Here is a 72,089-nt window from a genome sequence, read left to right as displayed (position 1 = left end):
TAATCAATTTCTACCTGGTTTCTTCTAACACTTGCACAATCTTTATGTCTTTAATATGTTTAAATTCACTTATAGGTCACAATGCTTAGTGAAGCCACAGCTGCATAACTCGAGGCACACAGATGCCATAAGATATTCTTGTGCACAGAGTGCTCGTGGCAATAGCATGCCAGCACTTTCCACCACTTTACTCACTGACGGTGGGCCACCTCACCTCCACAGCTCACACTTGCGACACACCGGTGGTCACACACTCCACCAACAACACGCCTTCCTCCCGGGTAACGAGTCGGAAGCATCTTTCTCCCGGAAACTCATGCTGTCTCCTGTGTCGTTCGTCTCTCCTGGCTTGGACTCGCCCACAGCCACGCTTCTATGCTTGAACGCTGTTGTAGGAACAAAGCCAAGTATAACTACTTGTTCCCCAACAATACTTCAATTACTCATTAATTACCATAATTAACTACTTAATTAACCACCCTGGCCATCTCGTCAAAGTTACCATTTAACTTTAACCACAACATCATTATCAAAATACCAGAGTCCCAACATGACCAATTATGTAATAATTCTTACAATTTTCACTCCCTTAAATACCTAATTATAGTCTTTACTTTTATACAATTTTAAAGACACCATATCAATATAAATGTACAAAGTATTTACAACTCCCATTTCACAAAGTCAATCCAACATGGCTGCCCCCATAATCAACAATTCCTATTTCATTATTTGACCCAACCATTTACAAGCAGCCCCTTCACAAACAACGCCACTTCTCTTACCCCTTATGAATTTAAGTCATATTACATAGTGGCACCTCGTTCTTTCCTCTTTCTCTAACCGTGATGACGTCACATATTTACAACCAACCCCCCGTCTTCTGTCTTGACAGTGAACTCCCGTTTAAAACCTCCCGTACCTCGTCTCCAAATTTCCGCACTAACAACTACTACACGACTATTCTCTGGAATTAACGCTCTCTACCTTAAATACACCCTCCATAAAAATAAATCCTTCCCACACATAAGTTCACTCGCAGCAACTGCTGACACCTCTTTTCTTCTCTCCACCAGCCTACTCGCTCTCCCCACTTCTTGTGCTTGAGCCATTTCAGCACAGGTCCTTTGTGCCAAGGGGACTCCATTTATCTTCAAATTTAGATTCCCTCTCTCGTCCTTCCTACTTCTTGCACAATGAAAAACTGTCCACCCCCTTTCCCTTTTCTACCCCCGACACCCTACACATAAAATGACAACAACCAAGGAAACTAAAAAACTAAAACTCTCTCATACACAAACACTACCGAACCAACAAATTTTGACCCTGAGCACGGAAGGAGAGAAAAACTACAGAATTTCAACACACCTTGCCGTTCGAGGACTGACCACCCGTAGAACCCTTGAAGCCACACCAAGACAGCTGGAACACAACTTGTCTCCGGGGTCGAATAAAACATCAACACGCCGGTCGGCCGGATAGAGCATTCACATCAACCATCCGTTCTCTTCACAGTTTTACACAGCAGTGACCTTCGAGCCTGTGACTCGTTCACGCATCACGCAACCCCACGTGCGTGAATACACTCCCGCGATTGGCTGTCCATAGCCACGGACACACACCGAGTCACTGTATAGGCACCCATCTGAGCCAAAACCGCACGAAACCCAGCTCATGCACGAATTACAAATAATTCATGGCTGGACTTGGGCAGAGTTTGTGACAAACCCCCCACCCAAGTACAAAACACCCTGTATTGAACCAAAAATCACACACCTCTGACCAATGCCAGGAATCCTAAAACGTGTAATCCAACCACAACTCCCCCTGAACTAAAACACTACCCAACTCTACTGACATCCATGGACTTGCAAAAAAAAATGATCCAGCCCACCAAAATCAGTCCATTTTGATGGTTCAATGCTTCCCACATCTGGTTACTCTTCCGAGCGACTGAGCAAGTCGGCCCCCACGTTGTCTCTTCCAGGAATCGCCTGGATGGTATACATGTAGGGTTGCAGAGCCAACGCCCACCGCATCAACCTCTTGTTAGTCGCCTTCAAACCCTCCAGGTACTCTAAGGGTTTGTGGTCGGACTGAATGCAGAAAGGTTTTCCGTAGAGGTACGGGCCAAACTTCCGCACCCCCCACACCACCGCCAAGCACTCGCGCTCGATGGTACTGTAGTTACGCTCCGCTGGCAGCAACTTTTTGCTCGCACAGGCCACCATCTGCATCCCGTTCCCCTGGTCTTGGAGTAGCATCGCCCCCAACCCAACACCGGATGCATCTGTGCGAAGAGTGAAAGGCACGGAGAAATCCGGCAGCTTGCACACCGGCTCTGTGGATAACTTCACTTTCAGCGTATCAAGGGCCACCTGCATAGGCTTCGTCCATATGACCTTGTTGGGCTGTGACTTCTTGGTTGCGTCTGTCAGCGGAAGTGCAATGTCAGCAAAACCCGGCACAAATCGACGGTAGAATCCGGCTAGTCCTAGGAAGGATCGGATCTGCCGCTTTGTTGTTGGCCTGGGCATCTTCGCTATCTTGTCCATCTTCCCTTCCTCGGGTTGAATCATTCCATTTCCCACCATGTGTCCCAGGTACTCCAGGCGTTTAAACCCCAAGTAACACTTGGATGGTCGAGCTGACAACGATGCTTCCTGCAGCCGCTGGAATAAAGCTCTGAGACACTCCAAATGACGCTCCACGGTTTCAGTTGCCACCAATATGTCGTCAATGAAATTGTCGATCTCGATCATGTCGAGAGGGCTCAACAGACTCCTCATCATCCTTGAAAAGATGGCTCCTGACGTCTTCAACCCAAACGGCATCACCGTCCACTGGTAACACCCCTGCGGTGTTGTGAATGCGGTCTTGGGCTTGTCTTCTGCCGCCATAGGGATCTGCCAGTATCCCTTTGCCAGATCTATCTTGGATAGATATTTCGCCTTGCTGAGCTTGGCGAACATGGCCTCCATGTTTGGCATAGGTTCGGCGTCAAACTCCACTATCTTGTTCAAACGGCGGTAGTCGGAGCAGAACCTCTTTTTTCCGTCTTTCTTCTCCACGATCACGATTGGAGAGCTGTATGGGGACACCGACGGTTCAATGACCCCCATCTTCAACATCGCGTCGACTTCTTTGGCGATAATGTCCCGCGTCGTGAATGGCAAGGGGAACTGACGGACCCTAACTGGTTCGTCATGCGCCAACCGCATGCTACACTCTGCCAGCGAAGTCCTCCGTGGCAGATCAGTGATGACATCCTTGTTGTCCTTGAGGATTTCCTTGATCCCTATATGCAGTTCTGGCGTCTCTGGATCCAAGTGCACATCCTCGATCGTTTCCTCTGACGTCAGGGGTATCAACGGAATGTCTTCGTGAGATGACTGCACTGTTTCCCACTCCTCCCCTTCATCCACCACACACACCGTTGCTATCGCTGCCGGCCGCTCCACATACTTCTTCAGCATGTTGGCGTGGAACAATTTCTGCTTGGGCCCTATCCTGATGCGGTAGTCACACTCGCCCACTCTTTCCTCCACGACGTAGGGTCCTCGCCAAGCCATCTCCAACTTGTTTTTCTTGAGAGGCAGGAGTAGAAGAGCGCGATCTCCAGCCTCGAAGGTCCGGCGTTTGGCCCCACGGTCGTAGTGCTTCTTCTGGCGCACGGCTTCCTCACACAGATGTTCCCTGGCAACTTTGCATGTTTCTTCTATTCGGTCCCGGAGATTCAACACGTACTCGGACGCGGTCTGCGCTTCCTTCCCGTCTTCTCCTTCTTTTGTCCAGAGATCCCTCAAGATGGCCATAGGTCCCCTCACTGTACGGCCGTACAGCAACTCGAATGGGGAGAACCCAGTACTTTCCTGCGGAACCTCCCTGTATGCGAACAAGACACCTGGGATAAACCGATCCCATGTCTTGGGGTCCTCCACACACAATTTCTTGATCATGGCTTTCAATGTGCCATTAAACCTTTCAACCAAGCCGTTGCATTGCGCATGGTACGGCGTAGTGGTTCGTCCCTTGACGGCGAGCAACCGGTGAACTTCTCGCATGACGGCCCCGGTGAACTGTCCACCCTGGTCCGACAGGACCTCCTTGGGTATTCCCAACCTCGTCCACATTGTCCACAGCGCTTCAGCCACCTTCTCTGCCTCGATGGACTTAAGTGCCACAGCCTCGGGGTAGCGCGTCGCATAGTCCACCATCACCAGGATGAATCTCGCCCCACTGTCAGCTGCCGGCTTGATCGGCCCCACCAAATCCACCGCCACCTTCTCAAATGGAACATTGGGCAGAGGCATTTGCCCAAGCGGCACTTTGGCAACTCGTCCCTTCGGCGTGACTTTTTGGCATCGGTCGCAGGACTGACAGTATCGTCGCACGTCTTCGCACAGGCCTGGCCAATAAAAATCTGCCCATAGACGTTCGCGGGTCTTCTTGGTGCCCAGATGTCCTGCCATGGGTGTGTCGTGGGCGAACTTGAGTAGTCCTTTCCTCAAGGATCTGGGAACGCATATTTGTGAACACTCCAATTTCTTCTCCCGATAAACCCTCTTGAGTATCCCACGAGACATCTTGAACTCCACCATGCCCTTTCCTGCTTGTATCTGTTTCCCTTCCTTCGCCAGTCGTTTTGCGCGCACTAGTGTTTCATCTTCCTGTTGCAAGACTTTCAGCTGATCCGGAGTCACTTGCAGCCCTTCAATCTGCACCACCACCACCGGTTTCACCGGCCGTGTACCTGCTTCAGCCTGTGCTCTGGTTGTCACTGCCGCACACAACGCCCGTCTGGGATACATCGATACTTCCACCCAGTCTCCGCTCGTAAGCTGGGCCAGGTTTCCCAGAAAAATGTCAGGCCTGATGTTGTCGTTCACGATGGCAAGAATCCTCTCACAGATGTACGGCGATTCTACGTCAACCCATGCTAAGGGATACGTCTTTGTGCAGTCTAAGTCGGCAAACTCTACGTGCACTGTCCCGTTGGTGTAATCTTCAGGCCTAACAAATGCAGCCTTTACCATGGTCTTGTCTGCCCCTGAATCACGTAGACTGATTGCGTCTCTCCCGTTAACCTTGCACCTTCCCATCGGCCGAAATGGAATTTTCTCGCAGTCTTGGCACAACGGCTCTGACGGCTCGGAAGATCTCGTCTGGTCATCTTGCTCGGTCGTCATGCAGGCGTTCGCGGTACACTCCCTGGCAATGTGTCCCGTCTTCTTGCACCTATGACATATCACCCGATTGTTGTATTCCCGATTCCAGTTCGTCTTTTTGTTCCTGCTGCCCTCTACTGGCCTCACTTGGCCCTCTGACTGCTCTGCCTGTTCCTCCGATCCCCCTCCGGTCTTGGTACCCCCGTTGCTTGTAGTCTTCTCCTTTTTCTTTTCCTCCTCGTCCATTTGGCCCCCGATGTTACGTTTTGCGTTGAACAATCTGGCGTCCCGTTTTGATTCCAAGTGAGTGAACGCTAACACCGCCGCTTCCTTGGCTGTAGCTGGCTTTTTATCGCTGACGTACTGGAACAGCTCACCCCGGAAATTTGACATCAACTGTTCTCTCAGGATCAGGTCATACAGCCGGTCATAGTCTCCCGCACACTGTGACATCGCTATCCATTGATCCAACAGGGTCTGCAGCCGACGACTAAACTGTACAAAGTTCTCGTCCCCTTGCTTTGTGATGTTTCTGAATTCCCGGCGATAGTGTTCTGGAGTATGATGGAACTCTTCTAACAGCGCAACCTTGAGCATATCGTAGTCGCTGGCATCCTCGGGAGTCATCCGTAGATATGCTCTCTCTGCGCGACCCTTCAATTGGTCTGCTAATCGACCTGCCCATGTCGCCCTGCTCCACCTGTGTGTTGTCGCTGTTCGCTCGAAGTGGAGGAGGTAGTCGTCAATGTTGACAGAGTCATCACAGAAGGACATCTTTACCCGGTATTTGTCAAAACTCGGTTCTCTCTCAGTCCCCCCTGTGCGCAGAGCTAACTCCTCTTTCCACCTCGCCTCACTTGCTTGCAGTTCCTCTTCCCGTATGCGACGCTCCTCCTGGCGTCGCTCTGCCTCATCTCTGCGCCGGACTTCTTCCTCTTGTCGTCGTGCTTCTTCTTTCCTTTCTTGGAACTCCCGTTCCTCTCTCCTTTGGGCCGCCTCATCCTTGCGTCGGGCTTCTTCTTCCTTGCGTCGAGCTTCTTCTTTCTTTTCCTGAAGTTCACGTTCTTCTTTACGTCGGGCTTCTTCTTCCTTGCGTCGAGCTTCTTCTTCCTTGCGTCGAGCTTCTTCTTCCTTGCGTCGAGCTTCTTCTTTCTTTTCCTGAAGTTCACGTTCCTCTTTACGTCGGGCTTCTTCTTCCTGGCGTCTGGCCTCTATCTCTTCCCTACGCTGGGCTGCTTCTGCTTGGCGTCGAGCTTCTTCTTTCTTCTCCTGAAGTTCTCGTTCCTCTTTGCGTTGTCGCCGCTCTTCCTTCCGCAACTTCGCCTGCGCCACTCTCTCCTCGACGATGGCCGCCTCCCTGCGCACTTGGGCCATCACAAACTGGGCCAACGTCGCCCCTTGCAAACCCAAGCTTTCACCCTGACTACGGAACCGTGCTAACTCCCTGTCTACCGACTCATCGTCAAACCCATTAGAACCTTGGACCATGATCGGCGACACTCCCCTTACAGCTTGACCCTCACCGTACCCCATCGCCAAACGCTGCGCCCCAACAGACCTCGTCCCCAACACTCCTGGCGTCCCCAAAGACCTCTCCACCCTCGGCGTAGAAACCGCACCCGGCATACCACCCGTAGCCAACAACGTCGCACCACCACTTGGTACAGTGAACCGAGGAGGGGTTACCACTAGGGATGCAGCCGCAGACGTCGCTGGAACCTTCTCCTCCATCCTAGCCGCCCGCCTCAACTGACGCTCATCCCGATCTGAATTCGACATCTCCTTGACAAACCAACCTCACCTTGACCCCAATTCCAAAATTGATCGCCCACAACAAACACGGACAGAATAATACAAAGCAACAACCACAATAGAACTTACCCAAACAGCTAGCTGACAACCTTGGTAGAGTGAGATCCGAGTGATCAGTTCGGACCCCAGGTGTGCTCAAACTCACTCGTTCTCTCTCCTTCCTCTACCGGGTCAAAATAGCCACCCAGGCTTAAAGCCTTTAAGTCGCCCGCCAACCGCCCACGCTAGTCCTCATTCATACCCTTTCACAACTGATTCACACGAGTCACGGCCCTTACTTCCCGATGCTATCTAAACCCTTCCTAATCCCCGAAATGAAACTCCTATCCCACCGCTGCCACCATTGTAACTCCCCTAAGTTTTGGGAGAGGTATAGGAATACCTTTTAACGTACAAAACACTCAGACACAGTCAACCACTCTTACTCTAATCACTGACTCCACAACCAGGCAACATTCAAACCAAAGTTTATTATTTACACACACGACAACACCGCATTCACATTCACATCCAATCACAATCGCTCAAAATCAAAGATAGATGAAGAAGGTAGAATTATCTTAAAGTTTAACAAAACAAATTGGCTATAAGAATTTATAACTTGATACTAAAAGAACTGTAAATATCCCTAAATATTACCACCTACCACCTTAATTCCCTGATCCCGAAAAGTCAAGAAGTCTCTTTATAAATCTATCTCAACTCAAAATCCGCTTATCTTCACCTACAGTAATCAATTAACCCTGTTATTTATTAACTAACTATTATTTCTAACTTACATTTACACTAATACCTCGTGATAGGGACTACCTACGTTTATTGCTACACTGCCTTCAACCTTGATGCATACGATCAACGCCAAACGCAGCTACACATGAAACCAGTAGGCCCAGCCACCAATAATACTAATTAACTTAACTTTAAATAACAAGACTCTCAATTATCTTCCACTTATTTCAACACAATAAATGGTACGAACATTAATTCATCAATAACACATTCACATTAATTCACCACGTAACAACCTTACTTCATAGCAACAAATTACAATATCACTACATAATTTTCTCTTCGCGCGTAATGATCATGACGTTTCACAACCAAGTCCAGTTCACATCTCGCCGATCCACAAAAATCAACGTCGCTCAAAACAGACATAAAAAAAATAAAGACACTCCAGATTAGTCCCGTTGAATCTTCCACTTATTTCAACACAATAAATGGTACGAACATTAATTCATCAATAACACATTCACATTAATTCACCACGTAACAACCTTACTTCATAACAACAAATTACCATATCACTACATACTTTTCTCTTCGTGCGTAATGATCATGACGTTTCACAACCAAGTCCAGTTCACATCTCGCCGATCCACAAAATCAACGTTGCTCAAAGAAAAAAACAAAGACACTCCAGATTAGTCCCGTTGAAATGTAATAACCAGGCCTGGTACCCAATTTTCTAACCTAATATTTAATTAATAATCAATTTCTACCTGGTTTCTTCTAACACTTGCACAATCTTTATGTCTTTAATATGTTTAAATTCACTTATAGGTCACAATGCTTAGTGAAGCCACAGCTGCATAACTCGAGGCACACAGATGCCATAAGATATTCTTGTGCACAGAGTGCTCGTGGCAATAGCATGCCAGCACTTTCCACCACTTTACTCACTGACGGTGGGCCACCTCACCTCCACAGCTCACACTTGCGACACACCGGTGGTCAAACACTCCACCAACAACACGCCTTCCTCCCGGGTAACGAGTCGGAAGCATCTTTCTCCCGGAAACTCATGCTGTCTCCTGTGTCGTTCGTCTCTCCTGGCTTGGACTCGCCCACAGCCACGCTTCTATGCTTGAACGCTGTTGTAGGAACAAAGCCAAGTATAACTACTTGTTCCCCAACAATACTTCAATTACTCATTAATTACCATAATTAACTACTTAATTAACCACCCTGGCCATCTCGTCAAAGTTACCATTTAACTTTAACCACAACATCATTATCAAAATACCAGAGTCCCAACATGACCAATTATGTAATAATTCTTACAATTTTCACTCCCTTAAATACCTAATTATAGTCTTTACTTTTATACAATTTTAAAGACACCATATCAATATAAATGTACAAAGTATTTACAACTCCCATTTCACAAAGTCAATCCAACATGGCTGCCCCCATAATCAACAATTCCTATTTCATTATTTGACCCAACCATTTACAAGCAGCCCCTTCACAAACAACGCCACTTCTCTTACCCCTTATGAATTTAAGTCATATTACATAGTGGCACCTCGTTCTTTCCTCTTTCTCTAACCGTGATAACGTCACATATTTACAACCAACCCCCCGTCTTCTGTCTTGACAGTGAACTCCCGTTTAAAACCTCCCGTACCTCGTCTCCAAATTTCCGCACTAACAACTACTACACGACTATTCTCTGGAATTAACGCTCTCTACCTTAAATTCACCCTCCATAAAATAAATCCTTCCCACACATAAGTTCACTCGCAGCAACTGCTGACACTCTTTTCTTCTCTCCACCAGCCTACTCGCTCTCCCCACTTCTTGTGCTTGATCCATTTCAGCACAGGTCCTTTGTGCCAAGGGGACTCCATTTATCTTCAAATTTAGATTCCCTCTCTCGTCCTTCCTACTTCATGCACAATGAAACACTGTCCACCCCCTTTCCCTTTTCTACCCCCGACACCCTACACATAAAATGACAACAACCAAGGAAACTAAAAAACTAAAACTCTCTCATACACAAACACTACCGAACCAACAAATTTTGACCCTGAGCACGGAAGGAGAGAAAAACTACAGAATTTCAACACACCTTGCCGTTCGAGGACTGACCACCCGTAGAACCCTTGAAGCCACACCAAGACAGCTGGAACACAACTTGTCTCCGGGGTCGAATAAAACATCAACACGCCGGTCGGCCGGATAGAGCATTCACATCAACCATCCGTTCTCTTCACAGTTTTACACAGCAGTGACCTTCGAGCCTGTGACTCGTTCACGCATCACGCAACCCCACGTGCGTGAATACACTCCCGCGATTGGCTGTCCATAGCCACGGACACACACCGAGTCACTGTATAGGCACCCATCTGAGCCAAAACCGCACGAAACCCAACTCATGCACGAATTACAAATAATTCATGGCTGGACTTGGGCATAGTTTGTGACACTTACCACTAGGCCAACCGTGCCGGTAGGGTGGACAAGAGATACGTCCTTGATTGAAAGCTTCTTATAAATGACCTTTGATCCATGTAGGTGATACAGACATAGCAGAACACTTTCTACACAGACAATGCTAGCCAAGAGTCCAGGGTTCGTACAGGTCATGGAAAACCTGGAAAGTCATGGAATTTGATTTTTAATTTTCCAGGCCTGGAAAGTCATGGAATTTCAATTCAAGTCATGGAAAGTCATGGAATATATAAAAATATGAAAGAAATAAAAATTAACCTTTAGCACGCCAGCGGCCATTTTCGTCGCCCAGCCACCCCCCCCTCCTTTGCGAACCAGCAGCGATTTGCGTCGCCAGCACAAGGCTTGTTCGTATGACCAACTTCTCGTTCGTATTTGAATACGAGAATAACGGTATTTTTAACGGCACTTGAGCCAAAGCGAGGCTTACTTCCTTCTGTTATCTCGTCGTGTCGTCTGCGCTGCATTTGAGTCGGTTTCGTCGAAGTTTTCTGCTTTTGTTTTGCATCGATAAAGTACTTTAGCGCTTTGACAAGCAAGATGGAGGATGATGAGTTTGAAACTTTCTTTCGAGTTGTTTCTTGACAACAAAAAGTATGCGGAATTGGAACGAATTACCAAGGAAGATCTTCGCAATGAGCTGTGTATCGCGGAGAAAAAAATGACAGTTCGTCAAGTCACAGTGACGGTTACGAAACGGAATTTACGAAAGTGCAGATGGATACAAACAATGGCTGGTCCAGTCACAGGCGGAAGGTATCGTTCACTGGACCACTACTTTCATAGTGAACGATACCTTCCGCCTGTGGTCCAGTTTAGTGAAATGACAGGACCAGCAAACATTACCGATAATCTGACTGCGTAGCAAATACTTGACTTGCTTGTCGAAGAGACACTGCGTAGAAACTGACTCAAATTCAGTGCAAAGCAAGCCAGTGTCAAAACTGGCAGTGACAAGACGTAAAAAGTTTGCGTGTTCGGAAATGGCGACCTGTGGATCTAGTCATGGAAAATGTTATTGAGGCTCATGGAAAGTCATGAAAAAGTCATGGAATTTTGTTTCTAAAAACCAGTGGGGACCCTGCAAGACATAGGGGCCTACGTCTTTTCAACAAAAGCAAACGAGCACAAAATTCTACTCCCTCATAGAAAAATCAATATTGGTCTTACCTGGGACAGGTTTTGAACTCGGACTGATTCTAACCACTCAGCCAAGACCCCTGTCTGTCCTATCTGTGACGGTCACGCTTCATTAGGCACGCTGACTCTTCCTTTTGTTCGTCTTATACACGCTTCACTGACTCTGTCTATGGGGTTTTAACTTTGACACTATGCTGATTTCACCTCTTGATTCCAGCGCTAGATATCCAGACTGCCGGGCTCTGTCCATGTGGGTTTAACTTTGACACGATGCCGATTTCACCTCTCGAATCCAGCGCTAGATATCCAGACTGCCGGGCACCGCGAGACCTGAAGGCTGGAACTGTCTGGCGGTCGGCCTGGAGAAAGAGAGTTAAAGATGCTTTCCTTCCCGAGTAAACCGTTTTGTAATTTTGTAACCTAACACTATTTATTCCATCTTCTGTCAGTTGTTATTTAAAAATACTTTCTACCCCACCTATGTTGACCAAGGTTTTCTTTAGCCGAGACCAGCTGTACTGCAGCAGGTCACTCAGAATTGTAGTAACTGTGTAAAAACTGTGAATCAACACGCTGGAATGCAGGCGTTAGATGGACGTTACAGGAAGCAACTGAAGCTTACAGTCTGAGCGATATATCCGTACCTGGTCAGATAGAGCCATATGAGTGGGCACGGATATATCCGTACCTGGGAGACAATGAGTTAGGCTTTAAAGCCACAGCCCTCCCCGTGTAGACGAATGGAGTCACTATCTCAGATCTCTTCAGGATTATACTATGATACGGCAATCACTCCTCTTAATTCATCCAAACATATATTGCCTTGGTGCTTCATGTGAAGAGTAGTTATTTTCTGATATCTTTTTTTATTACCAATTCAGTGTCCCATATGGCTTTTTGACCAATCAGGACGGATTCTAGGTGACCCTCTAAATGTTATAACGTTCAGGCAGGGACCCTTTTTGTTTATGAAGCTAAAAATTAACAAGACAAAGTAAAAATTTAAATCAACAATATCAGCGTGATTTATTCTAAAGAATGACACTTCAAATGCTGTCAGATAATACTCTCTTTATCTAAATAATACCGAAAAGCGAGTTTTGTCGGTAGGTGTTTTACGGAACAGCAAGGCACCGCCCATCCTCAGAGTGTGCAATGCCGACCCGCTTACTTGAAATCTAAATTATCAAAGTTCGAAAAAATCAAGTGAAATTGCGTCACTCGCTTTACGTCAAATGTATCGTTACGTCATTTCCCATCCGTCTGGAGTCGGTTTTAAATCTGTCGCTCTCTGTTTAACAAGAAAACGCGAAGCAAGCGAAACGCATAATAAAACCGTTATTTCTAATATGCTGACTGTTAGCAAATGATAACAGACATGTATGTCACACGCTTTCCTTCTTTGCCACTACTAAAGCAAACGTGTGCAAGATTGTATGTTACACGCTTTGGAGCATGTGCAAGAACGGATTCAAACTCGAAATCGTCCCTCCAAAAGCCCCAAAATGCACACACGACTTTTACTTCTCCTGCTGTTATCGTTTCTTCTCTTTACAAATTCTTCAACGCTCAGAATACTGAAAACGGCATCCCAGACGACAGTATTGTTTCCATACGCGAATTTAGCTGCCCTTGGAAAGTGGCTCGCTCAGGAGGCCTGTCAGTCTGAAACTAGAAAGACAGAGTTCTGAACATAGATGACAAAGACCCCGAAAAGAACAAACATTTGATTTCGCGGATGCAGACACAGTAAGACGTCATGAAGAATGCGATGCTTCAAAAGATACAGACTGTGACGATGACTGTGACGTTATTCATGTGACAGGGGAGGCTACCGCTCCTTTCACAGCAGACTCTGCACCCGAGTTGTTGGCCTTTAAGTCAACACCGGTGGATTGTGGAAATCTGTTTGTGATGGGGTCTGGTGGTTTCCGATTGTCTGTATGTTCATGGAAACCTTCGGGTTTGCATAACAGTTTTTATAGGGCTAAGAAATTAGCCCTAACATTTTCAATCCTGTTTGATTGCACTTCGCCTCCCGAGGTGATCGTAGTGTTACGGCACTCGGTTACATCTGGCGCTTGCGAGCAGGGATGGGACTCGGCATGATATGTTCAGGTAATGGCATAATATGACCACTGAACATTTTCGTGCTGTTCCCATTCTGCGAACTTGGGATGGACAGTGGTCCCCCGGTTCGGAACTTCGGGACAAAGTTCATTCAAACGGGGGCGATTGCGACAGGGGAGGCTACCGCTCCTTTCACAGCAGACTCTGCACTCGAGTTGTTGGCCTTTAAGTCAACACCTCTGGATTGTGGAATTCTGTTTGTGATGGGGTCTGGTGGTTTCCGATTGTCCGTATGTTCATGGAAACCTTCGGGTTTGCATAACAGTTTTTATAGGGCTAAGAAATTGGCCCTAACATTTTCAATCCTGTTTGATTGCACTTCGCCTCCCTAGGTGATCGTAGTGTTACGGCACTCGGTTACATCTGGCGCTTGCGAGCAGGGATGGGACTCGGCATGATGTATTCAGGTAATGGCATAATATGACCACTGAACATTTTCGTGCTGTTCCCATTCTGCAAACTTGGGATGGACAGTGGTCCCCCGGTTCGGAACTTCGGGACGAAGTTCATTCGAACGGGGGCGATTGTGACAGGGGAGGCTACCGCTCCTTTCACAGCAGACTCTGCACCCGAGTTGTTGGCCTTTAAGTCAACACCGGTGGATTGTGGAATTCTGTTTGTGATGGGGTCTGGTGGTTTCCGATTGTCTGTATGTTCATGGAAACCTTCACTTCGCCTCCCGAGGTGATCGTAGTGTTACGGCACTCGGTTACATCCACATATACCGAGACGTCATTCATAGTTTTCGGTCACTTCCGTCAAAAAGTAGATCTCTCCACAATGGCTGCTCCTGTGTTTAGGTTTGTCAAGCTTGAGTACGCAAAACGTGTTTGTTCTCTCCTCTGTTGAAGCTGTGAGACATAAATGCTATTCCGACTTGGTCGTGTGACAGAGTTTTCTTCCACACTCGATTAGCTCAGCCTCACTGAATAGCAGGTACTCACAAACGATATCAGCATTTGCCTAAAAGGCTCATGCTTGATATATTTTTTCTCGACATGTCTGTTATCATTTGCTAACAGTCAGCATTTTAGATCTAGAAATAACTCATAATATTGACAAAGGTGTCAACCATAAAAACTGATTCAGCACAAAGAAGTCTAACTCTGTATAGAAAGTAGCCACGCTGTTGAATGTGTGAATGTGTGTAAGGCCAAAAAACAAAATAGTCTGTTTACGGTATCCCGACCGACCCTATTTTTTCGCGCGACCCAAGACTTTTTTTTGGGGCATTTGGGGGAGAAAAAAAAAGTCTTTGTTTTTTGGCAAAATAACTTAAAAATATGTTTTTTTGGGGAAAAAAAATCCCGACCTACCGACCCTATTTTGGGGGGCCTATGTTACCGTAAACAGACTATTTTTACACCCCCGGTATAGGGGTGTGTATAGGTTTCACTCGATGTGTTTGTGTTCGCAAGTAGATCTCAAGAATGAACGGACCGATCGTCACCAAACTTGGTGAACAGGTTTTATACATTCCTGAGACGGTCCTTACAAAAATTGGGACCAGTCAAACACACTGTTAGGGAGTTATTGGTGGATTAAAATTATACAAGGCCTGGTATAGACGGACACCCCCGTTGGTCAAAGGGAAATAACCATTCTCACTGCCACCAACTGAGAAGGTTATTTCCCTTTGACGGGGGTGTAGTTCCTATCGGAGGAATTTCTTGTTGTGTGTGTGGCCTAATCAAAATGACGCTCTTATCCTATGTATAAGCGTGGGCAGAGCAGTGATGATGGTTTACACGATCATCCAACAAGAATGAAGGTAGCTTTTAGTGTTTATTGCAGTCTGTGAACGGCGAATTTTAATCGACGATCAGAGACACGTTAAGGGCAACGCGTGATACTAGCAGAAGTCACATTTGCATAATTTATTCCTTTTGCGGCATGACTGAAATAGACGATTTTTGGAAACAGCTCCGTCGGGTATGAGAGAGAGTGAATACCCTTGTTTTTCCAATGACAAATAACGTCACACGTGTTCCTGTTTACGTGTTTCACACACACCCCTCGCTAGAGATTGGCCCCTCCAATGTTTGTCCGAGTAAAAAGCAAGGGCATTCACTCTTTCACAACCCATACAAATCCGAGTTATTTAGGAGTTCGTCTATTTGAATAGCATTCATACGCGTCCTTTGAAATAGGTACATTTGTACAGTTTGGCTTGTCTGGCGAGAGTAGTGACGTGAGGTACGCGCAGCACGTGTTATTAAATATTGTTCGTGATATCAGCGGTGCTGTGCTTGGCAAACAATTTAACTCCTGCCGCTCAGGGGCAGGTTATACCTGCGCAGAGTCAGCGGCACAGACGACGCACTGCATATTGTCCCAGCCCGCTGCACGTACGTTGCGTTAAAAAAAAAAACCAGGCCAAGTACTCGTCATAATCCCTATACATGTAGCAGCATCAATAATATGCAGTGCGTCGTCTGTGCCGCTGACTCTGCGCAGATGTATTCTGCCCTTCAGGTCGAATGACTGTCTGCCAAAGTCTATCATCATCTTGCAAGCTATCAACACTTCTCATTGTTTTAGTCGACGTGCGTTTACAACGAGGGCGCATGTATCACCTCTCGTCGATTGCAAGCAGTGGTTGTTGATAACTTCTGTTTGATAATGGACTTCTACTGTGTGGTAATGGGCGAGTTTGCTGAATGAAGGGGAACAACTGGTTCACATCCCCTATCTGTGTCACCTGCTTCTCATTGGAGGCCAAAGTCCGATTCGATACGAGTATTCATCATTGCTGAAACATGTGTGTGGACTCCGGCAATGAAGCTTTCACGGTGCAAACTGTGCTCCAACATCGTTGTCCTTCGATTGAAAGGTTTAGGGCAGACAATGAGTCTCATTCAGCTTTTGTCAGTTTACGTAATAAACGGAGTGATGTTCAGCTGGTGCAGCAGACGGGCGCAGTGGCGCAGTGGGAAGACGTCGGCCTCCTAATCGGAAGGTCGTGAGTTCAAATCTGGGCCGCGGCTGCCTGTTGGGTTAAGGGTGGATATTTTTCCGATCTCCCAGGTCAACTTATGTGCATACCTGCTAGTGCCTTATCCCCCTTCGTGTGTACACGCAAGCACAAGACCAAATGCGCACGTAAATAATCCTGTAATCCATGTCAGAATTCGATGGGTTATAGAAACACGAAAATACCAAGCATGCATCCTCCCGAAAGCGGCGTATGGCTGCCTAAATGGCGGGGTAAAAACGGTCATACACGTAAACCCCCACTCGTGCAAAAAACACGAGTGTACGTGGGAGTTTCAGCCCATGAACGCAGAAGAAGAAGAGGAGAAGCTTTTTGAATGGGAGACAGAACGGTGTGAGTGTGTGTGTGTGAGTGTGTGTGTGGGTGGTTGGATGGGTGTGACGTCATTTAAGATTTCTCACTTGTACTCTTAAGTGTATGACGTTTCAGACTTCAGCCTGTTTTCAACGGGTCACTCAGCTTCACCCCCTTCGGTCTTCTAAGGGAGAGAACTCACTTACTTGTTCACCTCCCTTCCGCTATTTTCACAATCCTGGGTTACCTCCACTCCACAGCACCAGCATCTGCTTATTCGTTTACATGCACACGCACGCACGCTCACGCACACACATAAACGCTAAGCACACACGTACGCACGCACGCACGCACGCCCACACACACACACGCCCACACACACACGCACACGCACGCCCACACACACACACACACACACACACACACACACACACGCCCCCCCCCCCCACACACACACACACACACACACACACACGCCCCCCCCCCCCCCACACACACACACGAGGAGGAAGGGGGAGAGTGTTTATGTACAGAAAGCAAGAACGAAACAAATTCACTTCCAGCTTTATTCCAGCAGAGTCACAATTCAAAGCTTCACGAGTGAGAAAATTAGCACGCCGTAAATACATAATATGTAGAAGAAAATGAACAAAATATTGAGACGGACAGGCAGGCTGACAGACAGACAGACAAGTAGACAGACAGAGGGTTCAGTTATTTAAAAAAAAAGGCATCTACGTTTCCTTTAACACAAAAAATCAAAAGAAAGACCAACCATAGATGCCAGAGTTAGTACTGGCAAATACTGGGAAAAAAATACAGGGTGACCCCAAAACAATGCAACCCTAAAAATGCTAATAACTTCCACATCTGTAGACCGAATCCCTTTATATTTGGGGGGCATCAACTTCAGCCTATGCACCACCCTTCCACAAACTAACAATTGTGTGAATCAAATGATCTGACTTGTGTACAATTTCAAAAATGTTTCCACCTGGATCATCTATTTGCCAAGGCATGGTTAGCATGTAACACGATAGCTGCACTGACCACTCCACCAACTTGTTCCTGTCACTTAGTCGTATTCCAAACATATTCGCTAACTTTGCTTTATTTTCAGTGACTCTTTACTCGTTCCATTTATTTCTTGTTGATGTGTTTTCCCGTTCTGTCGTGTGTGTTTCCGGTAGCTTGTTGTTTGGCTGTAAAAACTGCATAAACCCGGAGGCCGCTTACTTTCCTGTTACGATATTCTTTGTCGTTTCTGCTCTCCTTTCAGTATTCCCTGAGTAAGTTTGTGTGTGTGTGTGTGTGTGTGTGTGTGTGTGTGCGTGCGTGTGTTCTCGATATTTCTAAACTTCACGCTAAGATTATAAAAAAAATATATATGTATAAATGAACAAATAAATCTAAAAAGAAGTTACATTTTATGGTAAATTTAAAAATAAATTACACTTAATTTGTCCTACTCTTTTATAGCACGCTATAAATACACCGTAAAGGCGAGGCTAAGCGGTTTGCACAGTCCCAGAGACACCGCACGTGCTCCATCATCGCTGCGCGTGCTGTCTGCGCAACGTGTCACGTGGGTGTGAAATCCTGCCTGCCTAAAGCTACTCTCCTTCTTGTGTACAAGACCGTGTTGACCACATTCTAAGTTCCATGGACACGTGACCCGTTCGGCTTGACCTGGTGTACTTTTCTTATTCTTCTGCGTTAATGGGCTGAACCTCCCACGTGCACTCGTGTTTTTTGGCACGTGTATGACCGTTTCCCCCCCGCCAATTAGGCAGCCATACGCCGCTTTCGGGGGATGCATGCTTGGGATTTTCCTATTTCTATAACCCACCGAATTCTGACATGGATTACAGGATCTTTTCCGTGCGCACTTGGTCTTGTGCTTGCGTGTGCACACGAAGGGGGATAAGGCACTATAGCAGGTCTGCACATAAGTTGACCTGGGAGATCGTACAAAAACTCCACCCTTAACCCAACAGGCGCGCCCGGGCTTCGGAACGACGACCTCCGCCTTGAGAGGCCAACGTCTAATCTTCTTGGCCATTGCGCCCCTCACTTTATCCGTTCGGCTTCTGTGATCATAATGTGCAGGGCTGGGCCTGGTGTCTTAGAATCGGCTTCCACAATGAGGCAGGGGGACAGTGGCTGGTGAGGTGGGGGTCTGTGGGGCCTTACACCCCCCCTAGATACTGTTGACATTTAGCATTGGCAAAGGTGCATTTTGAATCTCTCCTTGATCCCCCGGAAGCGGCGTATGGATGCCAGAATGGCGGAATAAAAACGGTCATACACGTAAAAGATCGTGGGAGTTTCAAACCATGAACAACACAAAAAAGAAGAAGAAGAAGAAGAAGAAGAAGAAGAAGAAGAAGAAGAAGAAGAAGAAGAAGAAGAAGAAGAAGAATCTCTTCTTGAGAAAAAACGGTACATTTGCCGAGTAAGGGGCGGGGGGGGGGGGGGGGGGGGGCTGGGATTGAGCTTCCAGAACCACCTTAGATCTAGCCCTGAAAAGGAAAGGTGTGTTAAAGCAAACACTTAGTAAATACTTTGGTGTTCACGTTGGAACACACTGTGTTTACCATCTGTCACACTTCTTTACAACTCACAATGGTTGTATTCAAAACGGAACATTTCTATCTAGAGTGAACAGATCTATCAAGGCTTTTACGTCACTTTCACTTGAACACATACCAACAATCTACACCCTAATTAGTTATTTTCTGGAGAGAGTTGTGTGTGTGTGTGTGTGTTTTTCTGAATGATTCGTGTAAATAACACATACATGTATATATCTGAAAAATCAATTTCATGGCAAATTCCCACTATGCGCACGAAGCAGCCATGCTGTCGATTATTCGTGTTTATGAAAGTGAAATAAAGTTCTGTTGTGTAACGGTTAACGTGAGTGTCTGCAGGCAGGAACGTGTCTTTAAAGTTGTGCTTCCTACTTGTCAGTCGTGGTTTTAATCTTTAGAAAATCAGAGATTTGTTTGTATCGCTCTCACTTAGGTTAAAGACCGTTGTTTGGCGGTGTTGGATTTAAAATGAAAAGCTATACATCACCATGACAGTGATCGCGTTAGTGGTTACAGTAAACCGGTATTACCCCAAAAGGTAAGATGGATTCAGGCCACAAAAACTGGTCCCGTAAAGTGTGACAGCCAGTAACACTAAGGTGCATGCAATAACTTCTATTACAGAAGAAACTGTAAGATGCAACTAAAACCGTTTCGATTAACAGGTTGGCGATTTCTTTTCTGGGAGTTTTAAGATTAAAATTTAAAAAAACCCAGAAGAAACAAAACAGAAGAACACGGTAAAATGCCAGGAATTTTCGTTCACGCGAACACTAATTAAAGAACTAACATTTTGCACAAACATCCAACATGTAAACGATCTATAAAGACGTAGCTATGTACCGTAGTTGTCGATAGAGAGGCCCAGAAAGTGCTTTGTCACAACATGTACGTACGAGTATGACGTCATCAAATGCATTTTTAAACGTCATCAAATGCATCTTTAAACATCATCAAATATATCTTTCAACGTCATCAAATTCATCTTTTACGACAGTCGTTTTCCAGGATCTTCACGTCGTGTGTATCTGGACCAAGCTTCTTAGACGAGTCGAAGACAATTTTCCGTTTTAATGTATTCATTTTAATGGACAATAAAGTGTTGTTATTGTCATTGTTGTTCTTCGACGCGTGCGGTTGGCGTCAAAATGAACACGTACACGTATATACGTCTTGGCTACACGTATCGTTTCGGGACCTCTTTATTATCAGACACGGTGTGAAGCAGAGACTGTCTCTGGTGGAAGAAAGCCGGACAGTGACGCAGTGAAGACGCCACGCACCCCTCCACGTTGTTGACCACTACCAACGTTCACCATGACCAGGAGCAGAGAGAGAGGGGGAAGGAAAGCTGGACAATGTCCATACACCCCCACCCCCTCCCCTCTACCGTCTCTCCACCTCACTGACTGGACAGCAACTGCCGAAGAAGGGCGAGGGACAGTGGGCGTGACTCTCCGCCCTCCAATACCCCCTCCCCCTTCTCTTCCCCCGCACAGTCCCCGCACTCGTCGCTGGGGTCAGAGGGCACGAGGCCCATGACGTCACTGTCGGCAGCCATGTTGGCAAAGTCTCGCTTGCCGATGTTCCTGAGGAACTGGCGGTGTCGCCTGTCCTCCGCCTCCTGCTGGGCCATCAGCATTGTGGCCAGGCTGTGCAGGTCCGCGTTGATGGACAGGTCGCGCTTCACCAGTTGTCTCCCTTGGCTCAGGCCTCCTGACGTCACGCCGGATGTGACGGAGATGCGATGGTCGACTTCCTGTACCGGCATGCACCGCGCTGTGTGGAGGAAGAGGAAGAGCAAGGCGAGCAGAAGAGACGGGAGACACGCGGCGTTCTTCATTCTGAAAACACACAACACACTTTGTTAAAAAGGATACGGATAAGATTTCTTTATAGTCCTGTGAGGTTACCCTCATGGAAATTCAGGCTGCTTTCTCCCATGGGAAAGCGAACTGCCATACAGTATACGGCGCTACCCATTTCTTTCCTTTTTTCCTGCATGCGTGTATTCATGTTTCCAAACCCTGAGACTTTCGCTGTGAACTTGGGTTCTTTATCGTGCGCAGATTAAGATGGAAGTTTGCAGCAGCAGCAAACGAAGAAGTTGTTGACTTTGCAGGTACAAAACAAATTTTGTTCCGTTACCATTTTCGGTTCACAAGCGCCACTCTTTTTGAAAACATGTAATTTCCGATTTCCAACGAACAGTAGTTCATCTGTTCTCTTCTTCGCAAAAGATAGATACGTGTGTCTTCCTCGCAAAGTGTGCTGTGCATGAGAGAGAGAACGAAGTTCTGTGGCACAAGCGGGCATCTCTAGCACACTCTTTACTGACAGTGCAAATCCATTGACGCATGTCTCTGCATGCTGACGGCAAACCTGCAACGTGAAAAGGTAAACACAAAAACAACGGTGGAATGAACGTTCTGCAAACTTAACTCGCAAGATGTGACAGGACCTTTATGCTGCATATCCCATTTTGTATCATTAGTTGCATTCCTTCATTTCTGAAATAAAACGAAACGTGTGATGCATGACACGACATTAAAAGTTAGTATGGCGCAGTTCCATGTCAAAGTGGTGCTGGAAATACATCGCAAACACACTGTGCAGTCTGTTGGGGTCTTGTGTATCGGTTATGGGCAGAATATACCTGCGCAGTTTCAGCGGCACAGACGACGCACGGCCTATTATTTATGCCGCGATAGGGATTATGACGAGTACTTGGCCTGTTTTCCTTTCATGCAACGTGTAGCGGGCTGGGATAACCTGCACTGAGTGCGTCGTCGGTCCTGCTGAAGTTACATATGTGAGCGGAGCCCCTTAGTAGCAGTGGACCGATCATCCTCCATGCGCAGTGTAAGCTTTTTTTGATGATTAAGAGACGCCATCCATGTCCCACCCCCGTGTCACCGCCTACGTACGTAAATGACCTCCGTCATTCTACCAGAAGTGCAGGAGGCTTATTTCATCAAAGCGGTCAAGCCTTGGTATGTTTTGCTTATCGTATTAAAAATTTCCAAGGAAACTCATATTTGAAATAAAAGTAGTCGGGTGCGTAAGGAGTGACACTTTTAACCACTAGTACACTTTACCATGTAGTAACACTAAAAAGCAAATTCTTACGGTTACCAGCGAAGCCAAAATGGCGGCATCTTACTTGCATGATCGTTTCTCATATCATTTTTATTATTAGAAATGACGAACAATAAATCCGTTATTTTTAGTATGCTGTCTGTTAGGAAATGGTAACAGCTATGTCGAGAAAATGATATCAACATTCAGCTGTCGCCTCATGTTGATATTCATTCCCTTGCCATGTCTGTTATCGTTAGCTAAAAGTCAGCATAATTATTAGAAATAAACCACAACAACGCCAGCTGACGCATTCCACAAACACACGACACAACTTATTGCTTCCACACTGCCCCCGTGTACAGCAACGTGACACATTGTTATAGCAGCCTTAAAATAATAATGCATGACATCCATAAGAGATAAAACATAACGAAAATAAAAGCTGCATTGTCACAACAACAACTTTGTTCTTTTTTAGTTTAAAGTTAGGCACTGTCTTTCCCCTTCTTCACTGATACTCTTCTTTCTCTTTCTGTCATCTCTCCATTTATTATATTTGCTGATTAAGACCGTATGTCGAAACCTGTCTGTATTCGTGTTTGATTGTTCATGGTGCTGTTCAGTTTTTTGGTGAGTAAATGTTCATTGTTATCCTGTTCTAGTTCTTTCACCTGCAGTCTTTTGTTCCATTGCTGTATTGTTAATACAGTCAAATCAGTGTATGATGAACACACACACACACACACACACACACACACACACACACACACACACACACACACACACACACACACACACACACACACACAATCGCGGAAACACAAACAGAGACAATATGGCAGGGATATTTCATTCGCAGGCAAATCTTCATACACAAATATACACACAGTGACAAAAACCTTCCGCTGTGTCATAGTGTTCAGCGGTTTATTGGCGACAAAGAATTCAGCGCTGTCTGCTTTGATTGGCGGTGTCCAACACAATGAGTTCGCCACACTTGCCCTGGCCTTTTTACGCCCTTTCCTCCGTCTTTTATGTTTCCCAGCAAGGGCCATTAAACGTTAGCTGCAAAACAACCCGCCATCTTTGTCGCCATATCACTACGCCTTCATTGGCGCAAACTCAACACCCGGATGTTGGAACCGTAAACTCAACGCTCCAAGCCAGAGAGACTGGGGTAAAGAACTCATAACTTTATTTTTTCGCAAGGATGAAGGTTTTGGGCAGTTGCTAGTCTTTCAACCTGTGCTTTTAACACGTACAGAGTTTAATTGAAAACTTAAGCCGGAAAAAAACTGCGCAAACACACACACACCCCCCCCCACCACACACACACACACACACACACACACACACCCCCACACACACACACACACATACTTTGCGCACTCAAACACGTACGCACACACGCACTCATATTCACTCGTCCGCACGATATAATTATAGTTCCTAAAAATAAACATATTAGACTAGTTGTTTATTAAATCAGACAAGAGAAGTTGTCGGCAATGCATTGTGAGTCATTTATATCCAGCCATCTAATTGCTAGAGAGAGAGAGAGAGAGAGAGAGAGAGAGAGAGAGAGAGAGAGAGAGAGAGAGAGAGAGAGAGAGAGAGAGAGAGAGAGGGAGAGAGGGAGAGCGGGAGAGGGAAAGACAAAGAGGTGGTGGATGGTTTATCATAGTCATTTGCATTGGGGGTTGTTTGTTTTAGGAGAGAAAGAGAGATATAGTCACGAACAGAGATGGGGAGAGAGCGGATTTTATTAACGAAAGTTGTAGTACAAATATACAGCGTGATTTTTGGCTCACGTAAGTGTAGCCTATGCGATGATAAACTTTGTCTGTCTGTGCGTGCGTGCGTGCGTGCGTGCGTGCGTGTGTGTGTGTGTGTGTGTGTGTGATAGAAACTTTAACATTTCCGAGTCTATGGATAAAGCTCGAATAAGAAGATTACGTCTCGGTCAAAAGTGTTTGACGTGTGTGATAGAAACTATTTGAAGACGTCACATTATGACGTAAGAGGGTTAGACGTCACGCAAAGGAATTACTGAAAGTCTCGGTCATTGTTATTGTGAGCGGGCCGAGACTAGTTGGCAGATCCAGGGTCTCGCTTTCTTGCACAGTTTCACCTATGCTTACTGTGTGTGTGTGTGTGTGTGTGTGTGTGTGTGTGTGTGTGTGTGTGTGTGTGTGTGTGTGTGTGTATGTGTGACGGAGTGATTGAGTTTGTGTTACTGTTTGTCGATTTCTTACGTGAGCCTTGAAGGCTTCGCCTCTTGTTAATTATCATTTTGTAACCAGCCCTTAATTAACCGAGGAGGGACTTCGCGAGGTCAGATATTTATACATGTATATCATTACAGGCGAAACTTTAAAAATATGAATTATTGTTCAGATTTGTAGGAGACAGACAGGCAAACAGACAGGCAAACAGACGGACAGAAAAAGAGTGTAAGAGTGAGAGACAGAGACAGACAGCCAAACAGACGGACAGAAAAAGAGTGTAAGAGTGAGAGACGGATCATTTTCATTTTTCTTTCATTACTTTATTGTCCCATCGCTGGGAAATTCGGGTCGCTTCCTCCCAGTGGAAAGCTAGCAGCAACGGAGTCGCGCTACCCAGGTGTCTGCGTGTTTAGGTGTATTCAGCCACCTGCACTTATGGCAGAATGACCAAGGTCTTTTACGTGCCATTGTGATGACACGGGGGTGGGACATGGCTTCCGTCTCTGGGTCTGCACATAAAGTTGACCCGTGTCCGTCCCGGCCCGAATTCGAACCTGCGACCTTCCGATCACAAGTCCAGTGCTCTACCAACTGAGCTACCGGGGCCCCCAGACAGAGGTCGCACAGAGCACGCGCGTTACAATCTCACTGACTACATCATTATGTTCTTTGTTTTCTATCATTCCAAGCTCGTAGGCAAAGCACGCGCAATCTTGTAGTGCACCCATTACCCTGTCTTTACTCGCCATAATGGTAACTAATGATTTGTAGTACACCCATTACCCTGTCTTTACTCGCCATAATGGTAACTAATGATTTGATGTGTCGCTATCTTGTAGTGCACCCATTACCCTGTCTTTACTCGCCATAATGGTAACTAATGATTTGATGTGTCGCTATCTTGTAGTGCACCCATTACCCTGTCTTTACTCGCCATAATGGTAACTAATGATTTGATGTGTCGCTATCTTGTAGTGCACCCATTACCCTGTCTTTACTCGCCATAATGGTAACTAATGATTTGATGTGTCGCTATCTTGTAGTGCACCCATTACCCTGTCTTTACTCGCCATAATGGTAACTAATGATTTGATGTGTCGCTATCTTGTAGTGCACCCATTACCCTGTCTTTACTCGCCATAATGGTAACTAATGATTTGATGTGTCGCTATCTTGTAGTGCACCCATTACCCTGTCTTTACTCGCCATAATGGTAACTAATGATTTGATGTGTCGCTATCTTGTAGTGCACCCATTACCCTGTCTTTACTCGCCATAATGGTAACTAATGATTTGATGTGTCGCTATCTTGTAGTGCACCCATTACCCTGTCTTTACTCGCCATAATGGTAACTAATGATTTGATGTGTCGCTATCTTGTAGTGCACCCATTACCCTGTCTTTACTCGCCATAATGGTAACTAATGATTTGATGTGTCGCTATCTTGTAGTGCACCCATTACCCTGTCTTTACTCGCCATAATGGTAACTAATGATTTGATGTGTCGCTATCTTGTAGTGCACCCATTACCCTGTCTTTACTCGCCATAATGGTAACTAATGATTTGATGTGTCGCTATCTTGTAGTGCACCCATTACCCTGTCTTTACTCGCCATAATGGTAACTAATGATTTGATGTGTCGCTATCTTGTAGTGCACCCATTACCCTGTCTTTACTCGCCATAATGGTAACTAATGATTTGATGTGTCGCTATCTTGTAGTGCACCCATTACCCTGTCTTTACTCGCCATAATGGTAACTAATGATTTGATGTGTCGCTATCTTGTAGTGCACCCATTACCCTGTCTTTACTCGCCATAATGGTAACTAATGATTTGATGTGTCGCTATCTTGTAGTGCACCCATTACCCTGTCTTTACTCGCCATAATGGTAACTAATGATTTGATGTGTCGCTATCTTGTAGTGCACCCATTACCCTGTCTTTACTCGCCATAATGGTAACTAATGATTTGATGTGTCGCTATCTTGTAGTGCACCCATTACCCTGTCTTTACTCGCCATAATGGTAACTAATGATTTGATGTGTCGCTATCTTGTAGTGCACCCATTACCCTGTCTTTACTCGCCATAATGGTAACTAATGATTTGATGTGTCGCTATCTTGTAGTGCACCCATTACCCTGTCTTTACTCGCCATAATGGTAACTAATGATTTGATGTGTCGCTATCTTGTAGTGCACCCATTACCCTGTCTTTACTCGCCATAATGGTAACTAATGATTTGATGTGTCGCTATCTTGTAGTGCACCCATTACCCTGTCTTTACTCGCCATAATGGTAACTAATGATTTGATGTGTCGCTATCTTGTAGTGCACCCATTACCCTGTCTTTACTCGCCATAATGGTAACTAATGATTTGATGTGTCGCTATCTTGTAGTGCACCCATTACCCTGTCTTTACTCGCCATAATGGTAACTAATGATTTGATGTGTCGCTATCTTGTAGTGCACCCATTACCCTGTCTTTACTCGCCATAATGGTAACTAATGATTTGATGTGTCGCTATCTTGTAGTACACCCATTACCCTGTCTTTACTCGCCATAATGGTAACTAATGATTTGATGTGTCGCTATCTTGTAGTACACCCATTACCCTGTCTTTACTCGCCATAATGGTAACTAATGATTTGATGTGTCGCTATCTTGTAGTGCACCCATTACCCTGTCTTTACTCGCCATAATGGTAACTAATGATTTGATGTGTCGCTAAAAGTTTACGACCGATATCAGATATGGGTTTAACTACATGTCAGGTAGAAGATTTTACGAGCAAAAACCGGTATACTTGTCTTCCACTAGTTGAACAAATAGTATATTGCTCTCTCTCTCTCTCTCTCCCCTCCCCCCCCCCCCCTTGTTATAGAGTGATACATCAGCCAACTACCACGTGCTGCCTTTAATTATACGGCACTGACTTAAAGAGTTGTGGAATTCTTGAGCAGAAAAGCCACGGAAAGGAGCGTAAGCCACACTCTCAGATGGTGGTTGGTTGAGGACTTTATCTCTTTTTTTTTTCTCTTTTTTTACATTTAGTCAAGATTTGTTCTTTTTTTCGACGGGCGCAGTGGCGTAGTGGATAAGACATCGGCCTCCTAATCGGAAGGTCGTGAGTTCAAATCCCGGCCGCGGCCGCCTGGTGGGTTAAGGGTGGAGATTTTTCCGATCTCCCAGGTCAACTTATGTGCAGACCTGCTAATGCTCGTGTGCGCACGCAAGCACAAGACCAAGACAGTGCACACGGAAAAGATCCTGTAATCCATGTAATACTTCGGTGGGTTATAGAAACACGAAAATACCCAGCATGCTTCCCCCGAAATCGGCGTATGCTGCCTGAATGGCGGGGTAAAAACGGTCATACACGTAAAAATCCACTCGTGCAAAAACATGAGTGAACGTGGGAGTTTTATCCCATGATCAAAGAAGAAGGTCTCTTTTTTTCTCGGTGAACGAACTCACACGGCGCGGATTGAGGCTAGGTCTGTGGAGCCACGGACCCATGCACAACCGACTTACAGGGAGCTGTTTGTTTTGTCGCTGATAAACGGCCTGAAACGAAACGCTTTCTCGGAGCTAAGCTTGCTCTACTGTCGAACAATATCGTTCAGGGGTACTCTGTGAAAGACAATGTCGGTCAATAGAAGCCATTTAAGTTAAGAGGTATATGAAAAGAAAAAGAAAAAAACCACCATCTTTCTGATCGCTGCCAATGTCAGTAAAAACAGGACTGGAACAGAAAGTGAGGGGAAAACACACTCTCTTCTCCTCCATCATTTCCAAAGTTAAAGCTCCGTGTACTCTTAGTCTTTGATACTGCTCATCGACTTATTTTCAGTACTGCCAATCTTCCGTAATGCTAGAACACAAAACCCTGCGAGTTTAAGTACTCAAATCTGTAGTCTAGTCAGGGCGGACCAAGTTGTGAATAAGGGGGGGGTTCCAAATTGGAGCAGGGGTCCAGGGGCCGGCCGCTCAGGCCCCGGTGGGGTCCAGGGTCAAAGCCCTGGTGGGGGGTCTGGGGGGTGAAGCCCCCCAGATGCTGAAGGAATTTTATTTTTTTAGGTCAATCGGAGGCCTCTCCTGGAAGATAACATATAGGTATCTATTCAGTAAATATGCGTGTACAAATATGTGCACCTAGACTAGTAAATGCATGCAAGATTGACCGCTAATACGGGCGAAACTAAGTCAAGACAGTGCATGGAGAAATTACACTTGGCAGCTTATGCAAAGAAAGTGTTAAATGTTTAAATAATTAAACGTTCCCACACGAATCTTAAGATATTCCTGCTATGTGAGGACATAATTACATAAAGCAAAATACGGGCTATTATTACAGTTTGACATGCTCGTGTCCTGACAATAAATTATTCTCAAGACCTGTCTTATCTGTTTAATGTCATATTCTCTGTCTGTCTGTCTGTCTGTCTGTCTGTCTGTCTGTCTGTGTGTAGTCTGTCTCTGTCTCTCTCTCTTTCTCTCCCTCTCTCTCTCTCTCTCTCTCTCGATCTTCACTCCCTCCCTCCCCTCTCTCTCCCTCCCCTCTCTCTCCCTCCCCTCTCTCTCCCTCCCCTCTCTCTCCCTCCCCTCTCTCTCTCTCTCTCCTTCCCCCCCCCCTCTCTCTCTCTCTCTCTCTCTCTTTCTCTCTCTCTCTCTCTCTCTCTCACTCTCTCTCTCTCTCTCTCTCTCTCTCTCTCTCTCTCTCTCTCTCTCTCTCTCTCTCTCTCTCTCTCTCTCTCTCTCTCTCTCTCTCTCTCTCTCAAAAACCACCCGAAAGGCCCAGAAGAATGACAGAGGAAGAGGCAGATTTAAAAGGCCAGGCCATTGACGAAGCTATGACAATGATCGACTAAGCTTCCCCAACCAGATGCTATTAGCCTGATGAAACGCCTCCACAAGAAGCAAGATATCCCCCTAGCGAAAAAAAAATGTCGGCCACAAGGGAGATCACAAAATTGTACATAAATTGAAATCAAACGAAACTGGATACCGAGGACAGAATAAAGAAATACCAGCAACGGAAAAACGATTCCAGGTTGGTTTATGCGTGTTTTTACACCCCCAGTATAGGGGTGTGTATAGGTTTCGGTCGATGTGTTTGTGTGTTTGTGTGTTTGTGTTCGCATATAGATCTCAAGAATGAACGGACCGATCGTCACCAAACTTGGTGAACAGGTTCTATACATTCCCGAGAAGGTCCTTACAAAAATTGGGACCAGTCAAACACACGGTTAGGGAGTTATTGGTGGATTAAGATTCTACAAGGACTTATAGAGAAACATATTCATGGTCAAAGGGAAATAACCTTCTCAGTTGGTGGCAGTGAGAATGGGTGCAGTGAGAATGGTTATTTCCCTTTGACCAACGGGGGTGTTTTTCCTACCTCGAAGGAATTTCTTGTTATTAATGTTTTTGTATACACGTTTTAAAACAATTCCAGGTTATGTCTTCAAATGTTGAATAGGCTAAATATGGAGACGTTTTCTTTGCCGAGAGGTAGTTGTTGGTACGTCTCGGCAAGGCTAGGCGATAACTATTGCAGACTGATTCTATCAAGGTTAAAATGATGTCCACCAATGTGATATTCATCATCACACTCTAACAGGGTTGGGCTCGAGTCACATTTTTTGAGACACATCAGGCGGATTTGCGACAAATTACGACAGCGTATTTTGCGACAACTTCTTCTCCGCCCTTTTCAATTTACGGTAAGTGACCAGCACGCATACGACAATTAATCTTAGCCGGCGCAGACAAACGCGTCGCGCACAACCCAGCTCAGTATCACTGTCTACTCAGGGCACGTCGGAAACATGTTTATCTCTCGGAAATAGTTTGCCTCGACACATACTGTGCTATGGGAGTTAAGTAAAAGTACAGTTGATTGTATGAGGGGTAGTATATTTCATTGCACTTACTTCAGCCTCAAGAAATCTCATGTTTGTAATGTCAAAGCCATGTCTACTTAAAGAGAACAGGGTTTGTTTCGCAATTCGACGGGCGCGGTGGCGCGGTGGTAAGACGTCGGCCTCCTAATCGGGAGGTCGTGAGTTCGAATCCCGGTCGCTGCCGCCTGGTGGGTTAAGAGTGGAGATTTTTCCGATCTCCCAGGTCAACTTATGTGCAGACCTGCTAGTGACTTAACCCCCTTCGTGTGTACACGCAAGCACAAGACCAAGTGCGCACGGAAAAGATCCTGTAATCCATGTCAGAGTTCGGTGGGTTATAGAAACACGAAAATACCCAGCATGCTTCCTCCGAAAGCGGCGTATGGCTGCCTAAATGGCGGGGTAAAAACGGTCATACACGTAAAATTCCACTCGTGCAAAAACACGAGTGTACGAGGGAGTTTCAGCCCACGATCGCAGAAGAAGAAGAAGAAGAAGTTTCGCAATTCCAAAGCTCCAAACCAAATTTTCGTCAGCAAATATGTGTGTGCAGCTCCAGGAAAATGTTGACCCCGCCGACTGGCACAGAATTGACAATCACATCATCTGGCACTGTATCTGAGGGAGTACCTATTATTTCATGTGTGCACTAAGCATAGTTGAGTCGCATTTCTTGTGACATTTTGGACAATTTGAGGTCAGATGTTTGACCCTAAATATCTCAAAAAGTATAGCACTCAGACAAAACATTCAAACTGTACGACAAAATTGAGACATTTCTGCATCCAAATGAATTAAACACATTATAGAATGTAAAAAGATTTTTTTTCAAAATCTTAGGTAGTACTGCCTCCCAAAGACACCTCTGAGACACCCTTTCTGTACTTTCTTTTGCTAGGGGAAATCAGTTGCCGACAGTAATACACCCCCGATACATCATGGTCCAACCATACCCCGAACGGACATCGAAACACCGTAGTTTATGTATTCACACGAACAGATAACGAAACATATTGAAAAGATCGCTTTCGCTCGCAATTCTATATTTTAAAAAGCAACTCGTGTAAATCCGGTAAGACACAGCAAGCCATGTAGTATTCTCTATATTTCATTCTTTTATGTATTTACACGAACAGATAACGAAACATATTGAAAAGATCGCTTTCGCTCGCAATTCTATATTTTAAAAAGCAACTCGTGTAAATCCGGTAAGACACAGCAAGCCATGTAGTATTCTCTATATTTCATTCATGCCCCGAACGGCTAACGAAACATTATATTTCAACCATACGACGATCAGATAACGATCGAAACGCCATATTTCATTCATTCCCTGGCGGTTAGAGAAACAACTCATTTCAACCATCTTCCGATGGATAACACCATGTTTCAGCCACACCCAGAACGGACAAACACGATAGTCACGATCTCATGAAACAGGCTGCGACAAATGATGTCTTTTGAGTGGTCTCCCTTTGTTCAGTCAGGCCAACTACATTCTCTTCATCAAACTCATATTCACGCGCTCGGAGAAGACATCAGCAAAGAATGACAACAAATGAACAAGAACGCTGAGGCGTGATTAACCATTCAGTCAAACGAATACACCGAAATATGTCCGGCTCTATCTAACCTTCTTTATTAAACAAAGGGGGGGAGGGAGGGGAGAAAGAGAGAGAGAGAGAGAGAGAGAGAGAGAGAGAGATAAAGAGAGAGAGAGAGACAGACAGACAGATATAGACCCAGACAGACAGACAGACAGATAGAGACAAACATACAGACAGACAAACAGACAGAGAGAGAGACCGAGACAGACAGACAGAAACAGACAGACAGAGAGATAGAGACCCATACTCTGGGCTGGGACAAAGGTTGTGTGACAAAACTGTCAATAAAACTGATGAAAAAATGTAGGCCCCCCCAACACACACACACACACACACACACACACACACACACACACACATACCTAGTGGGACAATGGTCGTCTCCGCCCTCGTTAAAACGTACTGTCAATACTTGACTGAATGTACAAATGATACAGAAAACAAAGAAATGTAAACGTGTTGGGTATCGGCGGCAGAAAAAATCAAAACTTGACTAAATGTAAAAAAAACAGTCACGATGATACAATACCAAGGTGACGGAACAATAGGTAATTGTTAAAAGAGCTAGAAATTACCATGCTTTCGTCACCGAAACAAGTTTTTTCGGTCATAATCTTTATTTCAAGGCTCCTATAGATCTTTACTGCTATCAGTTCTGAAGTAAATTGCAATGGCCTGCGACAATATTAAGGGCTTACTAATGAATTCAAGTTACTTCCCCTGTTTTGACGTCATTTGCTTCATTTTTACAAGGTGTTACTTCACTTACCTTTTTTTTTCTTTTTTCAGTTTTTTGCAAATACCAGAAATTTACTCAATTATTTTCCCCGAACGTGCCGGAAAAAAAGATTTTTTTCAAAACAATATAGTTCGTGTACTTAATAATGAACAAGTCTCTTGTAAAGTGTACTGAAACCAATTTGAACGTCCTGCATTCGTACTTTTTAACTAATATATAGTTACTTTTTACTCAGACTGTATTTGTAACTTGATATAACACTGTGAATACTGATGTTTCAGCAGGGCTCCCCACATCGCGCGTCCCTGCGTCCTATACGCACTAGAAGCCGAAATCACGTACTGGAAATGCGTGGAGGGGGTCCCGGGACGCACTAAACCTACAAAGAGCGGGTCCAGGGACGCACTAAATTTCCGGTGTCGTGCTCTTTTCAGACTGTAGTCGTCAGTTAAGTCAAAATACAATTATTATGCCACTTTCACGCGGGAACGCCTTCGGAGAGGAGGCGGAACTAGACTGTGCAGATGGGACCCTATAAAACTCCGCTTATGAGGTCCATGGACCCTCTAAACATTAAAAGTGGGGGTCCCGGGACCCTCTAAACATTAAAAGTGGGGGTCCATGGACCCTCTAAACATTAAAAGTGGGGGTCCCGGGACCCTCTAAACATTAAAAGTGGGGGTCCATGGACCCTCTGAACATTAAAAGTGGGGGTCCCGGGACCCTGTTGGACGGGCGTCAGTGGGGAGCCCTGGTTTTAGTTCCTCGTTTGCTCTTCCAGGGGCTTATTTTGCACACAACTGGAACACAGAAAACATGTTAAACCGATAAGGTGACTCCCATATTTTTCTTATCTCAATCTGACATAAGATTTTATTTCAACCACGTGCATTACACAGGAATATATCTTGGTTTGAGTTCATTTAATGCATAGTACATTCAAACACAACAACCAAACAGAGTGCTAACAGAACTGCATACACACACTCACTTACACACACACACACACACACACACACACACACACACACACACACACACACACACACACACACACACACACACACACACACACACACACACTCTACATTATACCGTGTTCACATCTTGTCCACTTCACATAAAATACTATTTTTACCAGGTGTACTGCATACGTGAACCGCTGTTGGCAAAGAAGCATAAAACTCCAAATAAAATCTAGATAATTCCACAATAAGCATTGGGATCAAATCCTGACAACAACATGACAACGCAATTTCAAATGTACCACTCAATTAGAAGCTAATGATTTGTTCATGTTTATCAGTCAGGACATGGCGGTTGGATGGAAACGGGGGTAAATGTTGAGCAATCAGTATGGTAGCATCCTATTTTCTTTTGTGGTTTTGATACTGTATAATAATTATAATGAACTTATCTGTGTTGGGTAATGATTTGACCCGGGGTTATTGTGTCATAACGTAACACTTTTACCACCAATTCAATGATGATTTATTCTTGTACGACTTCGAAAATCCTGGATAATATTCCACATACATTTTTGTAAGTAACATATTGTGATATATTGATACTTTCGATTCCTTTATCTTCACAAGAAAATGTATTACCTATCATACGCAAAGCCAAAAATGTCCATGACGATCACATTTCAAATCATAGTGTTTCAGAGAAAATCATATTCGAATAATCCCAGATAAAAATCATTAAAATAAGTTTATAATGTAACCTACCATTTTCTTTCCAGGGATGTCTGCATATTGCTTGAAGGAACCTATGCACATAATTTGAATTTAATCTGACCTGGGGTTTAAAATCACTAGTAACTCCTAAGAATAGAATGGTTTAGTTGCTTCTATCCTCCTTCTTCCTGTTCTTGTTCTTGTTCTTCGTCCTCCTCTTTTTTATATTTAGTCAAGTTTTGACTAAATATTTTAACATCGAGGGGGAATCGAAACGAGGGTCGTGGTGTATGTGCGTATGTGTGTGCGTGCGTGTGTGTGTGTGTGTGTGTAGAGCGATTCAGACTAAACTACTGGACCGATCTTTATGAAATTTGACATGAGAGTTCCTGGGTATGAAATCCCCGAACATTTTTTTCATTTTTTTGATAAATGTCTTTGATGACGTCATATCCGGCTTTTCGTGAAAGTTGAGGCGGCACTGTCACGCCCTCATTTTTCACCCAAATTGGTTGAAATTTTGGTCAAGTAATCTTCGACGAAGCCCGGGGTTCGGTATTGCATTTCAGCTTGGTGGCTTAAAAATTAATTAATGACTTTGGTCATTAAAAATCTGAAAATTGTAAAAAAAAATAAAAATTTATAAAACGATCCAAATTTACGTTTATCTTATTCTCCATCATTTGCTGATTCCAAAAACATATAAATATGTTATATTCGGATTAAAAACAAGCTCTGAAAATTAAATATATAAAAATTATTATCAAAATTAAATTGTCCAAATCAATTTAAAAACACTTTCATCTTATTCCTTGTCGGTTCCTGATTCCAAAAACATATAGATATGATATGTTTGGATTAAAAACACGCTCAGAAAGTTAAAACAAAGAGAGGTACAGAAAAGCGTGCTATCCTTCTTAGCGCAACTACTACCCCGCTCTTCTTGTCAATTTCACTGCCTTTGCCATGAGCGGTGGACTGACGATGCTACGAGTATACGGTCTTGCTGAAAAATGGCATTGCGTTCAGTTTCATTCTGTGAGTTCGACAGCTACTTGACTAAATGTTGTATTTTCGCCTTACGCGACTTGTTACATTTAGTCAAGTTTTGACTAAATGTTTTAACATAGAGGGGGGAATCGAGACGAGGGTCGTGGTGTATGTGTGTGTGTCTGTGTGTGTGTGTAGAGCGATTCAGACTAAACTACTGGACCGATCTTTATGAAATTTGACATGAGAGTTCCTGGGTATGAAATCCCCGAACGTTTTTTTCATTTTTTTGATAAATGTCTTTGATGACGTCATATCCGGCTTTTCGTGAAAGTTGAGGCGGCACTGTCACGCCCTCATTTTTCAACCCAAATTGGTTGAAATTTTGGTCAAGTAATCTTCGACGAAGCCCGGGCTTCGGTATTGCATTTCAGCTTGGTGGCTTAAAAATTAATTAATGACTTTGGTCATTAAAAATCTGAAAATTGTAAAAAAAAATAAAAATTTATAAAACGATCCAAATTTACGTTTATCTTATTCTCCATCATTTGCTGATTCCAAAAACATATAAATATGTTATATTCGGATTACAAACAAGCTCTGAAAATTAAATATATAAAAATTATTATGAAAATTAAATTGTCCAAATCAATTTAAAAACACTTTCATCTTATTCCTTGTCGGTTCCTGATTCCAAAAACATATAGATATGATATGTTTGGATTAAAAACACGCTCAGAAAGTTAAAACAAAGAGAGGTACAGAAAAGCGTGCTATCCTTCTTAGCGCAACTACTACCCCGCTCTTCTTGTCAATTTCACTGCCTTTGCCATGAGCGGTGGACTGACGATGCTACGAGTATACGGTCTTGCTGAAAAATGGCATTGCGTTCAGTTTCATTCTGTGAGTTCGACAGCTACTTGACTAAATATTGTATTTTCGCCTTACGCGACTTGTTTCAGACTGTAGTCGTCAGTTAACCCTTTTCAGACTGACACAGCCTTTATCTAGCAATCATGCCTGCCTGAGATTGCCTTTTAGAAACAGCCAAAAAATGGATAACTTAACATTTTTACCACCATTCATACGCAAAGCCAAAAATGTCCATGACGATCACATTTCAAATCATAGTGTTTCAGAGAAAATCATATTCGAATAATCCCAGATAAAAATCATTAAAATAAGTTTATAATGTAACCTACCATTTTCTTTCCAGGGATGTCTGCATATTGCTTGAAGGAACCTATGCACATAATTTGAATTTAATCTGACCTGGGGTTTAAAATCACTAGTAACTCCTAAGAATAGAATGGTTTAGTTGCTTCTATCCTCCTTCTTCCTGTTCTTGTTCTTGTTCTTCGTCCTCCTCTTTTTTTGTTTTTTGTTTGTTTGTGCTCGAGGCTTCCATGGTTAATCGAACTGCATGTCCCATTTGTCTGGAGGCTTTGAAACGGATTTTTTTTTTGTAACCGAATGGAGAAGGTTAAGGGGTCTTGAATACACCAGTAAACCAATGTCTCCCAGGGGCAAACTGTGAAGATATCTCTGGCCATCTCAAGATGGACGTCTCATGCTGGGGGTGGGGGGGGGGGAGGGTTGGGGTGGGGGGTGTGTGGTTGTGATGGCAAATCAGACGACAAATGAGTTAAACTATCAAAAGTCTGAGTCAGTCTGTGTTAGTTCGTTATAGAGATCACGGGAAACGTCTGAATATGTTCGTCAAAAGTAATACGCTAAAAGCATAAACATATGTATTATAATTGTCGCAATGAGAGCCTAGATGACTCTTTCGTAGTGGCCTTAACACAAGCCTGAAACAGCCCGAAAAGCCCGAACCACCGCAAGATTCTGAATGTCAGTGTCACCACAGTAACAAACAAGTCGCGTGACTCAGCGATATAAACACATTTAGTCAAGTTGTCGGCATCAGAGTAAAAGATTAACACCAACAAACAGTCATCGCCGAGACTATAATTTAAGATAGTCTCGACTAACCACAGCCAAAGACCGAGACGGGTCACGCTTGTCTCCGCGTAGCGTGCAAACGCAGTACTTAGGCCTATTTAACCTATTTTCTGTCATTCTGAGCACAGCTATAGAGTAAACATGACATATGTATACATTTTGGAATTCAGGAGATATTGAGAAATACGATGCAATCATTTTTAAATCTGTTAGTGACAATTTGATTCTAATGACAACTTTAATGAGCAAATTAATTAACTACTTTTTAAGCCTCCAAGCTGAAATGCAATACTAAAGTCCGGGTTTTGTTGAAGATTACTTGACCAAAATTTCAACCAATTTGGTGGAAAAAAAGAGGGCGTGACAGTGCTGCCTCAACTTTCACAAAAATCCGGATATGACGTCATCAAAGACATTTATCGAAAAAATGAAAAACATGTCTGGGGATATCATACCCACGAACTTTCATGTGAAATTTCATGAAGATCGGTCTCTGAATCGCTCTACACACACACACACACACACACACACACGCACACTCACACACACACACACACACACACACACACACACAGACACACACACACACACAGAGATACATACGTGTACACCACCACCCTCGTCTCGATTCCCCGTCTATGTTAAAACATTTAGTCAAAACTGGACAAAATGTAAAAACAAATCCAGATTCTTGAAATAGACTTCGCGAAGTGGACTTCGCCCTATCAATTTTACAATCAAATTAAGCTTGTGATCGTGACTGTCGGCCTAAATTAAAAGATCACTTCCTTCTGGCATCGAACAAGATCGGTTCTGTAAGCCGCTTATATATCTGTTTCTAACAACAATCCTCACGATCGGCGTTTTTTATGTATTAGAATTGTTTTAATCTAAAAATATGTAATGATTAACTTGTGGAGTCCTGATTTGGCCTATTATGGTCCGCTGGACCCGAAAAGCAACAGCTAACTAACGATCTGCGTTCTACCGAACCTATTGCGTCTGCGTTTTTACTGAATCAAAATCTTGATAAATGATTTCTTGCCATTCTTACACACGATCGATCCAGGTTATTTATTTTGTCGTTTTGATTTTTTGGTAGAACGTTCCACATGTGAGGTTATAGATACTGCGTTCTTTGGGGAGTATTCATTTAACACGTTGCGACGGGTATTTGCATTTGCATGATTTTTCTCATACCCATTGCCATTGCCTCTTCTTGAGCAAGTACAGTTTATAATATACTACATATACATATTCTTTGCTTGCATGCGCTAACCACCTTCATCTTTTCATATGTATCTACCGTTCTTTCCTCCCCCTCTACCCCCGCCCTCTTCCTCCTGCTAGCTTTATCTTAATATATCTGGTTTGCTTTAACTATGATTTTGATCTAGATAGTTCCACAGTTGATAAGTAATGTTGTGTCCGACATCATATTTGTGTTATTTTCCAACTACGTAGGGCGCGTAATATAAGCGTTCGCTTGAGTTCGTGTCCCTTTGGTTTATCGTTGTATTATTGTATCATGTTTGATTTAATAAAACATTGTTTAAACAAAGAGAACGTTTTCTTTTTCTTTAGATAAGTCCGACGTAACTTTTTATTAACAATTGCTCTTTCAAAAGTTTTGGCTTTGTTTGTCTGAGAATGTGCTCCAGTAGTTATTGCATTAGATTTAATTCTGGTGCTTTAGCAATTAGTTGTGCGGTGCGGGTCTCATTCGACTCTAATTTCCTGAGATAAATGATGCTGACGAGGAACAGCACGAAACAAGGTTCACAAACTGAATTTTGTCGCGTCGAAAGCTGTCTGGATGCTCTTCCGCTCGTTCGATCGGGCCTAAAGAGATCTACACAATTCGGTTAAGATAGTGTGAAAGCAGACTACCCGCGACCAACATGGGACATAGTGTTCCACTTTGGTTTATCACGTGATTGCATTACTTTTAATTTAATTGAAAAAGGGTCACTGGCGCAACAACTTCCAATGCAGAATCCGGGCGGCTGCACCATTACTGTGAACACCCACACAAATAAAATAATACATGTAAAAACGCCAAAGCTGACTGGAAATGTGGCTATTATTCTGCGGATTTTAAAGAAAAACTTGCAATCTATATGGCTCAGGTCCTGTTTTTGTGTGAATTTGTGTGTGTTTCGTGTTTATTTTTATTTTTATTTTTATTTTTTTGTTTGTTTGTTTGTTTTGTTTAGAGCGCTTCGTCAAAACCGTTAGCTCCCCAGCCGCAGAATTAACTGGCATATATGTTATGTGCCCCCGCATGTTAGAGAGTCATTATCCGTTCTGATGGAGAAAAAAGAAAAAAAAACATTCACTCACTGCGGAATGCTAGGCGTTTAGTAATTCGGTATAGGCTTACCTTTGAATCCAAACACACACACACACACAGACACACACACACACACACACACACACACACACACACACACACACGCACGCACGCACGCACGCACACACACACACACACACACACACACACAGTTGGCTTTTGTAGGAACAAATTTTACAAACTTTTGTTGTTAGAATTTAGTTCTTGCTTTGAAAACTGCGAGTAACAGAGATCTTTAATGCAATTAATGTATGAACTTTCAAAAATCTAGCTCTAAAATATTTTTAGAAGCTGACTATTTACCATTTTGTTCACCCAAACTCGATCCTGCAATGACCTTGAATGTTAACAAAGGTCAACCTGACTTTTTGTCACGTCTGCACGACATCTGCCTATAGGCGTGATTAAGTTTTAAGAGTCCAACAATGACATTTTTATCAATCTGAGAACCATAACGGCCGTGACAGAAAACATTTAAGATTTGAAACTAGAACTTCTTCAATTCCGTCGACCGTTTATTTGTTAAAAAAAACTTGGCAGCTCTATTTGGGGCATATCCATCGTCATACATTTCAACATCAATAAAACTTCTTATATTGGTTGCATTGTATATCTGAACTTAAATCACAACCAGCATTCAATAAGTCAGTTTAATTTTGAATTTAAAAAAGATTAAGAAACAAATGGACCCCCAAATGAAACCAGCATCGTTGAAAGGACATCGTGAAAATTGAAAGAATTGAAAGCGGCGTATGGAGAAGCGTATGATAGAGAGAAGGGCTAAACTAATGATACTTCAGGGGCCCGGTAGCTCAGTTGGTAGAGCACTGGACTTGTGATCGAAAGATCCCAGGTTCGAATTCGGGCCGGGACGGACACGGGTCAACTTTAGGTGCAGACCCAGAGACGGAAGCCATGTCCCACCCCCGTGTCATCACAATGGCACGTAAAAGACCTTGGTCATTCTGCCATAAGTGCAGGTGGCTGAATACACCTAAACACGCACACACCTGGGTAGCGCGACTCCGTTGCTGCTAGCTTTCCACTGGGAGGAAGCGACCCGAATTTCCCAGCGATGGGACAATAAAGTAATGAAAATGAAAAAAAAAAAAAAAAATAAATAAATAAATAAATAAATGAATTTGTCTTCTTCTTCGTTCGCGGGCTGAAACTCCCTCGGCTTCTATTACCGAGGGTACACCCCGCCATTCAGGCAGCCATACGCCGCTTTCGGGGGAGTCATGAATGTCTACATGTTTGTCATTCCCACAGCTGTCGATCTGAGAGTTTCCACGGGCGCTGTGGCGAGGTGGTAAGACGTCGGCCTCTTAATCGGATGGTCAAGGGTTCGAATCCAGGCCGCGGCCGCCAGGTGGGTTAAGTGTGGAGATTTTTCCGATCTCCCAGGTCAACTTATGTGCAGACCTGCTAGTGGCTTATCCCCCTTCGTGTGTACACGCAAGCACAAGACCAAGTGCGCACGGAAAAGATCCTGTAATCCATGTCAGAGTTCGGTGGGTTATAGAAACACGAAAATACCCAGCATGCTTCCTCCGAAAGGGGCGCATGGCTACCTTAATGGCGGGGTAAAAACGGTCATACAATTCCATTCGTGCAAAAACACGAGTGTACGTGGGAGTTTCAGCCCACGAACGCAGAAGAAGAAGATCTGAGTTTCCACTGATGATAGTGAAACGAAACATCGCCTGCATTGATTTAGCGATTACATGGGCAGTTTGTAACGATTTTCGGGTTGGTGTTCGACGTCCGCTAAACATTCATTACAGGAAAAACAGTTATTATTCCCCAAAAACAAGCACACACACACACACGCACACACGCTCGCACGCACGCACACGCACGCACGCACGCACGCACACGCGCACACACACGTACGCACGCACGCACGCACACACCTGACTGCATGTGTTATAATAAATAAATACATTTTTGAAAAATGAAAGAAATAAAGAAAGAAAGAAAAAAGACAGAAAGAAAAGAAAGAAGATAGAAAGAACAAAAAGAAAGAAAGATATTGATAAATAACTACATAAAGAAATAGATAAATAAATAAAAAATAAGTTTAAAAAAATTAAGTAGAAGAAAATTTGCTATTAAAAATTCTAGTTTCAGTCTGAATAACAACGAAAAAACAACTACTTTTAACAAGGTAGGTGTGGATGACTGTTGTCTGGTTACCGAACAGAAGAGAAAGACCAACACTTTTGTGAAACTTGTTCTTGTGCGTTCCCGTGTTATTGTGAAACCAATAGGTTTCAAGTTTTTCTTCACATTTTTTAATTATTATGGATCTTTCTTCTTTTTTGTTAACAGTAAGTGATTTCCACAAATCTTTCTACTTTAGAATTGTTGCTTCCGAATAGCAGCCTGGGAGTCGGGTAATCTATTTTTGTGAACACACAAGACATCAATCGTTTTCGCATATCTTTAAAAACAATTTACTACAGTGTTCTAGATGATCGAACGTGTAGCAAAGACCTGTACGCGTACGTACGTATATTGCGTCACCCGTGACTCACTTTTTTCTCTCCAATGATCCAAATCATACGTTGTTTTTCTCCCACCAAGACTACCGATCTTGGCTAACTCGTGACGTAAAAACTAGATTTGATGACGTTACACGTACACGTTCCCCTACACGTGCTGAAAAGTGCCACATGTAGATCTTGCTATTTAGTAAATAAAGACTGATAGTCGTTTAAAGGCACAGTGCGCCTCCCTTAAACCATCACATCATACTGTCCGGCTTTTACACACAGTACAAGCACCCTTTCATTTACACACTCACCGCTTTTGAACATCCTAGGTGCCCTACGTAAAGAGCGAGGAATTTTCAAAGAATTAATTTTGCGGATTGTCTGATAACAAAATCGGACGGTGCGTTTTGGCGCTAGACCTAACTTTTAAAATCTAAATAATAAATTGAAAGCTTGTTACTCAAAACATTCTTAAATCATAAAAGAATTCTTTTTTCATCAAGACAAGATCAGTACAATTCGAAGTTTTGACAGTTTGAAAAAAGAAAAGTCCGGAAGCAGGGTCACACAAGGTCGTGGTTCTAGTAGCAGACGACAGTAATGCCTATCGCCAGTTCCTCTGAACAGTCAAAAGCCATCGCTAGAGTTCGTGTGAATCACAGCCGTTTGGTGTGTTTAGATTCAGAGGTACATAATAACGTGCTATTGCAGATAAGCTTACAGCGAGTCGCATTGAAAATCACAAACTGACGACTACATTGTGAGAAAAAAAAGGAAACTGGATCACACGGGTTCACGATGGCTCAGGGGTAAACCACGCAAAAATAAATTCTTTGAAAATTGCTCGCTCTTTACGGAGGGCACCTAAGATGTTCTCAAGCGGTGAGTGTTTAAATGAAAGGGTGTTTGTACTGTGTGTAAAAGCCTGAACGTATCTGTGATGGTTACGGGAGGCGTACTGTGCCTTTAACTCAAGCCTATGAAAACCAAGAGTTTTGGCGGCTGCTTGATATCTTAGTTTACAGCCATGAGTTTCGCCGATTTCAGATCTGTTACGAGAGCTCTCGGTTTTTGGGCGACACTGAGAGGCTGCTGTCTCACTGTAAAAAGCTAAGCGGGTTATATGATCATCTTATTTGACGGAAAAACATTTTTAATTGTTACGGGAAAAAACGTTTCAAACATAGGTTGGTAAAATTCAAGAACAATATGTCCCAAATTCAAGGTACTTTTTTTAAGATACCCAACTTTGCATGTGGAGAGAACTGCGACGGTAGGATGAAAGTGAAGTAAAAAAGAAAAGTGGTGAAAAGCGATCATTCTGACTTTGAAATTCAATTGATTTATTCCGTAAACTTTATCTCCAATGGGTATTTCAAAGCTAAATGGCGGATTGTTGACTCAGTGAGAGAGTTAGATTGGGACGCTGCATTGAGTTTTACCCCTAGGTTAATCCGTTAACAGAAAAGCACTGTGAGAAGAAGTTGAACAGGTCGAAACTTACCTGTTAGAAGCAAGTCCAGGAAAGGGCGACACAAGTGAAGTTTATAAGTATCTCTCTCACACACTCACGCCAATCCTCCTTCTTCCAGCACTCAGTAGTGTCCCTTCGTTTGGCGCTCTTCGCACGCTGAGGAAGGAAGGCACGCAGTTCTTTTCCGCCTCTTTTCTCCCGGACTGGAGAGCTTTTATGCTTTGTCTTTCGCGAGTGTTGACGAGGCGACGGTAACCAGTGGCTGTATGTCGCCATTGGCGGCGGACGGGGTTGCGTGTGAGTTGAGTGGGTGTCCTTGCTGCTGCCACGTCTGTGTACAGACTTTATGTCGGCCATGAAGGAGGCCAGATTGCCCAAGCAGCGAGATTTAGGTGGGAACATGCCCCGGATGGTTTTACCGCGAGGGCGTTAAACAACACTTATCATCAGGTAATCACAAGATAGCTGACAGAGTGGCAGCACTTTCCCGCTTCTCGGGATGTAGACAGTCTTGGAGCAAACAGACAGCAGGATTTAGATAGTCTTGGCACAAAAAGACGGCAGGTTTTTAGATAGTCTTGGCACACAAAAAACTGCAGGATTTAAATAGTCTTGGAACAAAAGACTGCAGGATTTAGATAGTCTTGGAACAAAAAAACTGCAGGATTTGGACAGTCTTGGCACAAAAAGACGGCAGGATTTAGATAGTCTTGGCACAAAAAGACTGCAGGATTTAGATAGTCTTGGCACAAAACGACGGCAGGTTTTAGATAGTCTTGGCATACAAAGACGGCAGGTTTTAGATAGTCTTGGCACAAAACGACAGCAGGATTAAGATAGTCTTGGCACAAAAAGACTAGGATTTAGATAGTCTTGGCACAAAAAGACTGTAGGATTTAGATAGTTTTGGCACAAAAAGACTGTAGGATTTAGATGGTCTTGGCACAAAAAGACGGCAGGATTTAGAAGTTCCCACACTAGAAGAAGAAAAGGGGATAGACTTCAATGCTGGCATGATTGAGAAACTTCTTTTTTTGTTTTGACAGGTCTCAGTTGTTTTACCTTTTTTTTTTTTTTTTTTTTTTTTTTTTTTGGCGGGGAGCATCCTTCTTCTTTGATCTTTTTTTTAACTGAGATTTCTTCATTTAATACAAATATATCATTAATAATTCTTACACCAGATCTACTTTAAACAACTTTTCTATAACGCAGTTCCCTCTCAAAAATGTACAAAATGACATTTTGTGCATTAAGAAACTGTTAATTTACATGCCAGGTGCAGTGCTCTCACCACAAATGGACAATGCACTGAGAAGGGTATACAACCAATGATACAACCAATGATAGAGCCAATGATACAACCAATGATACAACCAATAATACAGCCAATGATACAACCAATGATATAACCAATGATACAACCAATGATAAAGCCAATGATATAACCAATAATACAACCAATCATACAACCAGTGATACAACCAGTGATACAACCAATGATACAACCAATGATACAGCCAATGATACAGCCAATGATACAACCAGTGATACAATCACTGATACAACCAATGATACAACCAATGATACAACCAATGATACAACCAATGATACAGCCAATCATACAGCCAATCATACAACCAGTGATACAATCACTGATACAACCAATGATATAACTAATCATACAACCAATGATACAACCAATGATAAAACCAATGATACAACCAATGATACAACCAGTGATACAACCAATCATACAACCAATCATACAACCAATGATAAAACCAATGATACAACCAATCATACAACCAATCATACAACCAATCATACAACCAATCATACAACCAATCATACAACCAATCATACAACCAATCATACAACCAATCATACAACCAATCATAGCTTCAAGAGGACGAGAATCAAGGGTCTCATTTTGTATGTACATTATTACACACAGATTTGAATATTTGGAGAGGAGATAAACTAGTGGAAGGAGTGTAGGCTTGTGTAGTGACAAACAAAATGTTAATCTTAAAACCACGCTGTTCAAGACAACAACGTTTCTTTTTGCAAGGTGCCACCACAAAACAGCAGTGCACTTGCAAATAGAATATGAAACAAAATACCAATCTCTCTCCTCATCATATCCCTATATTTTGAAATCCGAAAAGAGATAGCCAGACTGCTAACGCCGCAAAATCAAAATCAAGAATGAAAGAAACAATAAAGGTTATATAGTTATTGGTAAGTTTAATCATTGACACAACGAAACCCCCCGCGGGTTAGGGGGAAGAATTTACCCGATGCTCCCCAGCATGTCGTAAGAGGCGACTAACGGATTCTGTTTCTCCTTGTACCCTTGTTAAGTGATTCTTGTATAGAATATAGTCAATGTTTGTAAAGATTTTAGTCAAGCAGTATGTAAGAAATGCTAAGTCCTTTGTACTGGAAACTTGCATTCTCCCAGTAAGGTCATATATTGTACTACGTTGCAAGCCCCTGGAGCAATTTTTTGATTAGTGCTTTTGTGAACAAGAAACAATTAACAAGTGGCTCTATCCCATTTCCCCCCCCCCCCCCCCAGCCCCTTTCCCCGTCGCGATATAACCTTGAACGGTTGAAAACGGCGTTAAACACCAAATGAAGAAAGAAAGACACAACGAAACATTCACTGCAGTGTCAATCGAATGGCAGTAATGGTCTTTTTGGCGGTCGGGCATTCGAACAAGACGATCAAAATACAAAGATTTAAGCTCTGTAAATTTAAAGCCTTTTAACCTCGACTCTTACCATCTAAATTAGAGGAGTAAACGCCTCACTGACCTTTCTTTTGATCGTTTCACACAAAAAAGGTGTGTGTGTGTGTGTGTAAGTGTGTGTGTGTTAGTGTGTGTGTGTGTGTGTGTGTGTGTGTGTGTGTGTGTGTGTGTGTGTGTGTGTGTGTGTGTGTGTGTGTGTGCTTGCTTTGTTTCAGTTTGCAAAACACAATTTTATTTTATTTTTAAATCTCTTGAATTGGAAAATATCAATTTTCGAAAACAAGCAAACAAAAATTGCTATGAATAATGAGTTGCCTGCTCGTATTGCATTCAGACAGCGTGCGGGTAGAACCAGATACGTGGTTGCCACGGAATTGTATATAATCATCATGCCAGACATCCGTCATATGTGTTTCCAAAACTACAACATTTGTGAAAACAGATACCCAAGACAAGTTAAACAGCCGATATTGTGAAAACCTTCCCATCTGTCAAACTAACGATGCTAGAGCACTCAGAACAATTTCATTCGCAACATCGACTCTCTTTTGGTAACTTGAACATGTCAAAACAATTGCGGACGCACAAACCAGAAAAGTGTTAGCCTTTTTAACTAATGATAGGTACATTTTAGAAGTCTTAGCCCCGTCTTTCTAGCGCAAAAAAAAGCCATTATCCTAAAGTATGTGTGTGTGGACCACCTTCATCAAATAGAAGCTTGCTGAAGAGAAAGTTCTCAAGCTTTCCAAAACGATATTTCAAACAGCCTTCTTTACGTGAAACGTGATACTTTCATTGACTTTCTCTTTCATTTTGATGTTTCTTTACGTGAAACTTGATACTTTCATTGACTTTCTCTCTCATTTTGATGTTTCTTTACGTGAAACGTGATACTTTCATTGACTTTCTCTCTCATTTTGATGTTTCTTTACGTGAAACGTGATACTTTCATTGACTTTCTCTCTCATTTTGATGTTTCTTTAGTTGCTTGTTGTGCTTCAACTCTTGTTCTCGTAGAACCGAATCAAAAAAAATTGATGCATACTTAGTTTAGTCTGACTCAGTGTGCGTGAATATATGTTATTTTAAAGTAAACTTGTCTTTTTACAATGCTTGTGATAACCTTTTCACTTGTTCAAAGTTTACTCTCTAAGTGAAGTCGCAGGTTCAAAAATAGTTTCAGGTTCAAACATAGACAGGTTTAAAAATAGTTTCACTGTGTTCTTGGCGATTTTCGGAATCAAAATATATATATTTTACAAATTACAACATCTGCCCATTACATATTTCTTCATGACGAAGGGGTGCGCTGTACCGCCTGTGTTGTAATTGATCTGGTCTTCGTGCTCTCGCTCGTCTAGGGTGTAGTTACATTTCAAAGCATGAATACGTCATTATAGAAACACTTTTGCCCTTGATGTTTCTCCGAAAATTTTTAGAACAAACACGTCACGCAATGCTTCAAGAGTGACGGTAATTTGCTTTGACGTCAAAGATTTACACGAGGCATTGAAAGAGATCGAGGTTCCATTAGAAGCGTCTTCAATTTGTACGCGTCGACTTAGGGATGTGGCAGTATATAGGATAAACAGAATACTATACATGGCTTGCTTTGTCGTACCAGATTTACACTCGTTGCTTTTTCCAATATTGAAAAGCTCGCTTTCGCTCGCAGTTCAATATTTAAAAAAGCAATACTTCAGCAAACCATGTAGTATTCTCTCTATATATATATCTATACATAATTATGTTACACACTTCCGAGTCCAGGATAGCTGAAATAATTAGCAGGGAATCATTTATGGGTATTCCCGAGCCTCGGGCTAACAGGTATTTTGTGAAATTGTTGTCCTTGCAGAATTGGTGTACATCTATTTTTAAGATGGCAATTCGTCACTTATGTATTCAGAACATAATAATGATAATAATAATATGGGAGATTTATAGAGCGCTTGACGTTCTCTAAGCGCTTTACAATGAATTGGTGTGAGGTCAAGGCAGGTGAAGTAGCCCGCACGTTGAACATCTCTCATGCTGGGTATTTTCGTGTTTCTATAACCCACCGAACTCTGACATGGATTACAGGATCTTTTCCGTGCGCACTTGGTCTTGTGCTTGCGTGTACACACGAAGGGGGTTAAGTCACGAGCAGGTCTGCACATAAGTTGACCTGGGAGATCGGAAAAATCTCCACTTTTAACCCACCAGGCGGCAGCGACCGGGATTCGAACACACGACCTTCCGATTAGGAGGCCGACGTCTTACCACCACGCCACTGCGCCCGGTATCTCTAATAAGTAAGTATTGCGAAGGCGATGAGTCGCGTTTGTAACTGATTCATAGCAATGTTTGCACAAAACGTAAGAAATATGCGAGAGCGAGGCTTGGTAATAATACGCTGGTTGCTAGGGAATATACACAGCGTATACACATACTTCAGCTAACAGAAACAAAGAAGCAGCCCAATGGGATATATGACAGTGTGTACCAAGCCTTCTTCTTCTTCTTCTTCTTCTTCTTCTTCTTCTTCTTCTTCTTCTGCGTTCGTGGGCTGAAACTCTCACGTGTATGACCGGTTTTACCCCGCCATTTAGGCAGCCATACGCCGCTTTCGGAGGAAGCATGCTGGGTATTTTTGTGTTTCTATAACCCACCTGACATGGATTACAGGATCTTTTCCGTGCGCACTTGGTCTTGTGCTTGCGTGTACACACGAAGGGGGATAAGCCACTAGCAGGTCTGCACATAAGTTGACCTTGGAGATCGAAAAAATCTCCACACTTAACCAACCAGGCGGCCGCGGCCGGGATTCGAACCCTCGACCTTCCGATTAACACGCCGTGGATGGTGGCACGCCTAGTTTTGTCCACCGCAGGAACAACACCCAATTCGTTCCCCCGCACGCGGAAGCAAAATTGTTATCTCGCAAAGGAATTGCCCTGTGAAGGTACGTTGTGGCAAATCACATTATTAAGTATAGATATTCTAAAGCAGAATTGCCTAGGCTATATGTATAATATGTAATTTATGTCTTGTTGTGTACTCGTGAACAGTGGCGTTCGATTTTCTGCCGAAGTCCGTGAAAATTATACAGAGAGGTCTCAATTTCGTACAAATTAACCTAGAACTACCATTTAAAGCACTATTTTAATACTCACAGTTTAATCTTCGATACCTTGCAGCCTTGTATGCGCGTTTTTGGGCACCAGCATCGTGGATAAGCTGCTCTAATCTAGCGTTATTTTGTGGTACTCGATTCTCAGTGGGTAAGGTCCCCCGCAGACACCAGATAAGGTCCCCCGCATTTTTGACCAAGCTGCGGGGGATCTTACCCCGTCAAATTTTACTGTTGATCTTTGAACCGATCGTGAGTCTAAACTAAGGTAAGCTTAAACTTAAAAATGAAGAGCAGTATCCACAAGTAGTTTGACTTTGACCAGCAAAAAGATTTAAGCCCTTCTGTTGACCGTGCTTTGTGTTATTTCATCATTTTTAACGTGGGAGACAGTATTTCTGACTTGTCTTGATGACATTTCTTCTCTTATGTAGTACACGAGAGTGTAAATGGTAAGACAACTAGCTGATCCAATGCAAAATAAAGTACCGAACAGTATGATATAAACTTCAATACTAGAAAGTCTGGTTATCTACTATTTTAAGGCATTAATTTGGAGACACCTACCATGTTGTTCGTCTTGCGGGGGAACGAATTGGGTGTTGTTCCTGCGGTGAAAAAAACTAGGCGTGCCACCATCCACGGCGTGATTAAGAGGCCGACGTCTTACCACCCCGCCACAGCGCCCGTCTCACCAAGCCTTCACGTCACGAGAGAACAGAAGAACAGGAAAAACAAAGCCCCTTCTCCGCTTTTGCAGTCACTCAGACACGCGGACGGGTATTTCCATTTTCGCTGAAAAGCTTCACGCTGTGTGCTTACAAGTCATAACAATAAGCATAACAAGCAAACTTATCAATGCAAGCTAATGAACATGGCGTACAATACACCAACAGCTTTAGAAATACCACAATTCCAATCTACCAGTTATGCAATGACATGGCCCATAAATCGATGCTTTCGAGTTCATAGGCAACTGCAAGGGTCATGTGTCATTGTGGCTGAGCATGGCAAAGTCTGTAGAGTCTCTTTGTCTCAAATATGGTCATGCCGATCTGTGCCCGTGGTGACGTCATTGGAGATCGAAAAAGTCTCACAAAGAGAAGTAATCTGTAAAAGTCTTGCAAACCTGTCAACTGTCTTCAATTACATTTTGCTTTGTGGGAATTCCATGTTGTGTTCGATGGACTCGAAAAGGTCATTGCCCGCCGAGTGAAACAAACAGAATTCTGATAAGGCCTAAAAAAAAAAATAGGTGTGGTTACGGTAACCCGACCTACCCTATTTTTAGGGCCCGACCCTATAACTTTTTATTACATTTGTCAAAAAAACACCAAAAAAACAAGAAAACGAGTGCAGAAAACGCAATGAAAGCGAAATCGCTCGAGTCGCACACTTATTTCCCTGTCAAGTAGGTTTAATTTGTACACATTAGAAAAAAAAAGTTAAAAAAAAAGTGATTGCCTACCTTCCTACCCTATTTTGTTTGGCTATGTTACCGTAACCACACCTATTTTTTGGGGGGGCCTAAACATTGCAGAGATAGAGAGAGTGAGAGATGATGATGATGAGACAGAACAGACAGACAGACAGACAGACTGACTGACAGACAGAGACATGGTCATTGGAGGGGGTTGGGGGGGGGGGGGGGTGGGACGCAGGGAAGGAGAGACAGAAATTGTAACCAGACTGACTTCATGTATGACACCCTCAGTTATCCCAGTTTTGGTATGTTTATCTAAAACATTTGGGGGATAACATTGTGTTGTCAGGCAAAACTCCATAGTTACGAGGACATTGCTCTGTTGTGTTTGTACATTTCCTCTTATTTGAAACTTTTCCTCTTCAATACAAATCTAATAAAAACAAAAACAAAAACAAAAGAGAAAAATAGAGCCCCACAATGCCTTGCTTTTGTTATGATATTTCCACAAAGTCAGAATCACCTGGGGGTCTCTGCCCGGTCGGGGTCAAACACGGGAACATGCCTCTAATAATTTACCGTGAGGGCGTTAAACACTACTTATCATCATCGTGTCTCTGAGCCCCCCCCCGACCCCTCGACCCACACAGCATTCACAGCCTTTTGATGCTTTTACTTTACCAACTTTGCATTTTAGTCTTGGAATTTGACTGCTATTTACAACTCTTTCCTGTGTAAGAGATCATCGTGCAAGCTGACATGTACTAAGGGGAACACTAAGGGGAACACTAAGGGGAACACTAACGTCCTCACAGAAACTTTTCCTATTAGGGACATGAAATAGGTGATATGTTGGTCTAAAAAAATTTAAAAAATAAAAAAAATAAAAAAGGGAGGATGACGGAGTGGGTAAGAGTGATGGTGATAAAGTTTGTTAAAAAGTGTCGGTTCTTTTACTTTATTTTTGTATATTATAATAAATTATTGTCTCCAAGAGCGTTTTGTACATGACATGTACATGTTACAGTTTCCCTTTTCAGGCCATGAAAATCTAGAAATGTTTCATCGCCAGCTTTCAGCTACAGAGGGCTCTGTGCCCTGGCTACCTGCTAGGGACATAGCCCCTGGATCTTACGCTGCCTCCTGCGCGAGCGACGCCTCCGCCCACACACACACACACACACCTGAATTTGTTCTAGGCGTCCGGAGACGCCTAGTAATTGGGATCAAGTAAGCGCTTGCCTATGGACAGGATAACTCTGCGGTTGCCTATGGGACACTGCCACATTTACGTCTTGAGTTACTGGCCTTACTTTTTTTTTTTTGTTGTTGACAAAATTGTTCAACAAAAACATCGTAGGTCGAACTGTGCAGGGTCAACCGCAACAAACTCTAACCATTCATACTTTGAAGTATTTGAGTGACTTATATACCGACATTTTTACTTCTTAGTTTTAGCACAGGTGTAGGAAAAAATCATGAACCAAAATGTTATTTATTTTTTAATTTAACATTTGTTTTACAAATGTGACCATGGTCTTTCAAACAGTAACATTAAACATTGTTATGTTAAAAAAAAGAAAAAAAGCTTTTGTGCACAAATCAGAAAATACATTGTACATTTTACCTACAGGCCAAACAGTGTCCGTGGCGGCAAAGGACCTATATTTTTAGATCAGTCACTGTGGCAATTTGTCAAGAACAGGCGCTTGCATTTGGATGTGTCCACTGATAGTAGGTTTGGTTGTGATCAATCAGAATGATGAGGAATAAAAATGTATGACAGTTTGTTATGATGACATGTAATTCACATATGCTGAAATGTAATATTATACATGATATAATATTATTATGGCTGTTGCCATGACCATGAACCCCAAGAAAGGTTTAATGTTATGTAAAATCAAAATACCAAAATCAAGCACCTATTTATCTGGTCTACGGCGTGTGTGTTCTGCTCTCTCTTGGCACACAGCCACAGGTCAAAGCAGAGGTTAACTTGAGTGCGCGTGTACCTAGCGGGTGATTTCTATTAGGGCCTTTTAAGCAGACCGCGCGCTGAGTTATTTCGAGTTACTCCCCTTGGGTACGGGCAAACTCGCTGTCGAAGCCACGCTGCAAACTGAGGAGTAGATTGTGTGTGTGTGTGTGTGTGTGTGTGTGTGTGTGTGTGTGTGTGTGTGTGTGTGTGTGTGTGTGTGTGTGAAGTAAAGGGGATGGTTTGCGTCCTGATATTAATCAAGAATAAATTTTTGGGGGAACAAAAATGTGATGTATAGCTCCCAACAGTAACAACAACAGCAACAACATTATGAAACAAAAGCAAGACGAAAACGCAGTGAAACACATCAAAACCAACAGCTAACTTCGAGTTTAAGTCACTGCAATAACTTGTCATAATTCCAGACGTTATCTGGTGTTTTGCTCACTGCGACAACTTGTTTAACACGATGTGAATAGCCCTCCGTAACCCCAGCGAAAACGTCCAAAACGCAGACACCAAAACTGACTCGATGTTTTACCGTGTTATGCATAATACTAACATCTCAGGAATTTTATTGCGTTACGGCAGTTTTTCTAATGTGACATGAATCGCATAGGTATAATGCCACACAATTCAGTTGATTAACGTGATGTTTGATGTTATATGCCAAGTTAAAGTGCCAAAACGAGACTTTTCGCCCTGTGGCAGAAGTGGAAAAGTTTTTCGTCTACACCGCGGAGGTAAAACCGACACAGAGGCAGACAACCTACCTGCACACTTCCTGTATAAACTGTGGATAATCGTCAGCGAAGGTGGGGGACATTCTGCTGGAATTTTGCCAGTGTCCGGTGGGGGGGGGGGGGGGGGTTAAGTACTTACATTTCACAACTTAGGCATGTTATTGTTATTGTTAGTATTGTTACTCCTCACTGAAACCAAGTAAAGCAGGCTGTTCACCCTCAATAATGCTTTTACTGTATTAGTACTGTCACAGTATGTTTGCATGCAAATATTAGTAAGCTTCCATGAAATATTGAATATATATATACTTTATATCCATTTCACAGCACTAGGATGGGATGTCTGGCACTTTGAATCAGTAACAGAAGCACTGCCTCTTCCATACCCATCTCCTTTTTGAAAAGAGTATACCTATGGACCAGTGAATGGTTACATTTTAATGATCATATGGGTTGCTCTGATTTTATTCAGGTTCAGGTACGTTTGTTTTTTTAACCACACAAACACTTAGACAACAATTATCAGAGTATGAGTTTTTCCGCGTGTTGATTTTTATTTAAATCCAAGTCACAGCTTCTGTTTTATGATGAGTGATGTAGTTTGAAACACTTGGACAACAATTATCAGAGTATGAGTTTTTCCACTTTTTGATTTTCATTTAAATCCAAGTCACAGCTTCTGTTTTATGATGAGTGATGTAGTTTGAAGTGTTGGTATTAAATGTTCACTGACAGTCATTCTGTGCTGGTATTCCCATTTTCACCTGCAGGGTTATGAAATATATGGGGAGAAACTTGGTCAGTAAAATCATCTTCAAGCGTGAACTGATATTGTCTCTGTTTAAAATTACAATGTATTTCGTGAACACACCTTGAGAATGACCCTTGCGTGATTTAAAACTGCCTGCTGTGAATACTGTTGTCATACTATGAACTTTCTTTTGAGAAAAACAAAAAGAATGAAAAGCTTTTAACTAGCTTGTGAATGAGCCTCTTACTTCCATGTGGGGCTATAGCTGCTTTGAACTATTTTTAATGCCTGAAAAGGATAGTGATGGAAATTACTAGTTTAATGTCAGGTGTGACATATACTATTGATTGAACTATTTTTTTTATTAATCTGCAATTTTGTTACAACCTACTTTGTTTATTTGGTGACAAGCTAGTGGGAGGCACTTTTTAGACTTTTAAAATGTCAGGTATGGGAATTGTTAGCAAAGTTTCACATTTTCTGCAGTTGAATCCATATCTCCACAACAACAAAATGTATGGTCTTATGAACAAAAACACATACTTTCTGTGCTTGTTCGAAGGTAAAGACATATTTCTTTGTGTTTGTTAAAAGAAAAACCTCTTAATTTTGTCTGTTGTGAAGGAAAAGTTTACATGGTTTCGTCACCCAACTTACAAAATTTGTCCCACAAAATGTTAGGTTTTTTTTCTCCACTTTTTTTTCCTTCAGTTGCCATGTCTAAAATGTACACATTACGTAAAATACTCCATGTCAAAATCCAAATGTTTAAGGCAATGTGACAATTATTTTAAAATATCATTACACTATTCCTATAGCTTTGCCCAAATATAATGCAAGTAGGGGAGGTAATTGTTGATCCATATATTCATCTTAACTTTTTACGCATATGGACGTAACTCCTTAACTTGCATTATTTTTGTGCAAGAGGATGCATCTCAAGATAGTTGATATTTTCTTATTCCCAAAAATAACAACAATTCTGTCCAAGCAGATTTGTTTTTAATTTTTATTTACAGAGGACCATTGTCGAATGTATATGGTTACTGTTGAATGAACATTTGAAATTGATTGGCTGATTACTGGTTGGTTTTTTTTGTTTTTTTTTACTACAGTATGAAGTTATTATATCTATTTTCTTTCATCGCAAATAAACATCTTCCTGTCTGCATACGTTTCACACCTCATTCACGTATACAACTAAATTCCATACCAAATCATCTTGCATTTTGTTCACCTCTTTCTACATTTCTCTAAACATTTTTATTTCAGTAGTCAAACACCTTTTCTTCCTATGTGGATGTTCTGTGATCAATGGATGGCGCAGACTAACATGAACATGTGCTAGAAAAATAATGTAAAATGTTTAAATGTAATCTAATGTCAGTTGTGGGCAAACACTTAACCAAAGTTAAAACGTGACCTCAAAAATGGGGTAATATGCAAAAACTTAAAAAATATATCAATATGTGATGTCATGTTAAAGCTGTCTGCAAGCAGATTTCTACACCTTCTCGTGTCATGGCCTATCCGATTCCTTATATCTCAAAGTGTCTTCCACTTAATTTTCAGTCATTTGGCTGCAATCAAAGGAAACAACAAAAGCAACGAAAAAGTTTTTATTTTACTGCGTTTTAGTGAAACATGCAGCCAATAAACACATATTCACTTGCAAAATTATACAACAAACTGTATCAATACATGTTTGTCACATTGCATTCCAAAAAAATTATCTACGATACCAAACCTAGAAAATAAACTGTACTTACATGTATGCGCGTCTATCTAACCGCACCTGGGATAACTGCAGTGAGTCGTCAAAAATAGTGTTTTTTCTGTGCGTTTTTTTTCAAATAATGCAATAACAGCACACACATTTGCTTGCAGAATTAAACAACAAATTTCACTGATACATGTTAGTCATTTTGCATCCAAAAAGAATGATCTACGACTCCAAACTTTGAAATATAAACTGCACTTATATTAAAATATTCTGTCAACACGTACTTCAGTTTAAGGCCTAAGTACTTAAGCATTTAGGGTCGAATCTACTTCCGCTATATTCGAAAGGGTGTGCTTGCCAGCTTCTTTAATGCAAAAAATTGAAAATATTATTCATGACGTTGCATTAAAAAAAAAAAAAAAGCTTTCAGATCTTAGAATGTCATTTCATGTTTAGACAAAAACTTCAAATTGTTAAAACATGTCATTTTGGGGGGGTAAAAACTTAAAAAATACTGAAATTTCATGTTGCAAATGCCTTAGTGGGCAAAAACTAAAAAATGTTAAGGTGTGACTTTATTTAGGCACATTTCAACTCGCTTCTCATCAAGGATAGCAAAAATGTGATTCAAAAATGTTCTTATTTGTATATTACACTATTTTTTTCCGATCAAATTAATTATTACAAAAATTGTCTAAAGTGACAAACTATGAAAATCATGCATTTAAAAAAAAAACCAAAGCTTTTAGAGCTTTCTGATGTCGCTGTAACACTTTAAAGCTGCCAGCATGCAGATTTCTACACCTTCTCGTATGATGGCCTATCCAATTCCTTATATCTCAAAGTGTCTTCCACTTTATTTTCAGCCCCGTAGAGCAAGTCGTTTGGCTGCAATCAAAGCAAACAATAAAAGCAACGAAAAAGTGTTTATTTTACAACGTTTTTGTCAAACATGCAGCCAATAAACAAATATTCACTTGCAAAATTATACAACAAACTGTATCAATACCTGTTTTTCACATTGCATTCAAAAAAAATTATCTACGATACCAAACCTAGAAAATAAACTGTACTTACATGTATGAGCGTCTATCTAACCGCACGTGGGATAACTCTGTAGCAGAGCGTATATTGCACGCTCTGCTCCGCAGTCCATTACAAACCCCCTCCCTAATGGACGCATGTCCGTGGGACAGAAGCATCATCCTCGGCCAGCGAGTCGTCGAAAATAGTGGTTTTTTCTGTGCGTTTTTTGTAAATAATGCAATAACAGCACACACATTTGCTTGCAGAATTAAACAACAAATTTCACCGATACATGCTAGTCACATTGCATCAAAAAAGAATGATCTACGACTCCAAACTTTGAAAATAAACTGCACTTATATCAGAGACATCTCTGCTTACATTAAAATATTCTATCAACCCGTACTTAAGTTTAAGGCCTAAGTACTTAAGCATTTAGGGTCGAAACTACTTCCGCTATATTCGAAAGGGTGTGCTTGCCAGCTTCTTTAACAAAAATATTCATTTTGTCAAAATAACATGGACGCCTGTTCATTTTGAATGAACATTTTTCTTGTTCCCTCTTGTTTTGGTATTCTTCTGTTTTCGTGCCTGTCTTGTCAAATAAATGTTGCAAACACAAAGGTGCTGGGCGTATCGTGGCGTTAAGAAAATGCTCAAAAGACCACGCATAACAGAGATGAGCGAAAACGAACAACAACAGACCACCAGAAGACATTCAAAAGCAGAGCTGCTGTCAAAATTCAAGTCGCCATCTCCAAAAGGACAAAAACAATCGAGGCGTGTTGATGATCACGCGAAGATAAGGTTTTATTTGACAAAATAATTTTGTGTGTGTGTGTGTGTGTGTGTGTGTGTGTGTGTGTGTGTTTGTGCGTGCGTGCGTGCGTGCGTGCGTGCTTGTTTGCTTGTGTGTGTGCGTGCGAGCGTGCATAGGTGCATGCGTGCGTGAGTGTTCGTGCGCGCACGCGCGTGTGTGTATGTGATTTTGCATGCGTGCGTGCGAGTCATTCCATAGGAGGGGGGGGGGGGGGGGGGAGGGGGATAAAGGAATCGGGGAGGGTAAAGAGATTTATATGAGGGTGTTATTCGACAAGTTGGGATGGGAGAGGTTGGAGGCAGTGGGAACGGAGATTTAAATTTTGTTGCTGGCAGCGTTTTATTGGCAATGAATTGCTGGCCTTCCTTCATCGTTTCCTGTGTGCAGAGCAAAGCGACGTTGCGGTGAAGTGAGTAGCGCGACTCGTGCAGGAGAGCGCTGGATCACCTCGCCCCACTGCTTACAAACACATCAGTATCACTCGCACCGCACGTCGCCAGGTCCGTACCCCACGACGGATCACAGCCTTGCACGCACTGCTTGGCGACATAAACGAACTTGTTGATGGCCGCAGGAGCAGTCATCTATTGGAATGTCCGAATGCATTCGAAGAGGTGACATGTCTCGTTTTGTTACCGTTCTCACGAGATCAGTTACAGGTTTCTCTCTCTCTCTCTCTCTCTCTCTCTCTCTCTCTCTCTCTCTCTTCTCTCTCTCTCTCTCTCTCTCTCTCTCTCTCTCTCATCCGACTCCTGGCACACAGGTCAAAGCAGATGTTAACTTGAGTGCACGTGTACTTATAGCTTTCAGTGGAGAAGATGCCAACATGAAATTGCACTATGCTCTACTATTTATTGTCCTTGTCTATCGGACACGAAGAAGGGAAGCTACAATCGCCCCAGGCCATATATACTCTTTGTTTCCTGAGCCTGGACCATTGAGACGGTTACCTCATAGATCTGTTCATTCTTCAATTTGTCGGTGTCAAAAGTTATACCCCCATTCCACACAACCGTTCTTTGTCCCGTTCCCGTACCAACCAAGGAATGCTGCCACAACAATGGAACGCTGCGCAAACGGCCGTTTTTTGGCATCTTTCAGCAGCGTCTAACCATAGAAGCAGCCGTTCTTGGTCGGTAAGGGAACGGGACCTAGAACGGATGTGTGGAATGCGGGTATGACAACTCAGTGTGTGAGAGCGCTACCGTTGCGTTACCGTTGTTTTAAGTTCCTTTAACGATCCAAGCGTTCCGTTACCGATGGGTTGAGGTTCCATTACCGTTCATTCTGATCGGGAGATGAACGGCTAAAAATGTGAACATGCAGCCCAAACTCAACCGTCCCTACCGACCCTACCGTTCAAAGCAGTTCCGTTAAAGCCGCAGTTTTGAAAGAATGTCTGCTATGTGCTACAGCCACTCGTTCCTCCAAGTCTGTTATCATTAGTTATCAACACCCAGCTTCCCTATGCCCACAGGCTAATTTACAGGCCGTCTCCAATTTCACACGAAGACACGAAAGTGAACGAAACAGTGACTTCCCCTTTTTTCTCGGTCCAGTCATCAGAGATACCACCATACTACTGCTTATCTCAACACACAGTTTCAGACACTTGTTGGATAGAGGGTGTGAGTGTCAGTTGCGCGTCCTGAGGTCATTAATCAAATCTTCGTACTCGTAGAAAAATTCCTCCCGATCTTCGCCTTTACGATCAGTTACGTTGATTGCGGTTCTGTCCCGATCCCTACCGTGCCCGCACCGTTCCTTGGTCGGTACGGAAACGGGACCTGGAACGGTTGTGTGGAAAGGGGGTATAAGACTCGACCACTTGGCTTATGGTGGAAACAGCTGGAAGATCTCTGGATATAATTGAAGAGGAGTAGTCTTCCTTTTAGAAAATGTGTACTCTGCCTTGCAGATTACAAATTTGTGCTGTCGGGGCTGGGTAAAGGGAGTGGAGGGTAAGGGGGTAGGGGGTGGATAAGCGAGGGGTAAGAGAGAGGAAAGAGAAAACTGGACAGGGAAAAGTCACTGCCTGAAGTATTCACTAAAGCCACACACAAAAAAAAGAAATTACCACATATGCAGGTTTTCAATTCACATTTTTGCAAAGTATCTGCACAAGCATGTGTGCCTCTGTGAGTTTGTTCGTGGCTGCTTTCATGGGGTGCCTGTATCCTCAGGAATTTGAGGATTTCTTTTATCTCTCTTTTTCTGACACCGTTGATTTAACGTCATTTTTACAGGACAGTTTTTTTTCCTTTCAGTTATAAGTTGTAGTAGTTTGACCTTATTGTTTTAGGACAAGTAGAGCTCGTTCACCAGTAGCAAAGACTCACACAGTCCGTCAGTGTGACTGAGTGTGTGTGATGGGGGGGGGCTCTCCCGTGACCGGCCACCTGCAATGTACGGACAGGTTTGCACTGGCCCAAGGGTGTCCGTTCATGAGAGGGACTGCTGTAACAGCAAAACTAGTGTGAAACATAAGTAATCAATTTATCCACTTGACTATATTCACAACAGGGACCTATCACTCTTCTTTGCATGTTTTTATGCCTACGAACTTTCAAATACTCTGCAACCATAGCGTTGTTAAGATCGCCATGTCTGCAACACATGTAACCCAAATTCAACATGTGCCCGTACAATACCGCCTCTTTTATGAAAACATTGCTTCGGCCATGTTGATTTTAATCAACCAATTTTCTTGTGCATAGTTGTGGTTGTTGTTGTTGGTGGTGGTGGTGGTTGTGGTGGTGTTGGTCAGTGATGGTGGTTGTGTGTGTGTGTGTGTGTGTGTGTGTGTGTGTGTGTGTATGCGTGTGTGTGTGTGTCAGTGTGTGTGTGTATGTGTATGCGTGTGTGTGTATGTGTATGCGTTTATGTGTGTCTGTGTGTCTGTGTGTATGCGTGTGTGTGTGTGTGTGTGTGCTCATGCGTGCGTGCGTGCGTGTGTGTGTGTGTGTGTGTGTGTTTTCGGGGGTGGGGTGGGGGGCTGAGGTGTGACCTAGGTCGATCTTTCCAGTGGTGAGAGCGAGAGGAGAGGTTGGGGAGGGTTTTGTGGATTAAATCTTCAAGTCGGCCATGCAACGAATGTACGTGCCTGTCGTGTTCGTGCACATTCAGAAATAAATTGAAAAACAAGTCACGTGATGCGATATAAGAACATTTAGTCAATCGGTCGGCCTGAAACTAAAAGATCAACACAGAAAAATATCAGCCGAGACGACATGTACTCAGGTTCGCTAGACTTAACCCAAAGACTCATGCGGGTCCAGCTCGTCTCCGCGAAGCATACGAACCAAATTAACCTACTTTCTATAACAGTGAACACTCTTTCATAGTTAACATGGCATATCTATATATTTTTGGATTCCGGAAATGATTAAGAATAATATGAAATAATTTTTGGAGCGAATACTACATTTTAATTTTGATTAGAAGTTTGAGATTTTAATTACCAAACTCATCAGTTCTTTTTTAAGCTACTAAGCTGAAATATAATCCCATGTCCGGCCTTGTTCGAAGATTACTTGACCAAACTTTCAATCAACAACAACAACAACAAAACAAAAAAAGGGGGGGCATGACAGTGCTGTCTCAACTTTCACTAAAAGCCGGATATGACGTCATCAAAGAAATGTATCGAAAAAAGAATAAAAATGGTCTGAAAAAATCATCTGGAAGAATTTGTCAAGAAGTTTCTCGGAATCGCTCTATACGCACTCTCTCTCTCACACACACACCACCACCACCACCACTACCACCCTCGTCTCGATTCCCAGTCTATGTTATGAAAAGACAGATAGCTATTCAGCGAAGGATTTCCTCTAAAATGTCAAATGTACATTTGTTTTAATGTGTGTCAAGATACACGTTTCTGAACACGCTATCTCTCTCCCTCTTTCTCTCCATCTCGGTTGTGCCTTAATTGCTCGTATGTGTATTTTTATGTACTTTGTACTTTTTTGTGTAAATGACTGTATCATCATCATCATCCTCCTCTTCATCGTCATCATCATCATCATCATCATCATCATCATCATCATCATCATCATCATCATCATCATCATCATCATCATCATCATCATCATCATCATCATCATCATCTTAAAAGTGTGTATATTAATGTTTGAATTTCAACTTATAAAGAGCTTCTGTTGTAGTGTAAATTGGTAGGTTATTTGTTTTTGTGTGCTTGTCGTCCAAAGGGTAGATTGAAAGAAAAGGCCCAGCCACAGTCACAAACACAGTCACAAACACACACACACACCCGCACACACACACACACACACACACACACACACACACACTCGCACGTGTACACACAAACACACGCACGTGTACACACACACACACACACACACACACACACACGCACGTGTACACACGCACGTGTACACACACACTCTCATACACACACACACACTCACATACGTACACACACACAACCATACACACGCGCATACACACACACACACACACACACACACACACGGCGCACGTGTACACACACGCACGTGTACACACACACTCTCATGCACACACACACACACACACACACACACACACACACACACACGTACACACACACAACCATACACACGCGTATACACACACAAACACACCCATACACATAAACACACACACACGCACGCACGCACACACGCATACACACACAAACACACACACACACACTCTCTCTCTCTCTAACACACACACACACACATACACACACTCTCTCTCTCTCTCTCTCACACACACACACACACACACACACACTAGGTCAGCCTTCATGGGCAGATGTTCATCTCGCCTGACTGGAGCGGTGATTGCAGAAGACGTAATGTGAACAGGCAGCAACATTATGTTGTGAAGACATCCTTTATGAACCTTTGTTGACGTCCAGCAACTCAAATAAGGAAGAGGATTAATTGGATTAATTAACAACAGTGTAATGAAGCCTGCAGGACAAGGCTACAACACACACACACACACACACACACTGACACACACACACACACTGACACACACACACACACATACACACACACACACACACACACACACACACACACACACACACCACTGAGATTGGTTTCATGTATGACACCCCCACCCCCCTTTGTTGGTATGTTTAATTAGACCGGAGATTTTTAGCTTGTGATGATTTGGAAGGTTGTTCTTATTTCATGAGAAAAAAAATGGACAGATCCGGTTGTCTGTTTGATCTGTGGTGATCGATGTTATGTGATGTTGTCTTGAGTAGGATCTGTTGTGGTCTATATGATCAGTATGGGTCTATATTACAGGTTATGGTCTATATGATCTCTGCTAGTTGACAAGATGATCTACACAAGTGGAAAAGCACCTTTAAAGAAAAAGACAAAGCAGGAAAAGCCGGCAAAGGGGCAGCACTCCTACAAAACAGGGGCGGTAACTTTTTCCTCTGTCTCCGGGGATGACGGGAAGGGGGGCGAGAAAGGCGACAGAGGGTGGCGACACCCCAGCGGAAGCCTGATTTCCCGCAGCAAGGCGAGAGTGAAGGGTAAGAAGGACCGCGACATCAGAGTCCCCCTTGCCCTCTCCTTCCCTTTCCGTTCCGTCTTTTACTTCATTTCCGGCTCGCATCTGACGCCGGCGGTGAGAACTTCCGGCAATGGCTGACTTGGTCAACGTCCATTGTCTCCGGCGTGTTGGGTCGCCGCGCTGCATGTTTGCATCACCCTTGTTAAAGGACTGTGCGGCTTTTCTTGTCAAGTCCAATAGCAAAGTCACATAATGCTAACTGCTTACAGTTTTCAGCGTTGAATAGTAGCGGTGAAACTCGATCATGGGGTGGGTGAGATGGTAAAACAAAGACACAGAGACAAAGACAATGAATGAGAGAGATGGAGACAGACAGACAGACAGACAGAGAAAAACAGAGAGAGACAGACAGACAGACAGACAGAGAAAAACAGAGAGAGACAGAGAGAGACAGACAGACAGACAGACAGACAGACAGAGAGAGACAGAGAGAGACAGGCAGACAGACAGACAGACAGACAGACAGAGAGAGACAGAGAGAGACAGACAGACCCAGACCAGACAGAAACAGAGAGAGACAGAGAGAGAGAGATAGACAGACAGACACAGACAGACAGACAGACAGACAGACCGGCGAAATTGAGACCGGCAGAGGAAGAGAGAGAGAGAGAGAGAGAGAGAGAGAGAGAGAGAGAGAGAGAGAGAGACAGAGAGAGAGACGGAGAGAGAGACAAAGAGAGAGACAGAGAGAGAGACAGAGAAAGAGACAGAGAGAGAGAGAGAGAGAGAGCCGAGAGAGAGAGAGAGAGACAGAGAGAGAGAGAGAGAGAGAGAGACAGAGAGAGAGACAGAGAGAGAGACAGAGAGAGAGCCGAGAGAGAGAGAGAGACAGACAGAGAGAGACACACACACAGTGAGAGACAGAGAGAAAGAGAGAGAGACAGAGAGACAGAGAGACAGAGAGAGAGACGAGAGAGAGAGAGACAGAGAGAGAGACAGAGAGAGACAGAGAGAGACACACACACAGTGAGAGACAGAGAGTGAAAGAGAGAGTGAAAGAGAGAGAGAGAGACAGAGAGAGAGCCGAGAGAGAGACAGAGAGAGAGAGAGACAGAGAGAGAGACAGAGAGAGAGCCGAGAGAGAATCAGAATCAGAATGTTTATTTGCGAAAACTCATATTGTTTATAGCAAAAGGGGAGAGAAAGAGAGAGACAGAGAGAGAGCCGAGAGAGAGAGAAACAGAGAGAGAGACACACGGTGAGAGACAGAGAGAGAGCCGAGAGAGAGAGAAACAGAGAGAGAGACAGAGAGAGAGCCGAGAGAGAGAGAGAGAGACAGAGAGAGAGAGACAGAGAGAGAGACAGAGAGAGAGCCGAGAGAGAGAGAGAGAGACAGAGAGAGAGACAGAGAGAGAGCCCAGAGACAGAGAGAGAGACAGAGAGAGAGACAGAGAGAGAGCCGAGAGAGAGAGAGACAGACAGAGAGAGAGAGACAGACAGAGAGAGACAGAGAGAGAGCCGAGAGACAGAGAGAGAGACAGAGAGAGAGCCGAGAGACAGAGAGAGAGACAGAGAGAGAGCCGAGAGAGAGACAGAGACAGAGAGAGCCGAGAGACAGAGAGAGAGACAGAGAGAGAGACAGAGAGAGAGACAGAGAGAGAGCCGAGAGAGAGAGAGAGACAGAGAGAGACACACACGGTGAGAGACAGAGAGTGAAAGAGAGACAGAGACAGAGACAGAGAGAGAGAGTGCGGAAGACGGAGAGAGACAGAGACAATCTTCTAGGTCTATGGTGTGACGGTTAGTAGCGTGTTGCAGGGTAAGGGAAGGGAGTAACGGTTTCCGTCAGTTAGCAATACCTGAGAGTCACCAGGGACCCATTACGACTATCTTGGAATCTTTGTCAGGTTGCGTGTAGCCGTCTTCTGACACTCTGAATGGGTGTGAGAAAGACTGAGGGGTAGGGGAATGGAGGGTAGAACAGGAAGAAAAACAATACCTGTGTGTGTGTGTGTGTGCAAGAGTGTGTGTGTGTGTGTGTGTGTGTGTGCGTGCGTGTGTGTGTGTGTGCTTGTGAGTGTGTGTGTGTGTGTGTGCATGTGTGTGTGTGTGTGTGTGATCATCATCATCATCATCATCATCATCATCATCATCATCATCATCATCATCATCATCATCATCATCATCATCATCATCTCCATCTCTGTCTGTCTGTCTGTTTGTCTGTTTATCTGTCTCTCGCTCTTTCCATTTATATATATCTCTCTGTCTCTTTCTCTGCTCTGCCTTTCTGTGTGTGTGTGTGTCTCTCTCTCTCTCTCTCTCTCTCTCTCTCTCTCTCTCTCTCTCTCTCTCTCTCTCTCTCCCTCTCTCTCTCTCTCTCCCTCTCTTTCATTACATTTAGTCTAGTTTTTGTTTTTTTGTGGTCTCAAGGACATATTGTAAGAAATAGCCCAGCATTAATCTTAACCCTTGTTAAATAACTTTCAGTTGAGTTCAGTTCTCTGTGTGCAGAAGAAGGGTATGCGAATGTCACAGGCCCATGGCATGAAAAAAGTGTAAGGCAATCTTCTGCAGCGGTGGTCGCATTACACAGATTTGGGAATTACGGCCAGCGCTATTCGTCTCGCAATCAATCTTCGCCTCCTCTCATCTGCACATTTCTGTAAAGTTTTAAATAAAAAATTTGCTCACCCTCGCCTATATATTTTTTTTAAAGCTTATTCCAAAACTGTGCTGCTTTTACTCAATTTATTAAAGCACCCTTCCTTCCCACGTGAGTTTTGTAACTGAAACGCCTGTAGCTTTTCAAGAAAAAAAGCAATTTAACCTGATGAAACACACTTGCTATGACCTTAACAGGGCCGGACTACCGGGGGGGTTATGGGGGTTGCGCAACCCCCCCCCCCCACCCCCCAGCCTAAACATGTACCTCACTTATTTAAAACATTTTTTACTATTGTTTATTTTATGCCGTTTCATGCAAGGAGCGACCATTTTCCAATCTCAGAATATGACCTACCCATCAGCTCTGCCCCTTGACCCCGCCCCCCTGGACCACCACTCGCAACCCCCCCCCCCTCCTCTTAGCCTACTTAAACAACACTTTATGCAGATCGTTTGTAAAGCTATTTAGGTCAAATGAACTACACAACCGCTACGTTACTGATTGACTTCACGCAATCAGAATGACCCGGTTTCTTCGTGTATACTAACTTTTAGTTGCTTCCGGTCTGCTGGTCTTCATATCGCCATCTTTCTTGATCAACATCCGAGCTCCGTAAGTCCTATTTTTATAGCTTCGAATTCCGTCTGAGGATAAAAAGCCACTGGTAGCTCAACGCTTACTTGGTGGTTTAAAAAACATCATACTCAACAGGATGTCCTGTAGAGGTACGCGTTCAAACGAAGTGATGTTTGTAGTATATGTAAATGACTAGGGGTATCTGTGCTCACAAACTAATGCTTTACAAGAGGAGAATTTGGCCTTTAAAGGCTGACATAGTCCTATTCAATTAGTTTAATTACTTCCAGGGCTTTTCCCATCGTTGCGGGGATGTATAAATTAAGCTTCCTGCAAAGTTTTAGGTTTGAAGTCCTTACCAATTACGAGAAATAATTCATTCTTTATTGCATTGTTTAGCAACAGTTCTCCAGGACTTGGGCTATTTTTAGACCGTTGACGTCACTTCGTAACGTTTCGTAAACCAAAGATGGCGTTTGAGACTGTTCTGTTTACATTCGACACTATCAACACCACTTTGCAATACTGAAATTATTTTTTCTGTGTTCGAAAGCTACAGCCAATCGTTAGTATATCCCCTTAGGTACAGTTTTATAACATTATTGGCACATGTAAACAATATGAATTAATTAATGAACGCTACGAATATGGCAGCCTTTAACTGAACAATTCTCCCCTTGCGATTTACACATTTTTTTCGTTGCAAAACCAAAAAAAAGTACTACTGATACTTCAGCCCCTGCAGATTTGCTCCCTTTCATCCACCTAGTGCTCTGTAAGCAAAGCCACAAACTGCTGCTGATACTTCAGTCCTGCATAGTGTGCTCCCTTTCATCCACCTAGTGCTCTGTAAGCAAAGCCACAAACTGCTGCTGATACTTCAGTCCTGCATAGTGTGCTCCCTTTCATCCACCTAGCGCTCTGTAAGCAAAGCCACAAACTGCTGCTGCTACTTCAGTCCTGCAGAGTGCGCTCCCTTTCATCCACCTAGTACTCTGTAAGCAAAGCCACAAACTGCTGCTGCTACTTCAGTCCTGCATAGTGTGCTCCCTTTCATCCACCTAGTGCTCTGTAAGTAAAGCCACAAACTGCTGCTGATACTTCAGTCCTGCAGAGTGCGCTCCCTTTCATCCACCTAGCGCTCTGTAAGCAAAGCCACAAACTGCTGCTGATACTTCAGTCCTGCAGAGTGCGCTCCCTTTCATCCACCTAGCGCTCTGTAAGCAAAGCCACAAACTGCTGCTGATACTTCAGTCCTGCAGAGTGCGCTCCCTTTAATCCACCTAGTGCTCTGTAAGCAAAGCCACAAACTGCTGCTGCTACTTCAGTCCTGCAGAGTGCGCTCCCTTTCATCCACCTAGCGCTCTGTAAGCAAAGCCACAAACTGCTGCTGATACTTCAGTCCTGCAGAGTGCGCTCCCTTTAATCCACCTAGTGCTCTGTAAGCAAAGCCACAAACTGCTGCTGATACTTCAGTCCTGCAGAGTGCGCTCCCTTTCATCCACCTGGCGCTCTGTAAGCAAAGCCACAAACTGCTGCTGATACTTCAGTCCTGCAGAGTGCGCTCCCTTTAATCCACCTAGTGCTCTGTAAGCAAAGCCACAAACTGCTGCTGCTACTTCAGTCCTGCAGAGTGCGCTCCCTTTCATCCACCTAGTACTCTGTAAGCAAAGCCACAAACTGCTGCCGCTACTTCAGTCCTGCAGAGTGCGCTCCCTTTCATCCACCTAGCGCTCTGTAAGCAAAGCCACAAACTGCTGCTGATACTTCAGTCCTGCAGAGTGCGCTCCCTTTCATCCACCTAGCGCTCTGTAAGCAAAGCCACAAACTGCTGCTGATACTTCAGTCCTGCAGAGTGCGCTCCCTTTCATCCACCTAGTACTCTGTAAGCAAAGCCACAAACTGCTGCTGCTACTTCAGTCCTGCAGAGTGCGCTCCCTTTCAGCCACCTAGCGCTCTGTAAGCAAAGCCACAAACTGCTGCTGCTACTTCAGTCCTGCAGAGTGCGCTCCCTTCCATCCACCTAGTGCTCTGTAAGCAAAGCCACAAACTGCTGCTGCTACTTCAGTCCTGCAGAGTGCGCTCCCTTTCATCCACCTACAGCTCTGTAAGCAAAGCCACAAACTGCTGCTGCTACTTCAGTCCTGCAGAGTGCGCTCCCTTTCATCCACCTAGAGCTCTGTAAGCAAAGCCACAAACTGCTGCTGATACTTCAGTCCTGCAGAGTGCGCTCCCTTTCATCCACCTAGCGCTCTGTAAGCAAAGCCACAAACTGCTGCTGATACTTCAGTCCTGCAGAGTGCGCTCCCTTTCATCCACCTAGCGCTCTGTAAGCAAAGCCACAAACTGCTGCTGATACTTCAGTCCTGCAGAGTGCGCTCCCTTTCATCCACCTAGCGCTCTGTAAGCAAAGCCACAAACTGCTGCTGATACTTGCGCTCTGTAAGCAAAGCCACAAACTGCTGATGATACTTTGTTTATTAACTGATTTTTTTTTTAAATAGCGACTTTTTATTTCGGATTTTCTGGCAGGGTGTGTGAGAAGGAGACGAAAGAGAGTGAGCTGGCTGCTGTGTACAACTCCTACGTACTGAAGGTTGGCTGAAGTGTGTACAAGGTCCCCTCCTTCCCTGTACACCGTCATCTCAATCAGAATGGATTCCTTCAGCCCTTTCACAACATCTTAATGCATTAACAATAGCATCACGAACATTAACAATAGCATCACGAACATTAACAATAGCATCACGAACATTAACAATAGCATCACGAACATTGACATTTTGAACCTTGAGTGTTCCGTGGACTTCTTCAGTTTTACTTTTTTCTGTGGTCATTTAGACTATTTACACGGGGTGGACGGTTTGTTTGAATAAGCATATCATCATGCAATTTGTTTATTACTGATTAGAGTTTTGAGTGAGATGTACGGAAAGGTTGTGAGAAAAGGCGTAGCCTTAAACCTCTTTCCTTGTAAAATAATCCGCCTGGCGTCTGGCATTATGGGGTTAGTGCTAGGACTGGTTGATCCGGTGTCAGAATAATGTGACTGGATGAGACATGAAGCCTGTGCTGCGACTTCTGTCTTGTGTGTGGCGCACGTTAAATGTCAAAGCAGCACCGCCCTGATATGGCCCTTCGTGGTCGACTGGGCGTTAAGCAAACAAACCAACAACAAAAAATTGTAAAATAAAGTTTCATCATCCGTGTGGACACGATTGACTGAAATGCATGTATGGAATGAGACAGCTCTGTACCTGTGCTAAAGGCACCGTCCTTTTTACATACATAATCATGCCCACCGTCACAGATCAACCCAGGTGTCATTCTTGTCCGGTCAGAAGCAGCAAAAAACGGATTTTGATGCAGTTTTGGGGGGGTAATGCAACAATGAGAAGCTGGACACCGAAACAACACCTCTCCCTGGTTGTCGATTTCCTGACTAGTAGTATATAATTATAACAGTCAATGATTTACAATAACGATCCAAAATTAAAGAAATCAAGCAAAATAGCAAATGATAAATACGACCCTTCGCAAAACTATACAAAGAAAAATTCGTTCATTGGCTCACGCAGGGCCGGACCAAATGAGTTGTAAGGGGGGGGGGGTTCCTCCTTTGGGGGGGGGGGGGGGGGCAAATCAGCGAAGTGGCGAAGCCACACTGAGCGCGCGCCTGCAAAGCAGGCGCGCGAACTAGGGGGGTCCGGGGGCATGTTCCCCCGGAAAATTTTTGAAAAACGGTTAAAATCTGTGCAATCTGGTGCATTCTGGGCCTTGTTTTGAGGGTTAAGAGCAGCATTGTTTTGGTGCTAAAACTAGTAAAAGTCAAAGCAAGGTGCATGCTTTTTCCAGGGGTGGGGTTCCGGAACCCCTGGAACCCCCCCCTGGGTCCGGCCCTGTCACGTAAGTGTAGCCTATGCGATCGTAACTTTGTCTGTCTGTGCGTGCGTATGTGCGGGCGTTTGTATGTCTGTGGTAGAAACTTTAACATTTCGTCATTTGAAGACGTCACATTATGACGTAAGAGGGTTAGACGTCACGCGAAGGAATTACTGAAAGTCTCGGTCATTGTTATTTTGAGCGGGCCGAGACTAGTTGGCAGTCGTGTCCCTGTAAGTAGGCTACATGCAGACAGACAGATCTAGATCTAGTGTCTCGCTTTCTTGCACAGTGTCACCTATGCTTACTGTGTGTGTGTGTGTGTGTGTGTGTGTGTGTGTGTGTGTGTGTATGTGTGTGTGTGTGTGTGTGTGTGTGTGTGTGTGTGTGTGTGTATGTGTGACGGAGTGATTGAGTTTGTGTTACTGTTTGTCGATTTCTTACGTGAGCCTTGAAGGCTTCGCCTCTTGTTTTCGAATCATGGGTTTGTACGGGCTTACGACATTCTTTTTCACCAGGATTATATCGACCCGGAAACGCTGTCACGGACTAACACACCCTTTTCCGACAAACGCCGACACATTACGAAAGATCGGGGCTGAGCTTCCGGCCTATGTCGGCAAATTCCGGCACTTTACGTCTGGGCAGCGGAAACGTTTCATGCCTTGTGTCACTGTGTGTTATAATCTGCACAATGCTTACATTAGTGTACTTGTTTGACACAAGTTTGCTGTGTCTTCCTTAACATTTAGCCAAACTTTGACTGAATGCATTGGAATCGAAACGAGGCAAGTGTGTGTGTGTGTGTGTGTGTGTGTGTGTGTGTGTGTGTGTGTGTGTGTGTGTGTGTGTGTGTGTGTGTGTGTGTGTGTGTGTGTGTGTGTGTGTGTGTGTGTGTGTGATCTGTCCTCTTTTTGCCTGAAGTTTGTCTATTTGTCTCAAAGACCTTTGAAGGTCAATGCGAAAACGTAGCTTTTTCCTTGTAATCATTTTTATGATTTCTATGTTTCTTTTTACTTTTAGTCAATTTTGATTAAGTGTTTTCATATAGACTGGGAATCTAGACGAGGTCATGGTGTGTGTGTGTGTGTGTGTGTGTGTGTGTGTGTGTGTGTGTGTGTCTGTGTGTGTGTGTGTGTGTGTGTGTAGTGTGTAGAGCAATTCCAGGAAAACGACGGGACAGATCTATTTGTGAAACTTT

The 72,089-nt window shown here is 43.5% G+C and overlaps 2 protein-coding genes across 2 annotated transcripts in view; both read right to left on the bottom strand.

The window, feature by feature from the left end:
• LOC138980444 (uncharacterized) overlaps window positions 1-10,171 on the bottom strand; it is an 11,208-nt gene extending 1,037 nt beyond the window's left edge. The window contains exons 1-2 of the mRNA XM_070353324.1: window positions 1,369-10,171; window positions 1-386 (exon numbers count right to left, since the gene is read on the bottom strand). The exon at window positions 1-386 is cut by the window's left edge and continues 1,037 nt beyond it. Of these exons, the coding sequence (XP_070209425.1) occupies window positions 1,938-6,947 (5,010 nt within the window). The 5' untranslated portion in view covers window positions 6,948-10,171 and the 3' untranslated portion in view covers window positions 1-386; window positions 1,369-1,937. The remainder of the gene's footprint in view (window positions 387-1,368) is intronic.
• Window positions 10,172-17,328: 7,157 nt separating this feature from the next.
• Window positions 17,329-44,104, bottom strand: LOC138980443 (uncharacterized). The gene is made up of 2 exons (XM_070353323.1): window positions 43,926-44,104; window positions 17,329-21,214 (listed from the first exon to the last, which is right to left on the bottom strand). Exon 2 carries the CDS (start codon window positions 21,211-21,213, stop codon window positions 20,773-20,775), a length of 441 nt encoding a protein of 146 aa, XP_070209424.1. The 5' UTR covers window position 21,214; window positions 43,926-44,104; the 3' UTR covers window positions 17,329-20,772.
• Window positions 44,105-72,089: the final 27,985 nt, after the last annotated feature.

Source organism: Littorina saxatilis, linkage group LG11, assembly GCF_037325665.1.
Source record: "Littorina saxatilis isolate snail1 linkage group LG11, US_GU_Lsax_2.0, whole genome shotgun sequence".
NCBI lineage: Eukaryota > Metazoa > Mollusca > Gastropoda > Littorinimorpha > Littorinidae > Littorina > Littorina saxatilis.
The sequence above is the reverse complement of the archived record's forward strand: the minus strand, read 5'-3'. Positions and strand labels throughout refer to the sequence as shown.

Excerpts from the sequence above, each read along its gene's own strand:
- LOC138980443 (XM_070353323.1), bottom strand. The coding sequence starts at position 21,213 with ATGAAGAACGCCGCGTGTCTCCCGTCTCTTCTGCTCGCCTTGCTCTTC.